Below are 71685 nucleotides of genomic sequence, written 5' to 3'. Positions count from 1 at the left end.
CAATCACACCATGCTCGAATGGGAACTTTATCCTCACGTGCAGGGTGGACGGCACAGCCCCCATTCCATGGATCCACGGTCTTCCTAATATCGCGGTATACGGGGAGAAGGAAGCCACCACTATGAAAGTCACCACTACCTCCTTTCCTTCCATATTTACAGGTAAAGATATCTGCCCCTCAGGGATCACAGTCTTGCCGTCAAAACCGACCAAAGGTGTGCCATATTCGGATAGGTCCGCACTGCTCAATCCAAGTCCTTGGTAAAGGTCTGGGTACATCACGTCCGCCCCGCTCCCCTGATCTATCATCACTCTTTTTACCAGGAAACCGCCTATACGGGCACTGACCACCAGTGCGTCATCGTGCGGCTGGACCGTTCCCTCCAAATCGCTGTCATCGAAGGAGATCGGCTCTTTGGTGGGTTTCATCCTCTTCCCAGAAAACATCCCATCTCGGTCTTCTGCCGCTGCGGTTAGTGTCCATACCCCTTTCCCTCCTGCCGTGGAGCATTTCTTGGCAGGGGCGTGGATGACTTCAATTATCCCGAGGGGAGGCGGGAGTGAGTTGCCCCTATGTGGGGTGCCTTGGCCTGCCCCTCGGCCCCCCGCATCCGTCACAAACTCCTTTAGGTACCCGGCCCCGGCCAGCTGCCGAAGATGATCTTTCAATACTCGGCACTGCTCAGTGGTGTGTCCTTTATCCTTGTGGTAGGTGCAGTACAAGTTCTGGTTCCTTCTCGTCGGGTCGCCACCCATCCTGTTCGGCCACCTGAAGTAGGGTTGATGCTTGATCTTGTCTAGAATCTTATGCACCGGCTCTTTGAACGCCACATTTACTTCCCCTGCCAGCGCCTCTGATCCCTGCATCCTCATGTTCCCCCGTATCCTTGGGGGGAAACTGTTCTGTCGGGGCTGATTTATCATGGTGCTTTACCCTTGTTTTGCAGCCGGTCATCCTCTAGCCGTTTATACTCTTCTATGCGCCTCATTAGCTGCCTCATGTCCTCGGGAGGTTTCTTAGTCAGCGATTCCCTTAGGCCTGAATCCTCGGGCAACCCCATCCTAAAAGTGCTTGCAGCAATTCTTTCGTTCCCTCCTCTAATCTCGTTGTAAAGTTCCCAATACCGACTGGCATAGTTACGAAGGGTTTCTCCCACCCTCATCTTCATCGACAGTAGTGCATCCACCGGCTGTGGTACACGGCTACAAGTAACAAATCTGACTCCGAACTCCTGTATTAATTCGGCGAAGCCGCGGATGGAGCCCTTCTTCAGACCGTTGAACCACCTGAGCGCGGTAGGGCCCAGGCTTGAGGGGAACACCTTGCACATCAGCGCATCATTCTGGGTATGTAATGACATCATTTGGATATAGTGGCTGACATGTTCAACCGGGTCGGTCTTTCCGTCATAAGAGTTGAACGGGGGGCGTGTGAATCGGTCTGGCATTGGGGCGTGCTCGATGTCTGCTGAGAACGGCGACCGAGCAGCCTGGCGCAACGCACGGCTCATTGTGTCCATGGCCGCGTTGTGGTTCCGCTTTTCTTCCGGGGAATCCGAACCCCGATCCGGATATTCTCGTGATCGTGAACGCTCTCGATGCTGGCCCCTGCGTAGGCGAGACTCTCGCGAAGCCGAGCGCTCTCGTTGACGGCGGTAACCAGATTGTTCGGATCCTGCTCCTTGTCGCTGCTCCCCGGCCCCCGGTCTCCTTGCTCGGTTGTCCTGATTCATTCTCTGGCGCCTGTCTTCTGCCTCCAACTCTAAATCTCTCACCATCCTTCGCAAACGCTCAAGCTCCTCATCTCTTTCATCAAACCGCGTTCGTCCTGATGCACCGGATTTCGCCCTTTGCGTTTGGTACGAGCCCTCTTCAAATCTGGAGTTTTCTTCTGCTCTCTCCTGACGCCTGTCTTCGTGGCGTTTCTGCCTTTGTTCTCGCCAAGACGACCCCCGAGAGGATCCGACCGAGCCGCTTCCGGCATCGCTCCCCGAACGGTTTCCGGACATCTTTCTCGTGTGCGAGCCTCAGCTGAACCACAGCAGTGTAGGAGATCCCCACAGACGGCGCCAATTGTGCGGGGCGCAAATGAGGCCAATGGGCTCAACCCCACTTGGGCTCACAACTTATTTGTTTGTTGGGCTGGATTTCCTACTATGGGCAGTTCTATAACCAAGGGCTCAATGAGATCACTTTTCTCCTTCTCGGCAATACAATCTTTCCTCAAACTCCTCTCGGATTATCTGTTTTGCTTCTCTATTACCCCTGTTCTCTTTTCCCCCCTTTTTCTGTCCAACCCTCTTTCTTTATCCTCCCTCCTTATTTATAGTGCTCAGCTCAGGCGTAGGTTATCAATGCTCTCATGTTTGTGCAACAGAGGGTCCAGTAGGATTTTCTCTAAGTGGGAAGTCAGGTATGGGTGGCTTTGGGACTTGGTTCCCACCTTCGTCGGCAGCTCGGCAGAGTTAGTGCGCGCTTAGTGCTACGGAAGGTCCAATTAGGGGGACGGTAGGTGGGTGTCTGGGCCTGGGTGGCTTTGGGACTTAGTGCCCACTTCAGGTTAGAGCTAGGTGGTGGCGCTTGAAGGGCCTTCTTTGAGCCGAACACAATTGATGCGCCGTTTAATGACACCTCCGGACATGCTCGGTGAAAAATGGGCCGATCATGACTCAGTAGTGAAGCCCGGCACCCCCGAGCTGTGATAGCAAGGGTTGGGCCTTGGGGCGAATGAGGATTGGGCCCAATGATGGTGCGTTTTGGGGCAGAGACTTGGGACTGAGTTGGCCCAACAGTTCGGGCGCCGCACAACTACTATTGGCAGCAATAAAGGCTGTAGAAATAGGTGTTGCTGGGATTGTTGTCTCAAATCATGGAGCTCGCCAGCTTGATTATACTCCAACCACTATTACCGTTCCGGAAGAGGTAAAGCTTTATCTCTACTGCTTAGTATAAGACTGTTTTACTCATTAAGCGCGTATGTGCAAACACAGATACTAGGTTTTACCTGTAGATACATTGCATCTCTGTGCCCATTTTATTGTATAGAAGTTAAAAGTATTAGGGGTTAGGGAAACTTTGTAGGTGGTAATGCGGTAGCTAGGCATCCATAACATAACAATCTGTAGGAATTTTTATCATTTTAATACAGGAAATGTACGTGCTCATTCATTCCTGCTGAGGAATTTTCTGTTTGGACTTGAGTGGACTAGTATGCTCTTTAGCATGCTAAGGACAACAGCAATTGTGAATACTTAGGTACCTTGTGGTTGCCGGTGGTTCATGCTATTGGAGGGAAAGTTCCTGTGTTCCTTGATGGAGGAGTGCGGCAAGGAACAAATGTCTTCAAGGCAATAGCCCTTGGTGCACAAGCCGTCCTTGTAAGCTCTCCACGCCAAACTAACTTATGAATCTTCTCTTACACTATTTATTCACACGAAATGTCAGTCATGTAGTTGCTATTTAAAGTGAACAAGTAGTAATTTTTAGTTATGCACTTGTGTAATTGCTGTTATGTGAGTTTCAAATGTCAATAGATGTCAGTGAAACCAACTGATGCCATGCAACTCTATCATACTCGGCTGCTGGATTGCCTTTTTTTTGTTCAACTTCTTGTTTGATTTGAGTGGCACCTCAACTAATTTCGGTCTAACTTGCATGTGAAAATAAAAAACTTTTAAGTTGCTCAAGATAAATTCCTAGATCAATGAAACATTTTGAGAGTAGTGGATATAGTTGTGGGAGTGACATGCCTAGGCAGTTTTAAGCCTCAACACTCACACTTGCTATCAACACTCAATTTTTTCTTCTATATATCTCAAAGTGGATGCTGATATATAAGAACCTCTGAGAATTTTATAATTCATAGTCATAGCTTTCTAAACCCTATTGTAATCTATATATATTATTGCAGATTGGAAGGCCTACTTTCTATGGGTTGGCAGCAAAGGGGGAATATGGAGTGAGAAAAGTCATCCAAATGATGAAGGATGAGCTTGAGCTCACCATGGCACTATCTGGCTGTCCTAGTGTGGAAGATATTACTAGAAGTCATGTGAGGACACAGCACGAAAAATTCCATTCAATGCTCTAATAAAATATTGAAGCATTAAGAGAATGTCCTAAAGAAAAATGATTCAGATCATCAACCAACTATGAATAGGTGTGGAATATGTTGAGATTTCTTCATTGATCAAGTTGGCATGTAGATAGTGAAATGGTATCATGAATACCATCTTCTGCCATATCTATTTCTGTTTTATAAATAAGTGTGGTTGTTATACATGTGGAACCTTTTGGTCCATGTTAGAGATAAAGGTTCAGAGCACAACCCCATTGTATTATCCTACTCTTAATTGTGAGTTTAAGGATCGTTGTTTTCTATTTTCCTATTGATAGATTTTTGTAAATTTTTATAGAATAAAAAAAAATGCAACCTCCAGCTCATACCTGGAGAAATTATTCCATAAGCCTGGGCATAAGGGTATGCGTCTCGAAGTTATTGATTGAAAAATACATTTTAAAATGATGGGGAGGGGGGACTTTATTTTTTCCCCTTAAATTCTTGTAAGTGGTAATGGCTAATCATGGTGGATTGGTAGTGTAGTGGTGTGAGAATTTGACAGTGTCAATGCTGAATTCACTTTCGGCATAGAGCTTTAATTTTAAGGATGTTTGAGAAGGAGCAAGTTTGGAAGAGGTGGAAGTAGCTTTTCATGTACATATTATTGTACATTTTAAAATCCACTAATCATATGTGAATTTGTAAAACTTATATAATAAAATTTATAGTATCTTTTTTACATTTTTTAACTTAAAATGGCCTACATGACCTAAACTAACCGTACAAAGCCACCATGCAACTATTAGTAAGGCGATAAACAAGTCGAACTTTCCCAAGTATTAAATGTTCAAGCTTGGCTCAACAACAAATAAAAACAATCAAGCTTGGCTTGAGCTTGAACCAAGCCTACAAACAGTGTTTGAGCTTGAGCTCAACTTGGCTTGGCTTAATTCATTAGTCAAACCGAGCTCGAGCTCAATATCAAGCTTAAACTCAATATCAAGCTCTTGAGATTGAGATCCAATACAAGTACATTATCAAGCTCATACTAAGTATATTGTGAAGCCTATTTGGTTTAGATGAGTAATCCCAACACTCAATTAATTTAAGGCTTAGTATAATATGGATCAATTGTTCAAGCCCATGTCGAACTTATTACAAAGCACATAAACCAACCAAAGCTTGATTTGTTTTTTTATCGAGCCCTATCATTCACGAGCCTATTCATAAACAATATAGTTTGCTTGGGCTCTGCTTATTTATTAAACAAACCAAAAAATTAAGTCTCAAATTTCGTTTGTTTATAAACAAACAAACATGAACGAGTTTTTTATCAAGTCAAGCTCGAAATGTTTATGAATGGCTTAGTTCATTTATAGTATTGTGTGGTTTGAAATTTGTCATCAGTGTTTTGTTAGGGTTCAGACATGTCGTTACATGCAGAATAAAAGGTTCGAGCCTATCCATTTTCTTTTGGGATTGCTGGGCTTTGGGGCTGTTTCATTGAAGGCCCAAGGGTGGATGAATTTGATGCGTTTAGGAAGCCCATAGAAATGGGAGGCCACAATGTAACCCTTGTTGTAGTACTAGAGACATTTTTGTTGTAGTTTAAATAGCTTGGGTTGAATCTATAGGCCCCCGTTCAATAGATTCAATAGCTTGTGCAAAAAAATATATATATTTTTAGCCAAAAAACCTATTTATTTTCTATTTTGAATTGACCAATTTTCAAAACATTAACATCTAATTATTTATTGTAAATTCCATTTCATTAAAATATCAAATTTTCATGCTTTTTTTTAAAAAAAAAAAAATTCTATCTCTTCATACACTACAACTATCACTCACTCTCTTTATTTATTCTTGAGAAATGAAAAAAAAAAAAAAAAAAAAAAAAAAAAAAAAAAAAAAAAAAAAAAAAAAAAAAAAAAAAAAAAAAAATTTACACTAAAATTAAAAAATATATATACCAAAAATTGAAGGAAAGTATATAGAGAGAGAGAGAGAGAGAGAGAGAGAGAGAGAGAGAGAGAGAGAGGCTTTTGTGTGTGGAAAAATAGAAATTATGCATGGAATAAGAGGGAGAATGACAATTTTATAGCATGAGGATAAGAATAAGAAAAATAAAAAATAAAGGAAGATAAAAAGATAGAATAATATTAATATTGAGAGTAGTGGGGATATGAAAAGTTGAAATGGAACGAGAAAGGTTGAAGAAAGTTAAGGTAGAGAGTAGTGGGGATATGAAAAGTTAAAATGGAATTGAAAATTTAATAATAAATAAGAATAATTAAAAATAAGATAATTTAAATATGATATTTTGATTGTAATATAATAGATTTTTTAATTCACTTTAAATGTTAAAAAAATTGTATAAAAAAATTGGAAAAAATTGATAATAACATGGTTGCTGACGTGGCTCAATGGGAGCGTAGCAACATTAAATGCTACACTTCAGCTTTTAGTAATATATAGATAATATTGTAAACTTGTTTTCTTAGATAGTGGATTATTAGCAACTCTCTCTCATGGATGTAGGCAAACTATTGTACCACATAAATTCTCTAAGTTGATCTCTCACTTCTCTTTTCTTTTATCTTTACATTAAAAAGTTATTTCACAACAAGGAATACGACCCAACAGATGAAAGAAAATTGATTAATAAGATAAAACCTTAACGGTGTTCAGTTCTATTATGTCAAACTTTGCCTTTTTTGGATAGGTTTTTTTTTTTTTTTTTTTTTTAAAGAAGATTCCGGATAGTTCTTTGTATGTATTGGATTGCAATTTGCAAATAGGAATAGTTGTAGTGGTAAGACAAGGAATCCTAAGAATACTAGCAAACAGGATTGAGTATAATAAGTAAAAGTTGTGTTTATTATACAATCATATTACATACACGCTTGAAATGCACTTGTACCGTCACTTGAAGTCACGATTTCCAACATGAAATGGGTTATTCACTAGTATACAATAATACAAGAAGTTCATTTATTCATTATCCACTGTTTTTTAATAGATGCTGTACCAAGTTTGTGTAAAAGAGAGGATGAGAAGGATGGCAGCGACCGCAGTTGAAAGAATAGCCCAAGGAGTGTTAAAATAATTGCGCACAAGCACAGCACGCCATCTAGGCCACCTGCGCTTGCAATAATTATTCAAATCCTGACGAACCTTCTGGTAATAGATTTCCTTGAGAAAAGCATTGTAGTAAAGCTTGTTGAAGAATGGAACAGCATCCTCTGGATTCAACCAGTTATCGATGATCTTATTCTCACAGAGTATGTCCACATCCTTGGCAGTGTTGATGAGGTTGTCTATGAGCACAGCATAGGAAGTGAACCTTGGTTCACAATTTGGGAAGCATTGTTCAAAGCAGATGAGATTTCGAAAGAAGGTTTCTGTTATCTCATGAATATACAAACCAGGGATTTCCAGGACTCCATTATTAAACTTCATGTCTAAGATGCTTTTGGACTCACGCCTCTTAATTTTGACTCCAGCCTCTACAAGGCTCGTCGCAGAGGGCATGAGGAGAGTCCAATCTAAGTGGCCTCTTTCCTCTTCAGTTGGTGAAACCAACCATTTTCGAAACACATCAAGGATATGCTTGATGTCTTGGATAGGAGGGTAACCAGAACGCGGCTTTGAAACGTAAAAGTTACCAAAAAAATCTTGGGCAAGTTCAATTAGGGGCATCTTGTGTCTGGGATCCAGGGTGAAGTTGAACAAACGCTCCAAAACCATCCATGGTACTTGGTTTTCTAGCAATATCAAGTCATGAAATAGAAATTGACGCATATATGACATGGTGAAAATCGGGTCATCCTCTTCTCTAAGCTCTGTATAAAAATCCTTACGGAACAGTTCAACAATGAAGCAACCATCAATTACCAAAATTTTAACAAATTCATCCGGGGTGTAATCAACTGGTTTACCATAATACTCACGGGCTTCTCTCCACATCCTTGACCGAATTGGTTAAATTTCTCAACATTTCTTCTGGAAAGGCGATCGAGAAATAAGGCTTTGCAAATACTTGGTTTTAATTTTTTCCGTTTCTCTGAACTCTGCACCCATGGTGGAAAGGCCCAATAGAAAACACATCTGGGACATAAGCCTTTTCATTAAGCCTGAGGAGTATGGTTGGGGTTTTGAAGATGCAACACTTACGTGACATGAATAGATCTTGGGACTTCCTAGCTTTTATCAAAGATTCCAAACCTTCGATATAAATTGCTGCAGTCTTCACAGCCATATTTCGATTCTGTTTTCTGTTCCTTTTTTGCCTCCTTAAACTGCTTCTTCAGGAATGATCCAAAAAAGGGGAAGCTAAAAACAACACAGCAGAGTGTAATTTTAGGCCCAATTCCTTTCAAGTAGAAGTTGACAGATAAAAGAATGAAACTGTTTGAGAATTATTAGGTGCTCCCAAGCACAATAACATGATTCTTCCTTTTCTCACCTAGATGGTGGATCTCATCACAATTTTGATTAATAGATCTTGTTTTATGTGAGGCAAGGGCAGCACTACATACTCTTTAGGTGGGATTCATTTGAACCCCCTTACTTGAAAAAAAATTATATATATATAAATTTTTTTTTACTAGTTTGTTTATTTATTTTGAACCCCCTTACTTGAAAAAAAATTATATATATATATAAATTTTTTTTTACTAGTTTGTTTATTTATTTATATATATAATATTTTTTACTAGTTTATTTAAAATACTTTTTTAAGAATAATGAAAATAAATAATGACAATTATATAAAATTAAAAATGTTATACAAACTTAACAAAATAAAATGGTCAGACTTGCTCACATTAACAATAGATCAAGACAACTGATAATGAATTATCATTTAACTATTTCAAAATAAAAAAAACTTGTAAAAAAATTGTAAAACTTAATGTATTTGCATTTGTTCTTATTTTTTTTGTCGATAACTCGATATTTTCAAGTTCTCTTTTTATTAAATTTGAGTTTCTTAATAACCCCCTAAAAAAATAAATTGCTGGAGCTGCCATTGATGTGAGAGGACTGAGGAAGGAATACTCGATATATTCAAATTCTCTTTGTATTCACTCTAGTTAAGGTACTAAGGTACACTCATTGTTCTCTTTGTGAATCCAGTTATGGGTCCTTTATTTCTCAGCTTAATTCTAACCACTTTACTTAGAATCTGTTTGGAATTTGTTTATTTTGTTGAAACTGAAAACTTTTTGTTGGAAATATTGTAGATAGAGGTAAAAGTTAACTGAAATAGTACAGTGAGATCCATAAATAGTACCAAAAAGTGCAGTGAGACTCATAAATAGTAACAAAATTTACTAAATAGTAAAATAAGTTTACAAAAATTAAGCTATTCAAACGCAACCTTAGCTTCATTTTACTTTTAAATTTGAAATTTGTGGGTTATACCTGGTTCTCCAATTCAATTATGTATCTCAGCCAGCTTAAGCTTTTGGGCTTATATATTGCTACCAAACTTTGAACTTTAGTGTCGCCAAGTCTGTGAGGGTGTTTTAGCATTTATTGTATTTGCAACTCCAAAGGAGAGAGGAAATTTTGTATAAAAGAAACAAAGAAAGACTGCCAAATAAGACTCAATAGTTAGATTGTACTAAATTTTTTGTCACGAGGCTTGTTTGGTACAAGTAAAACACAATATGAACTTTACTTCCACATTGGACATCAGGGGACAAGTGCATAGCATCTACTAATAAAAAGAAGTTAATAGACTCAAAATAGTAATGTATTTTTCTAATTAGCTAAAATTGATGGTGCAATTGCACAATTTGTAAGTTCAAATTTGATATAAGTTATTTTCATTTCTTAAATTTTTATATAGTAAAAGTAGACGTGGCAAAACAGGCGGGTCGGGTTGAGTTCGAGTCGGGCCAATTGGGTCGCAGGTCGAGTCAGGTCGCAGGACTAGTCGAGTTAACCCGTATTTTTCAAATAAGTTTTTTTTTTTTTTTTTGGAAATAGATGCAATTTGTCAATTTTTTCTCAGTTCCTAAACTGTGATTAGATTCTCACTAGTGATACTGTTACCACTTACCAATTACCACTAAACACTTGATACCCAAATTTGGTGTAACTCTTGTTCCAGCTTTCTAGAAGCTAATCTTGGTATAATCTTCGATCTGTTTAAAGTAGGAAGATAAAATGAAGGTGGCAAATAAAAAATGACAAACTATAATAGAGTATATAACATATTAAGTGAAAAAGAATAAGTAAATATTTTATAAGAATTATACCTCAATCTCAATCTACTCAATGTTGGTAGACGTGGCAAAACGAACAAGTCAGGTTGGGTTCGGGTCGGGTCAAACGGGTCCGGATCAAAAAAATTCTGACCCGTGTTGCCATGTCTAAGTAAAAGTAATAACAATTATTTATGGACAACAATACGATAACAATCTCATAGAAAGTTTAAATAAATATTTTGTATAATTCTGTTGTACCTTATAAAAATACATAATTGGGATAACTATGATCAAATGAAATATATGGTTCTTTAAAAATAAATCCAAAAGGCAAAGACCAAAAACTACAAGAATAATAAATTATCCTTGTTCATGTCTTTCGATATGTAAACATTTTTTTTTGTGTGTGTGTAATACAACACCTTAAGAACAATGTTTGTTTAATAAATCAATGTTCATATCATTTCCTTCAAGATCATGGAGTTAATTTAAATGATTCCTTATATATTTTTTAGCAAAAAATTAAAAGCGCACATAAGCGTGCTTTACTTTCCACTTTCGCTTGCATCAAAGTTTTGATGATTAGCTAATTATTTTAACAAAGTGGGAGGAGTTGATCTTTCTTCCAAAATTGATGATTTAGTAATGCCTTAACACTTTGCGGTGGAAATTGTTAGATAATTTTGAATAATACACGATTATGTGTCAGAGCATTGTGTGAGATTTGCAGAAATGTTTTCTGGAAAATAATTGACAGATTGTGAATTCTTATATTCTAGCATGTAGCATAATCATGACATGTTCATTTTACCGATCAATATATGATTGATCTGTGTGATTTGCCTTCATTTATATATATATATATATATATGATGTTGCTTCTGGTAGTGATGAGATGAGTTTTCCAACTTATACCTTTTAAGACAAAGAGGATCTAGTGTGGTATTGTGATGCCCCAATTTGATTGATTGTGTGTGTTGTGTGGCTGTGTGATGAGTCCTACACCGGGTATTTAATGGGTAGATATGGGATTTATTAACAATTACAAGGAACTTTAATTGTGACTCGTCATTTTGAGGTATAGCGTAAATATGACTAGCATTTTTCCTTGAGTCGTTACATATGATATCAGAACCGACTTGGTAACTCCATGTTACAAATATATTTTTTTGTTGATCAAAGCTTGCTAAAGCTAAAGCATCACAATTGGCAGTGTGTGCAAAATTCTTTACATTAAATGTTCCTTTGTTTTTGAAGTCTTAGATTGAATCTTGAGATTAGTTGAACCCCACTAATTGGAATAGATTACGTTTATTTAATTTGCAATTTACATTTCATATTACCAATTTCACCATCATACTGCTCTCTTTTTGTCTAGCTTCTATGATGATTATTACTTTTTTGTTCGTTCATAGATTAAAGAAATGGAGAAGATAATTAAGGAAATAGGGGAACAATCACTTGGTCAGGTGTTTTTCCAAGATATTGCACCCAGTTTTAGGTGATGAACTTCCATTTCCCTCATTTCTTAACTATAGCGTACTTCAATGAAACCGTTTCTTCTTAAAGTGATAAGCACATAATGTGCTTCATTATAAGAGGGTTTAACTAATCCTCATGTCATATCTAGTTCTTGGCTTGCCTTATCATTGCAGTCACTTAGCTAGGTGTGCGTTTGGCTCCAAATTAAAAAGCCAGTTTATTTTATTATTCAGCTTATTTTTGCTACTATTCATGGGCCCTACTACACTTTTTGGTACTATTTATGAGTCACATTGTACTATTTCAACTAATTTTAACATTTATCTACAGTACTTTCAGCAAAAAGTTTTCAGTTTTAGCAAAATAATCGGATCCCAAACAAACCCCTAGTTCTGCTGGAAAATCTGCCATAACATGAAAGCAAGTTTTTCATTCAAACACTACGATTTTCTTTGTATTTGAAACTTTTGTAACTCTATCTTGTTCTCATTGTGTTATAGGTGCAAAGTTGATTCCAAAATAGACAAGAACAGTTGGAAGATAAAGTCATTCCCTCATCTGGTGCCCTGAAATTATTTGATGATCTTTCAGATGCACCTATTTCAAGCAAAGCCCCTCAAAGTTCTTTAAATCCGAAGTCTTTTATATGATTTCAGCATGGGTGCAAACTGCTGACAAGATAGTCATGATTAATATTCTGTGCAATACTTGTTCCATGGGTTTTAAATTCGCTGCTTCAAATTGTGATTGCATACAGATAAATTATTTATAAAAATATATATATATATATATATAATTGTTTAATTTCTCACAAATTTATATATGGGTTTTAAATTCGCTGCTTCAAATTGTGATTGCATACAGATAAATTATTTATAAAAATATATATATATATATATATAATTGTTTAATTTCTCACAAATTTATATTTTGGTTTGTTTACTGCAATATCAACAAAAAATATCTCTCCCTTTTCAGTAAAAATTAATACTTTGTCGTCAAAATACATTGTTGGTCCAAGATCCCTAAATTTTTGCTCATGAGGGATCTTAGTCCCTAAATTTTAAAGTGATCAATTTAGATCCCTAACAAACTTTAAGTGTTTGCTTTAGTCTATAAGGAGTGATGATGTGTCAATTTTTAGTTTGGCCATATCATCTATGGGACTAAATGATCATTTAAAACTTTAGGGACTAAATTGGTCATGAGCTAAACTTTAGGGACTAGCAGTATTATTAAGCCATTATTTATGTTGACATATCACCAAATTCATTACTAAGAGAAGAGGAAAAGAAAATCACAATACAAAATATTTCAACCTAGAGAATCTCCTAATGTGGATTCATTTGCTTAAAGCTCTTCAAAATCCTTGATAGTATGATGGCCCAGGCTTGGCATATAAAGGTTGGTCTGGGTAGGGTTCAGTTTTTCAAAATAGTGCTCATTCCTTAATCAATAGATTGTGAATTAAGAAATTTGTGCTTATGCATGGTTGCACACAATTACTTGTTGCTTCAACAACCTAAAGTGGGTACCTTATCAGCATGTTGGCCTCAACGGAAGAGCTATTGCTCGGCTTATGAAAAGGTGCTCAGAAGTTTACTGTTGGCTCTGTTCTAAGATTTTGCTTTTTTTTTTTTTTTAGTTAAATTAGCTTACTTGTGTACAGTTTTTTGAAGTCTTAACCTTTTTTTAGGCATAAGGGTATTTCTACCCACTTTCAACAAATCAGCAAATTAGTAAATGAGCCAAATTAGCGGTGTTCAGTTCTATTATGTCAAACTTTACCTTTTTTCTGGATAGCATTTAGCATGAATTGGATTGCAATTGATAAAGAGGAAAAGTAAAATTGATAAGAGTTAAATAGCAAACAGGAATAGGCAAAATAAATAAAATATCCCACGAATATACGCTACCATACAATAATACAGGAAAGTTCACTTTTCCATACTCTTATTTCTCAAAGACGGCGTACCAAGTTTGTACGGAGGTGAGGATAAGTAGGATGACAGCTGCCGCTGTTGACAGAATAGCCCATGGAGTGTTGAAATAATTGCGCACAAGCACAGTACGCCAACTAGGCCACCTGCGATTGCAATATTCATTCACTTTCTTGCAAAGGCTCTGGTAATACATTTTCTTGACACTAGTATTGTAGTACAGCTTGTTGAAGAACGGGATCGCATCTTCTGGATTCAACCAATTCTTAATGATCTTATTCTCGCTGAGTATGTCCACGTCCTTGGCAGTGTTAATGAGGTTGTCTAGGAGCATAGCATAGGAAGTGAACCTAGCTTCACAATTTGGATAGCATTGTTCAAAGCTGATGATATTCCGAAATAAGGTTTCTGTTGTCTCATCAATTTTTAATGGAGGGATTTCCAGGACACCATTATCATATTTTAAGTCCAAGATGTCTGCGGACTCGCCCCTTTTGATTTTCACTCCAGCCTCTACGAGGCTTGTAGCAGAAGGCAGGAGAGTCCAATCTGGACCTATTAAATGGCCCTCTTCCCCTGCAATTGATGAAACCAACAATTTTCTACCCACGTCAACGATATGCTTAATGTCTTGGATAGGAGGGTGACCTGAAGGCGGTTTTATAAGGAAACTGGCAATAAATGATTTGACCATTTCAATTAGGGGCTTGTTGACATTGTTGGGTGTAGGATCCAGCGTCTTGTTGAACAAAAGCTCCAGTACCACCCAAGGTACTTGGTTTTCTAGCAATATCAAGTCATGGCATATAAACTGAGGCATACAAGCCATGGAGAAAATCGGGTCATTCTCCTCTCTAAGCTCCACATAAGCCATCTTGCGTAATAGTTCAATAATGAAGCAGCCATCAATCACCAAAATTTTTACAAATTCATCTGGGCTGTAAACAATTGGCCCAGCATAACACTCACGGGCCTTTCTCTCCACATTCTTGACTGAATTGATTAATTCCCTCAATATTGTTTCCGGATAGGGTGATCGAGAAATAAGACCATGCAAATACTCACTTTTAATTTTTTCCGTGTCTTCGAACTCTGGACGGCCATGGTGGAAAGGCCCAATAGAAAATGCACCAGGCACATAAGCCTTTTGATTAAGATCTCGGAGTATGGTTGGGGTTTTGAAGATGCAACAATTAGGTGACATGAATCGATCTTGGGACATCCAATCTTCTATGGAATGTGCCAAACCTTCTATATCAATTGCAGCACTATCTGCTTCGTTCTCAGCCATATCTTAGGTTCTGCTTCCTTTCCTATTTTTGCCTCCTTAAATTGCTTCTTCTGGAATGACTCAAAAAAAAAAAAAAAAAAAAAAAAAGATGGTAAAAACTGTAATTTTAGGCCCCATTCTTTTCAAATGGAATAGAAAACAAAACTTCAATGATAAGAGTATTAAGCTATTAGGTACCCCATCATGATAAATGATACTCTCCCTTCTTACATGGTAGATCCCAATATCCCATCATTAATTTAATCAATGGATCAATTATTACGTGATAAAGAGGAAGTGCTAGTCCCCTTATCTGTTTATTTTGGGGAGCGAAGTGTTAATGCGTCTTACAAACAATGAAGTGCACAATGGTAACTTAAAAGGAGTGAGAATCTCAAGAACAGCTCCGCCCATCTCCAAATTGTGCTATGCTGATGATGTTTTATTGCTCTGCAATACAAAGCTAGATGAAATATCCACTCTCAAGAGGTGCTTAGAAAAATATTGTTGCTGGTCAGGCCGAGAAATTAGTTTAGATAAATCAGGGGTTTTTCCTTCAAAGGGGGCGTCTCCACAATTTCTTAATCAAGTCAGATGCCGTTGGGGGCTTAAAAAGCTATCCCAAAATACCAAATACCTTGGAGTGCCACTATCTCTAACTAACAACAGAACCAAGGACCTCATCCCAATCAAAGAGAGGCTTGATGGCAAACTCTCAGGCTGGAAAAGTAAGAACTTATCGTGGGCTGGCAGAGCTACTCTCATCAAAGCATTAGTGCAGGCAGTTCCGTGCTACACTATGTCCACTCTTCAATTTCCCAAGAGCTTATACGAGAAAATGGATGTAGCGGTCAGGCGCTTTTGGTGGAGGCCCAAAGCTGATGGGGTCATTACCTATCTCCAATGGCTTGGTCCTCGGTTTGTTGGCCTCAAAAGGAAGGTGGACTTGGTTTTAGGACCTTCTGGGACTTCAACCAAGCCCTCTGATCCAAATTGGCTTGGTGGGTGTTAACCAACAAAGATTGTCATTGTGTCAATCTCCTTCGAGCTAAATATAAGGTAAGAGATAATTGGCTTAGTCATAGCACTCCTAGTAACCCCTCTCCAAGTATGGAAAAGTTTGGAAGGTACAAAACATCTCATATCAAAAGGAGCATGCCTATTACTGGGAAGAGGAAATACCATTAAGATTTGGGAGGATTCTTGGGTACCAGACCATCCATCTTTCATTCCAAAGCCTAAGGAAGGGGTGAATTCAGATGGAGCTATCATTGTGGCCCAATTGCTTCAGAGCAATGGGCTCAACTGGGTCAAGCATAAGCTAGATGCAATATTTGATGAGTCAACAACTAAAGCAATTCAAATAATTGCTTAGTCCCCTCTGCCAGAAGGTGTTAGAGATATATTAGACATAATAGCTCAATGTAATAGGCCCAAGTTCAGTCCTACTTGTACTAATAGTCTAAAGTTTAGTAGTTTATATATACTCATGTTAGGGTTCATTGTAACACAGGTTATTATATTACACTCTTATACAATAAAGATGTAACTCTTAAAGATTCCTCCGTGGATGTAGGCCGACAAGGTTGAAACACGTAGCCCTCGTGTTCTCGATATTCCTATTCTATGTTTTTCCTTCCGCATCCACTCTAGCATATGCAACATGGTATAACACATCGAGTTGCTAATAACATATTTAACATGGTATCAAAGCCAAACTTCGTTCTTGGCATCAAACAAACATCTATAGCACGCAAAGAAGATCTCACATGCCATCCACGCACCGAAGAACTACATCAGCTTAATATGACATCATCAATGATACCATTTGATGACGTCAGCAAAAAGCCACATCAGCCCTAGACACGTCATCAGCCACATCAGACCCAAAAAAAGGGAAACAAAAAACAACACAGCAGTGTGGTTTTAGGCCCAATTCCTTTCAAGTAGAAGTTGACAGATAAAAGTATGAAACTATTTGAGAATTATTAGATACTCCCAAGCACAATAACATGATTCTTTTTCTTCTCACATAAATGGTGGATCTCATCACAATTTTGATTAATAGATCTTGTTTTATGTAAGACAAGTGCGACACTACATACTCTTTAGGTGGGGTCCATTTGAACCCCCTTACTTGAAAAAAAAAATATATTACTAGTTTATTTATTTGTATATAAAATATTTTTTTACTAGTTTATTTAAAATATTTTTATAAAAACAATGAAAATAGATAATGACAATTATATAAAATTAAAAATGTTATACAAACTTAACAAAATAAAATTGTCAGACTTACTCACATTAACAATAGATCATGACAACTGATAATAAACTATCATTTAACTATTTCAAAATATAAAAACTTGTAGAAAAAATTGTAAAACTTCATATATTTGCATTTGTTCTTCTTCTTCTTTTTGTCGATAACTCGATATATTCAAATTCTCTTTTTATTAAATTTGAGTTTCTTAATAACCCCCTAAAAAAATTGCTGGAGCTACCATTGATGTGAGAGGACTAAGGAGAGGATACTAATACTAAAATAAGGGATAATAGCAGTTAACCCACCTATGGTTTGGCCGGTTTTAACTAAGCCTACCCATGGTTTAAAAAGTGTCACTTAACTCACCTGAGGTATCCTCCGTTAGACATCCGTAACCCACCTTACCATTTTCTATTAGAAAAACAGAGGTAAAAATGTATTTTCAATAATATTTTATGTCTCTCTTCTCCATCTACTCTTTTGAATCCAGAGCCCAAAAAAAAAAAAAAAAAACCATTTATACTAAAAATCTCAAGATCAAAATTTCGCAAATTCATCCATTAATATGAAGAATCCCCTAGCACAAGTTAGTTTTGACTTTTTGTGCTTCTAGGTTTCCATTTTTGAATTCAAATGTATGAAAAAAGGGCAAAGATAAAGAAACTTCTACAGATGATGATGTTGAAACTATGAAAATCTTTTGCAAATGTATGAACAAAAGGCAGCAAACAAATGTTTTGGGTGGGTATTGGGTAGTCACGGCAACTGTGTGGGTTTGTGTGTCCTCAGTTGTGATTGTTTAGGGAGAAAAAGAAAAAAAATTAGGAATAAAATACACCAAAGAGATGTTTTGAAGCTTTCAATCTATCAAAACATAACCTGAAACTAAAGCAACCCCACCTCAAATTTTTTATGTATTGTTTGTCTACCAAGAGACTTTCTTAATACCAGCAAGAGCTCCTTTGCAAAGCACTATGACCCACAAACCCAATCTCCACCACTAACCCCAATCCACACCACCAGCCAAGCACTACAACCCATAAACCCAAATAAAAAACCACATCTCATCAAATACACCCCAAAAATCCAAATCCAAATACAAAGAAACAACCACCCTTTCCAAAAACTAGCTATCAAAGAACCCAAGAGTTCCAATTCATCACCGTGAACAAATTGAGACAAAATAAAAGAACACACAGCCACAGAACCGCTTGGAGAATGACGGCAATGAATAGGGACCTAGCAAACTTGAACTCAGTCAGGCAATCGAAATAAAAAGAGAAAGGGATAATGGGTTTGGGGATTTTAGGGATTCTGAGGTAGAGAGAGAGGGAGAGAGCTCATTCTTCTTTTTGGGGGTTTTATTAGGGTTCTAATTTCGGCTTAAATAGTAAGGGGGATTTTCTAACAAAAATGGCAGAGGTGGGTAACGGGTGTCCAACAGAGGGCACCTCTTACCCACCTCAGGTGGGTTAAGTGATAAGTTTTAAACCAAATGTGGGCTTTGTTAAAATAGGCCAAACCACAAGTGGGTTAAATGCAAGTTCCCCACAAAATAATTACTCAAAATTGTTTAACAAAAAAGAGAGGTGTGTAACACTGACACATAGAATGTTTTTTTGAACTCTTGGATCCAGCGGCATAGGGGCTAGGGCCTGTGTTTGCCCTTAATATGAATGACAAAAATTACATTCTGGTTATTAACTCCCTTAATTTTAAAGGTGAAAATTGCTTTGAAATTTTGAAAAAATAATGGCAATAGTACGTATAATTTTCAAAATTCAAAAGCAAGGCAAAATTGGTTAGCATTAAATTATATACCAGATAAGAGTGCAACTATTGCAGGCTTCACCACTCTTTATGCTGCCTTTATTGTCCTACAAACAAGAGAAGTTGATGTAGACCCATCATGAAAACTGAATTCAAATAATGAGAAGGTATTTCAGATAAGTTCTACATAATTAGAGCCCATACTTTGGTCAACCAAAAATGGTGGAAACAGAATAGAAAAAGAAAATAAGAGGGTAACTCTTACTGTGCAAGGCGATTCTTTCTTGAGCAATTTCTTTAGAGAAGTTCACTTGACTTACCCGTGGCAGATGCCAGTGTTTATAGGGCAAAAAGCACCAAAAATAAAAAGGTTAATTCCTACGATACTTTATTCCTTGATTCGTAGATTTAAATTACACTAAAAAAAAAAAAAAAAGATTCATTAGAAGTGCGTTTTCAACTAGAAATGGTAATGCTAGAATAATAACTCTCCAACTTAAATTATAAGGATCAGTTCAGATTAAACAGTATAATTCTTGAGCAATTTCTTTAGAGAAGTTCACTCGACTTACCCGTGGCAAATGCCAGTGTTTATGTAGTGCAAAAAGCACCAAAAATAAAAAGGTTATTCCTACCATACTTTATTCCTTGATTCGTAGATTTAAATTACACTTAAAAAAAAGAAGATTCATTAGAAGTGCGTTTTCAACTAGAAATGGTAATGCTAGAATAATAACTATCCAACTTAGGGTGAGTTTGGTTCAGCTTTTTGTAAAAGTGTATAATGAAAAAGTGGAGTTTTTAAAAAGTGCATAATGAAAAAGTGCATTTTCAAAAAGCTGAGTGTTTGGTAAAAGCTGTTAAAAAGTGCTTTTTGAAAAAGCTGAGTGTTTGGCTAGCACTTATAAAAGTGGCAGTTTAAGGGATAAATTACCAAAAAGGACAATGTATATATAAGAGAGTTTATTTCTTTTTTTTTTTATGTGAGTTTATTTCATACTTAAATCAACTATTTCATACTTAAATCAACTACTTCATATACTTAAATCAATTTTTCTCCTTCTAAAAAAATTAATTTTTTCTCATCAATATTAACTAATAATAACCTACCACTTAAGATTTATTGTGAAAATATTGTAAAATTATTGTGATAATTGATACTGATTTTAATTTTAATGTACTATTAAAATTATTTTTTTCTCTTTCTAAAAAAATTATTTTTTTCTCACCAATATTAGCTAATAATAACCTACCATTTAAGATTTATTGTAAAAATATTGTGATAAAAATTAATACAGATTTTAATTTTAACGTACTATTAAAATTATTTTTTTCTCTTTCTAAAAAAATTATTTTTTTCTCACTAATATTAGCTAATAATAACCTACCTTTTAAAATTTATTGTGAAAATATTATACAAATATTGTGATAACATTTCCTCTTTCTTTAGAACGTTGTTCCACCGCTGAGCTCTTTTTTTTTTTTTTTTTTTTGACAATTCGAAAGCCGCTCTTTCACTTCCTCCAGAGAAGATGATGATGATGATGATGATGATGATGATGATGAAGATGAAGATGATTGAAACATTGGGTTTGTATTTTTATTTGATTTTGATTTTGGGTTTGGGTTATGGGTTTTTAATTAATGGTTTAATTTTGAGTTGATTTTCTGTGGATTTTGGGTTTGATTTTGAGTTGGGTTTGAAATGGGTTTTGTTGATTTTGTTGATTGTGGTGGTAGACCGGGTTCACGGATGACTTACCATGGAGAGGCAGAGAAGAGATGAGTGTGAGAGTGAGAGAGCTCAGTGCTTGACGGCAGAGCAGAGAAGAGAAGAGAGAAATAAAAGGGAAAGCGTGAGAACTGAGGTATACATCTGCAAGGGTAATTTGGTAAACAGCAAGAGCTATGGGATAAAAATGCGCATTTTCTTTTGTTTATGGACCTCTGCTGCTGCATATTTGTTGCGCGTTCTCGGACCATTTTTTGCCTTGGCCCAAAACGCAACTTTTTGAAAAAAGTTGCGTTTTGGGCTGAGCCAAATGCAAATAACTTCTCAACATTTTGCAAATGCGCATATTTGGTAAAAGTGGGCTCAAAACGCCCAACCAAACGGGCACTTAAAGTATAAAAGCACTCACAGCAGTGGTGCTATATAGGTATAATAGTATTTTTTTAGCTCTCAATCACAAAAAACCATCATGCAGCTCACAGATAAAAAAAAAAAAAAAAAAAATTATTACACTTCTCTCTCTTCTCTCATTAAATAAACATTTCCTATTCTCTCTCTCTCCGGCTTCTCATTCTTTCTTCTTTCTTCCTCAATTTTTTTTTCTCTCTAGCTCGCCGTCCAGCTCCCTCATCTCCCTCATCCCTCAACATGCCGGCCAACTCCCTCATTGCCGATCTGTTCTGCCGACCCAGCTCGCCGACCCACCTCAAGCCCCATCGCCCAATCCGTGCCTCTCTCTCTCTCTCTCTCTCTCTCAACGTCTCCGACCCAAGCCTCCGCCGGCCTCAATGTCACCGACCCAAGTCGACCCAAGCCCCAAGCCGCCGATCCACACCTCCAACCCATGCCTCCGCCCAATCCTCCATCCCAACGCTTACCCAATGCCAATCAAACCCATCCGCCTCAACCGCAAGCCACCGCTGCCCTCTCTATTCTCTTTGCTATGATTGAGTTTTTATTTTTTATTTTTGTTAATGTATTTTCATATGGGTTTGGTGGTTGTGGTGGTGGTAGTTGATTTTGGCTATGGTAGTGGTGGTGGATGATTTTGGCTTTGGCAGTGGGTTTAGTGTATTTTGGCTCTGGTAGTGGCTTGTTCCTTGGTTTTGTTTTTGTTTTTTTTTTTTTTTCTATGTTGTATTGTGGTTGCCAAAGTAGAGTGATGGTTGTGGCCGGTGGTGGTGGTGGTGGTTGTTGTAGGTGTGGTTGTGGTTGTGGCTATGGCTGATGGTAGAGGTGGTTATAGTTAGTACTGTAGATGTTTTTGTGAGTAGTGGGATATATTATTTTATTGTAGGAGATATATTATTTTATTGTGATGTTTATATTATTTTATTGTGTTGAAAACTAAAATAGATCCGCTGCTACAGCATGTGTGTACGTAAAATAGATAAAATGACTTTTTGTATAGCTAAATAGCTAAAATTTTAGATTTACTGCTATGAATGCTCTAAGGATTAGTTCATATTAAACATTATAATTCTTTCGATGTGTTGCAACACTCAATAATTTTTATTTTTTTTTTGGAAACAACAGTCAATAACTTGAGAAAGATATTTTGAAAGATTTATTTATTGGGAAATTAAGGGATTACATTATCTCCTCAAGGCTCAAACCTTCAGTTTTTTCTTATTATAATATATATGGGGAAAAAAAAATTTGAGTTTGTGATTTTGGATGTCAAGGACATTCAATTAAGGCCAAACTTTGGCTACAAACTTGGTTATAAAAAATGGCTATAACTTCCACTAAAAAAATTAACATGAGTATATATTTTGAAATTTTAATGGTTGGATTTCAAGCTCTTTATGTTTTTAACACACATGTCAAATTTTGTGCTAATCGGATGTTATTTACTATTCGATCGATAATTTTTATTTTTTATACATAATTTTAGATTATAAAAACTTAAAATTTAAATATTTTATTGATGAAATAACTATTGATCATTAATCTATTGGAATTTTGCAAGCATGAAGAATATAAGAAGAAAATATAATCTAATAATGAATTTATCAAAACTCACATTTAACGAAAAAGATATTGATTGGAGTTATAACTATTGGCTACAAACTAAGTTTGTAACTAAATTTTGTTATTTAATTAATATGAAATGTGACATAGATTTGAAGTATAAATCCTACTATGAGATTATAAGTATCAATTGATTCTATACTATTACCACAATATTAAGTGTAACTTGGACATGACTTATATTGGGGAAAAAAGGTAAATTACAACTTACCCACCTATGATTTAACTAAAATTTAAGTTACTTACCTGTGGTTTGAAATTTGAAACTTTACTCACCTAAGGTAAACTTTTGTTAAAAAAAAAGGGGCTAAATATGTAATTTTGCTTCACTTTTATATCTCTCCCCTCCAAAAACACAAAAAACATAAAAATACAATATCAAATAAGATCAGAAAGAATCCAGCGAAACATTTGCATCATGGGTTTTCAAATCACAAGTAAGCAACTTAAATTTCAATTAAACCACAAGTGGATAAGTTATAATTTGCCCAAAAAAAAAAGACATTCTATAATTCTCTTTACACAAACACTCTTAAGTATGATTTTAGTTTTTAAAAATCTCTATCTAGTATTCCATTTTATATCTAAAGAACCATTTTGATAGATTTGCTTTAACTTAACGCAAAGAAAATAAAAAATTCTTAGTATCCATACCATGGACCAAAGTTGTGCAAAGTGAAAATGCTTCTAAGTAAGCTTGCCCGCTTATTAAATGATGCCTCAGTGCTGGTGCCAGTTTTCATGTTTAAAAATTCATCAAAAAAGTTTTCATGTTTAAAAGGAGTTTTGGAGGTTGCTATTGAATTCAATTATGACAGATCAAAATTTATTGAGATAGAATTAAGTTATACTTATATCAAATGAAACTCTTTACAAATATATCATTCAAAAAAAAATTTTATTAGATTAATATTTTAAAAATCTCATCATTAAAAGGGTAATTCTACAGCACCCCCTCAAAAAAAAAGGAGATACAGTACTCACTAGTAGGTAACCTGCTATATCAGGTTACTTTTTTCTCATATTTGATGGTTCCATCTTCACATTATGCAGTTCCAACATCACATGTAACAGTTCTTTTCTTACATTTGGTAGTTCCTTTACTTTTTTCTCACATTTGACGGTTTCATCCTCACATTGTGCAATTTTAACATCACATGTGACAGTTCTTTTGTCACATTTGGTAGTTCCCTTTTTTTTTTTTTTTCTCACATTTGATGATTCCATCTTCATATTGTGCAGTTCTAACATCACATGTGACAATTCTTTTGTCGCTTTTAGTGGTTCTTACTTTTTTTTTCACATTTGACGGTTCCATCTTCACATTGTGTAATTTCAACATTACATGTGATAGTTCTTTTCTCACATTTGGTGCTTCCCTTACTTTTTTTTCTCATATTTGATGGTTTCATCCTTACATTGTGTAGTGACAAAAGAACTGTTCCAACATCACATGTGACAGTTCTTTTGTCACATTCGGTGGTTTCCTTATTTTTTTGCTCATATTTGACGGTTTCATCGTCGCATTATGCAGTTCCAACATAACATATGACAATTCTTTTGTCACATTTAGTGGTTCTCTTACTTTTTTTCTCACATTTGACGATTCCATCTTCACATTGTGCAATTCCAACATCACATGTGATAGTTCTTTTCTCACATTTGACAGTTTCATCTTCACATTATGCAGTTCTAATATCACATGTGACAGTTCTTTTCTCACATTTAGTAGTTCCCTTACTTTTTTTTTTCCTCACATTTGATAGTTCCATTATCACCTTGTGCAATTCCAACATCACATTTGACATTTCTTTTGTCACATTCAGTGGTTCGCCTTTTTTTTTTTTCTTATATTCGACGGTTCCATTATCATATTCGACGCTTCCATTATCGTTAAAACCTAAAAAATGATCATAAAACCTAAAAAAATGACTAAAATACTCTCTAAAACCAAATCCTAATTGAAATACCCTTAGATACTAAAAAAATTACCTAAATGACAATGAAACCTAAAAAATGACTAGAATGACCTTGTAACTTAAAAAGTGATAGTAATGTCCTTAGAACCTAAAAAACAACCGTAATGCATATTAAACCTAAAAAATGACCGAAATACTCATAAAACCTTAAAAATAATTGAAATGACCCTGAAACCTTAAAAATTTTCAAAATACCCTTGAAACATATAAAATGATCAAAATACCTTATAAAACTTGAAAATTACCAAAATACCCCCCGAAACTCTCAACAATTACCAGAATACCCTTAGAACCTAAAAAATGATCATAATGCTCTTGAAACCTAGAATGATTCTTTTTATTGATCTTGTAATATTACCTAAGCTTTTGAAGTTTCAAAATTTTATAGATTATTATTTTATATTTTATAAATTTAATTTAAATTATATATTATATTTAAATATTTCATTAAATCTTGGCATATCATATATTTTTTAAATGGTAAAATATATAGTTTCATTTATAATACAATCTTAATAAACATGTATTGATAATTGGCATAACTATCAAAATTCCTATTTTGAAAATTAAATAAATCTGAAAAAAAAATTACTATATTAATTTTTTTTCATACATTATAAGTGTCACTTACTAGTAGTTTTATAATGACCAATGGCTTGTTGTGTGATTTTTTTTTTTCCAAATTCATGGCTATTGTTGAAACTAAGTCATCTAATTTATGGCTTTGCTCTCTTTTAGTTGCTTCAGTCTCTATCGCCTCCTTTATATATATATATATATATATATGAGCATAAGCTCTTATTGGAATGGATACTAGGAAATAGAGAAACATCGATTGTAATGATTTAGATGGTAGGTTCAGTTTTCCTCCATCCAAAGATACAACGTTTATTTTTTTGGATCAATCCAAGAAGCAACTTAAGGCCCCAAAATTTTAGATAAGGCTTTAGCGTTGTTGTCCTTAATCGTAGGCTAGACAAGTTGGCATCATACCTACGATTCATTATTTTAGTGTGAATACATGATAATAGAGTTACATGCATCACGTACCCCACAAGAAATCACTAAGTTTAGGGAAGATTGAAAATGTTGGGAAAATAAAAAAGGTAGAAAGATTTTAATCTTTCAAAATTCAGCTTCCATTGATGTAAATTATGTACATACAAGTTACAGTGTCTTTGACAAAACCTTAAACATAATCTCTTTCTCCCTCTCTCACCCTCCAATGAGCTTTTGCTCACTGGATTGACATCATTAAAATACAAAAATTAGTAAAATTAACAAAATCAAACAAAGCCAATCTCTTAGCTATTTGTATTGAAAAATTTCCCATCCATCCGTATCTAAACAATTTTAACAAAAGCAACTCTAGCAGCAGTGGCAGCTTTATTTGTAGCCATCTCTGTAGTTTTTCTCGCAGCTTGCAATTTTATCACATTAAGAAGTGTGACAGTGTGATTAGAACAACACTTGATAATAAGGAACATGAAAATAATGAATCAATGGGATATTAATGTCAATAAATACCTAAACTGCTCAAAGGACCATATCAGTTAGTTAGTGGGGTAAAACATGCTTAAGGGTGCCAGCATCTTATTAATTGCATCGTTTTTCTACATTTCGCAATGTATACATGCCATATTCCTGCTTAAAATTTTCATGTCATGGCCCTTCAGAACAGTGACCAATAGCAAAGTGATGGATGCCAAATACATGGATATCATTGTCATAATCATTACATCTGATAATGAGTTATAGGCACCCAAACAAATGGTGAATGGAAGACCAATTTAACAGGATAGACATATATGTCTATGTCTGAAATGGATACCAAAATAACGCAAAGTATTATGTAATGGGTACATAGTCAAGGTGACATCATAGAAAATTACTAAAACTGTATGGTCAATATAATGTGCATGGACATTAACCACGTTAAATGGCCTTTAACATGGATCTGCAGCTAGTGTTTTGGAAATATGTTATGCTATGATATTTGAACCAAGACTCACTAATTTTCTAATTTTCTAAGGTATGCATGATGAAAGAATTGAATCAGCCAAACAAAAAAATTAAACTTTGAGAAACTTGAGTGGATTGATTAAAATGAAAGTCCTACCTTTAAGAACTGATGAAGCACCAGCAAAAAGTTGGTAAAAGACATGGTATGACCTCTCGCCATTGACCAGTTGCATTACCCTTGATTGCTTAAAGGAGACTGATAAGTTCATAAGTGAAAAATGAATATATAAAAGTTCCAGGCACTTAGATGGGGCAACTTGTTTCCTTTTCTTTCAGAACTGTTCATAATTATTATCGGTAAATTAAGCCTGAGGTTATAACAGAAATTAAGTCAATAAACTTGATTGGTATGAATCACAAAAATAGCATAACATGACAACAATTATTCAATATCAAACATGCGTAAGGTTTGGATTTTAGTACCACATATCTTCCCCAGTGAAGTAAAATGAATACCAATCAACTTCCTCTGCACAAATCAAAATATAATCAACATATTTAAACAATTAAACCAAATTGCATACCTCTTCTCCAATCTAAATTGTGAAAATTGACGGTAGTCATTAATTATCATTGCAAAACTTTAACAATCATCTCCCAACAAAAATTTTCTACTATAAACCGTGAAAAACCTAGGAGAACCTTCCACAATGAAGAAAAGAAAGAACTCACAATCAGCTAGAGTTGTCTTTCCTTGAGGTTTTTGCATTCCCAAATGCTTCCGGTATATAATTTGTCCAAAGGATTTCAGACTCTATCCCATAATTGCCACCACCAAGAGCAATCAAGTATTGCATTTCTATTTTAGCTGTCTCAGTTTTTCCAACTCCACTTTCGCCACTGTAAGAAATCAGAAAGAATAAGAGAGAGAGCCCTCACTAATGGAAATGTTAATCAAATAAAAAAATTAAAAATAGCAAATCTAACTCTTAGTTCAGTTATCAGAGAGAATCAAGCAAATGAAAGGAAATGTTAATCAAAGAAGCAACTTTCAATAATTTTCCTTTTCACATTCCCAAGAACCAAACATATTAAAAGAACACTATGAACAAACATAAATAGAAAAATGTGATTTTGCTCTTTACCATTGGTTGGGTCAGTGAGCCCAACACAAAATGTGGTAGTGAAATCAACACCAACCCAATACTAACCACCACACATAAACCCCTGTTCATGCAACCCATTGCCTCAGCATAACCCACTTCAAAATTCCCAGCTTTCTTTTTTAGCAGAGCAGAGTTTTGTCTTGCTCAAAGATGATTCCAGTCTATTTGAACACATAGCACTTAACACATAATTGCGTATGCTCCCTAAGAGCCTAATATTAGAATAATTATCTTTTTGTTTTCTTCATTATTTCATCAACCAAAACCTTCATTTAATTAAAAAATATAAAGAATATTCAAATTAAAAGCTAACTCAATTCAATACCCTCAAAAACCCTAATACCCAACTCAAAATCATTTTTTTTCCAGCATTTTTTTCATCAATCAAACACACCATTTAACAGCAGCAATGATGACACTTCAAGTTAAAATCTCAATACCCATAATTTCCAATACCTCAAAAACATGAGAACCTAACACCCAAATAAAAGTCTTTTTTGAGCTACTTCATTTCAGACCAGTTAGGATAGTTTCAAAATAAACCCACCAAAACAAAGAAATTAAACGGTAAGATATTTAACAACATTTTTAGTCAAGTACAGTTAGAATAGATTAACCCACCAAAGCAATTGAATGGCATCGGTATGACTATTTTTTTTTTTTCCAAAAGACCTCAGTCCAGTCCACTCAGAATTATTTCATGTTGAATCATATAACAAGTTCCACTCTGTACCTAACACCCATATGAGAGAGCAATGATATGATATGCAACCAATACCCATATGAGAGATCAATGACATGCAGCCATATGAGAGAGTAGTGATATGCAGCCAACACTGATCATTTGGAAATTAGAGTTTTACCTTCATTGATTGACAGAATGCTGAAAGAAGTTCATTGAGAAAATGCGAGAGAATATCTACTTCTTGGTTCGCCCCCAAAATTGAGAGAAGATTTGCTTCTTTGTTTTAGGATTATTTTTGGCTTTTATACGATAGCTTGCTCTACCGGCAATACGTTTTTCACTTAACATAAATCCACGGTCAGGATTAAATCCATGAAAATGGACGGCCAAGACTTGCGGGGGTACCATACTCACTAAAAAAATTGTGGGTACCAAAAACAAGCCTCATTAAAATACACATTTTAATTATTTATTGTGCATGCAAGATTCCATGTTAATTAAATGAAATTCTACTATTCAATCAATAAACTCATGTTTAATGAATAACTCTAAAATACACAAAATTTTTAAATTTAATCATTTAATTAACAATATAGCTATTTATTTCAAATTAGCTTGAAATTTTGAAAGCATAGAGGTTAGAGGATATAAAGAGAAAACGTAATACAATAGTGAATTTGTCAAAATACAATCCAATAAAAAAAATTGTTGAATAGTGTAACTGTGGGACCAGAAAATCGGGTAGCCTTGGCCCACTCTAAGCCAGGCCCAAATGGCCCACGCCGAGGATGCATGATGGGTCCGAGAATGACCCTGTCCTCGGGAGTCCGAGACCTCGGAAGAACACTAGGACCACCCTACCAAAAGAACTCTTGGAATATCCGAGGAGGAGAGGACCCGTGCCACGCGTTGGCAACAGAAGTACGAAGAAGGAGCAAGCTCTGGGCGAACTGTCACCTCGGCATTGAATACGCTCACCTAACCCTTCTGGCCGCATTAGTGGGGATGTAACCCTTTTGATAGAGCAACATCGATCAGGGTGAACCACTGGAGCATGGATATGGCCTCTGATGGGACAGACGGTCAGGAAGGAGACAATAGATGATCAACAGGAGGAAGGAGAGAGGGATATATAAGAGAGGTGAGCAAAGTGTAAAAGGGGGGAAAAAAAGTGAAAGGGGAAGAAAAAACCTCCTCGGCCACGGGCCGAGGAGCATCCCCCAGTTGTAAACTGTTCTTAGTATTTTTCAATAAAAGGAAAGTAGTTCATGCTTCATGCACGCCGGCGAGCGCCTAAACCTTCGATCCACTTTCTACAAATTCATTGTTCTGGGTTCGTTGGGCCTTTAACCCATATCCTTTGGGCTTGGGCAACAAAAACAGACCCTACAGTAACAATATAGACAAGATATTTGGTAACTATTTTCAAGAGATGTTTATTAAGTGACACGGTATTAGTGTTATTGAATTCCCCTTTTTTTTTTTTTGTGGTAAACTAAAATTTAAACCCTTTAAAATAGGAATACAAAGCCTATAGTTAAAAAGGTTCTAAATTAAATTCCATATTTGAAGACTATTATAAATTAAATTTTATAGTTTCAAGCCGAGACCTTTGGACTTTTTGAGGGTTTGATTAGGGAGGTTTAAATTGGAAGGATTTTAAAAATTCAAAATTAATTTTGAAACAAACAAAACTATAGGGTCTAATTTTAAAATCACTCTAAAGTATACAATTTAAAATGTAATTTGTCCTTTTTTTAATCAAATAAATTAATTAATACAAACTTAGTAACAGAGGTGTGTTTTTTTTTTTAGAAGAAAATAGAAGCGAACTTATTATTAAGTTAAACTAGCTATGTCAGCCTGAAGTACAGAAAAAAGCTGTGGTGGAACATCCTCCATCCACGCTAAAAAGTTTGAGACATTAACAACATATTAAGCCAGACCATGAGCAATTTTGTTACCTTCTCTCCTAGCATGAGAGTAACATAACTGAGGTGTTAATAACTTAGTGAAGGTAGTTTCGGTTTGTCTATGAGATATATTTAGAGGTCTTAATAATAAATGTTTTTCTTATCATGTGGTTACCACGATATATATTAGGTCAATCAGAATTATTTCTATCGATTTTCAAAAACTCTCACCAAACATTAATTCTAGTAAAATCACTATCAACCACTACCATAAATCTTAATGAAAAACCATCCCACTCCAAACCCCTCACTATCCTACTTTAAAAACATCTAAACATAGTTCTTTGCACCATCCCCTCCCCTTCCCTCTACTCCCTTCTTCTCCCACTCCATTCAAACAATTTGTTAATTATTAAAAACAAAATTCACATGGGAAAATACCAAAAGATTTATAGTTCAATCAACATTTTTTTTTTTTTTTGGTAATAAAGACGTTTAAATTCAAATATTTTTACCCCAAAATACTATTAAATTATAAAAGAATTGAACTAGTGCGAATCACAAAATATATACTAAACTTTGAGCCTAAAGCATCTAAAGGCCCAATGGGCTAGTTCTTAAAAACTTATTAAGCAATCAAATTTAAAAGCCCAATAGTACTAAAAGATATTGCACAAACGACATATTTGGATTTTCACTCATCGTAAACCACAATGTAAACAATTTAGGACTTCCCGCAGCCCAGGCCCACCCACCACGTTTCTCTCACCAAACTCTCTCACAAAGTACGACAGTGGTATAAACGTAGTTTCGCGGCAACACAAATGGCAATTTCCAAATCCCCCATTTCTCCGCACACACGCTCTCTCTAAAACCTCACATTCATTTCCAAGGCAGCCCCTCTTTCATCAGACTCTGCTTTATTTTCTTCTCTCTCTTTTTAAAAAAAAAAAACTAAAACCCTTCACTTTCCACGCCGCAGCCATGTCCGTACTCAGCCAGCTGCGCTCCCTCGCGCCGCGGCGCATCGGGCTCCTCTCGACCCGAGCCTACGGATCGGCGGCTCAGCTCCAGTACGACTACAGCGAAGAGGAGGACTCCGAGGACGAGGGAGCGCCACGTCAACTTGGGATGGCTGAGTCCGAAGGGTGGGGGTGGGTCCCCCAGAGAGGGGTGCAGTGGGTCCTCATGGGAGACCGTGGAATCAAGCGACACGTGTACGGAGAGAAGCTCTCGAAGCTTCTCGAAGTTCCTCACATTTACATGGGCACCTTGGTGCGCCAAGAGCTCCACCCTCGCTCTTCTCTCTACAAACAGGTCAGCTCAGGTTTTTCCTATTTTTTTGGAAATGGGTGTTTAAGGTTGTGTTTGGATGGGAGCTGAATAATGTGTTTTTTTTTTTTTTATTTACTATAAAAAGTGGGGTTTGGCTTTTCTTTTTGTTTTTTTGGGAAATTTAATGTTGTTTTAAGTTTAATTTGAGGTTACCGTTGGTGATGGTTACTTTATAAAACATTGTTTTTCTTTGCCAAGTCGAATGGGATTTAAGTTTAACCAGTTTTTTTGAGGTGAGAATTTAATTCTTGTTCCGATTAGTGATGAAAATACATGAAAGATTCAAACTTCAAAACGTGTGCTTGAGCCTTTGTTTGAATTTGAGTTTTGAGTTTATGTGATTCATGTAAGTTTTGGGTGCGTCAAGATGAGAAATTTAGTGTGATTGAAATGGATTGGGCATGACATGGTAATAATTTTGTTCTCTGTATTTTTGCAATTTCAGATTGCAAATGCAGTGAATGAAGGGAAGCTTGTTCCGGAGGAGATAATTTTTGCCCTGTTGTCGAAAAGGCTCGAAGAAGGTTACTGCAGAGGCGAAACGGGGTTCATTTTGGATGGGATTCCTCGAACAAGGATGCAAGCTGTAAGTTTAGTTTACATTGATTCGGGTTGCTTGTGAACTGTTTGCATTCTGGTTATTACACTTTTTACTCTCAAATGATTGATTTCTTACGTGTTTTTTTGAATGCTGCAATTATTTTCTTTTTCAGGAGATTCTTGACCAAATTGCTGATATTGATTTAGTGGTGAATTTCAAATGCACAGAAGACAGCTTGTTGAAAAAAAATCTACGAGCTGGAAACTTTTCTCATCATCGTGATCATCTAAGCATGAGCAATTATCCTGGGTGTAATCTAAATCTGCAGTCACAGGACAAACAACTAGATTCCTCTTCTGCTGATTCAGGAGCTACCTGGAAGGAAAAGTTCCATCTATATTCAGAGGAGGTATCACCTTTTTTTTTTTTTTTTTTTTTTTTTCCTTTTGAGGGGGTTTTTGGGGGNTTCCTTTTGAGGGGGTTTTTGGGGGGGGGGGGGGATCATAATTTTTGCCATTAAGGTATATAGTCAACCCCAAAAAAATTTGGGACTGGTTATTGTATATACCAATATGGTATAGTTTGATGATTTTTACTTGATTCTGTTTATAATTCTCCATCTCATGCCTAGAAAGAAAGTGAAAGATGGTCACGGTCACTGATTGGATAATTATTTTGTGTACCATTCAGAGCAAGCCATTGGAAGATTACTATAGGAAGCAGAAGAAGCTTCTTGATTTTCATGTGGCAGCTGCACCTGGAGAAACCTGGCAAGGGCTGTTGGCTGCATTACAGCTCCAGCATATCAATGCTGTTAGTTCTTCACCAAAGTTGACCGCTTGATTTGTTTTCATCAGGTCTTTGGCTGCCCTCCTATCCATTTCGTTATATTAGTATATATGAATGTGAGAGAACCACAGAGAGTATTGAAGCACTTTCGGATGCAAATATTCCGATTCAGTTTTGAATTTTTGACGTTCTGAGTCTTGTTTACCTACCTTGTGTTCATGCAATGTTTGTAAGTGTGATGTAGTTCCGGTGAGAGATGAAAAGCAGAGAAGAATATTGGCATGTATGACCGTTATTTTATACTTACTAGAAATATTTTTTTTCGTTATCTGCTTTGTTAAACTTTGCTTATTGTTATCTTAAATTCTGACTGTAATATATCATTCTTTCTTTTTAATCCATGGTATTAGTTTAATTACGTGGTTTTTCCTTGTCTTCCCTGTCTTTACATCTGAACTGATGATAAATATCTTGCAGTTTGTTGGCATAAAGATAGAGAATGCTTACAATTTACAAAGGCTAAAAATGTCTTAGTGCATCAGTGTCTAATCCAAAATTCTTAACGGCTATGTATTGTACACTACGACAATTTATATGCGAAATTGGCCTTCTCAGCTGACTTAAAATTAGTAAGATACTTAAAAGGTTTAGTAAAAATAGAAACAAAAAATGAAGGGAGAATCAGACTTAATAGTCGAGATATTAAAGAGCACCGATTTCAATATCTAATTCATAAAGATGAAGAGATTGAAGAGGATGTGAATCATAAAATAAGAGCAAGGAAAATGAAATAGAAAAGCACATTATGAGTATTGTGCGATCTCTTAAGTTAAAGGAATTTATACCTCTTAAGTTAAGGGAAAAATTCGTAAGACTGTTATACGACCATCTATGTTTTATGGTATTGAATGTGGACTCTTAAAAAGTAACATATTCTTAAATTGAATATACTAAAATGAGAATGTTTGGATGGATAAGTAAATATCCATAAAAAGATATAATTCAAGGTGGAGAAATTTATATATATATATATATATATATTTTTTTTTTTTCAACCTACTGTAAAACGAATACTTAAAACACTCGCCTGGTGCGCCGGCCAGCACCCTAATCCTTCCCACAGACGGCGCCAATTATAGGGACTCAGTTTGGATTGACCCTGAGTATGAATGAGTTTTCAGCCCAACAAGCCCAAACAATAAATTTATAGAGAGTGGGTTAAAGGTTTAGGCGCTGGCCGTCGTTCATCAAGCATCAACTCTCATTTATAAAAAGATACTTAGAGTTTCTTTACAACTGGGAGGATGGCCGAGGAGGCCTTTTGCTTCTCTTTTTCCCCCCTCCCTTTTTTTACTTTACTTGATTTCCTTATGTAGTCTTCATCTTCCTATCTCCTTATTCCATCTGTTGATCATTCATTTGCCTCTCTTCTGGCCGTCCGTCCCATCAGAGGCCTTATTAGTACTCGAGTAGTTCACTCTGATCAACATTGCCCTGCTAAGGGGTTATATCCCTATTAATGTGGCCAGGGGGGTTAGGTGAATGCATTAAATGCGAGGGTGACAGCTTACTTTGGGCCTGGTCTTTCCCGAAAATCACCCTTGTCAGGGCGAGGATGAGGAGGTTCTCGGCGTGGATTAGGAAAAGGGGCTTTCCCAAATTTAGCCTTGAATAGTCAGTGTTCCTCGGCATGGGCCTTGAGCCTGCTACCCGATGGGCCGAGGCTATCAGGCCCATGGGCCCCACATAGGTAATTTTATACAATTAACATACACAATTTTCAAATAATTTAGAAATTTGTGTATTATACGTATACAATTTTTGAAGAATTTTTTAAAGAAGGTACACAGTTCTGCATATTCAACTAAACATCTTTCAAACAATTTTAAAGAATGTATCTAATTTTGTATATTTAACTTACACAAAATTTCAAAGAATGTATTAAATTTTGTACATTTAACATACACATTTTCAAAAAATGTTCACAAAAATGTATGAAATTATGTATATTCAACGTGCTCGATTTTTCAAAAAATATAACAAATTCTCTTAGGTTGTTGCCGGATCAAACTGCAGCCCCGGTGCATGGTCATTCCCACTAGCTGGTGAAACTATGCTCTAAGCATTTATGATTTCTAGATACCATTTTAGAAAACTCACTTGTATTCAATTCTATTCATACAAAATGATAAAGTTCATTGATAATATCTTTCTTTATAGTCGATGTCTAACAATTAATTTAGAACTCGTGTGACAAGTCCTTATTAACTTTTTTTTTTTTTTTCAAATGATTGTTACTTCAATTATTTGTTGCCTATAAGAAGTATTGCTTGATTTTTCAACTTATTTTCTTGTTTTCCAAGAATTTTTCCATAACTTTTGGTGGAAAGCATGTGATATAATCTTTAATTATTAATTATAATGTATTAATCAATTGGCTTTCCTGACGAGTATAACGAGTTCTTGTACGCACGGACGATCCCATCGATACTGAGGAATACAAGTTCTGGCTAGGGGAGTCAATAATATGCTTTACTGACGAGTATATCCAGGCCATTCAATGCAGGCAATCAAACCCAAAACGGTTACAGGGACAACTGTACAAACCGTTGAAGGTCAGTGAAGGCATATTAAAAGGCCCCAGACGTTACCAGAAGGAGCATTAAGACCTCCATAACTACCCCAACGGTTAGAGGCCATGGGAGCCTATATAAGTCTCCCTCATTGCCAAGAACCAGGTATTGAGACACAAAAAACTACTTAGAGATCTCTTGAATTCTTTCTGATTACATTGCCTATTTCTTAGAGAACTTCTTATACTGACTTTGGCATCAGAGGCTTTGTGGCAGGCACCACACCGGTGACCACCTCCGAGAATCCGATCACACGGGCTAAGGATTTCTTCCATCTGATCAACTTGACTGACGAACTTACTCGACTGACGAACTTACGCTTCATCAATTTAACTGACAAGTATAACGAGTTCATGTACGCACGGACGATCCCATCGATACTGACGAATACAAGTTCTGGCTAGGGGAGTCAATAATATGCTTTACTGACGAGGATATCCAGGCCATTCAATGCAGGCAATCAAACCCAAAATGGTTACAGGGACAACTGTACAAACCGTTGAAGGTCAGTAAAGGCACATCTTTGAAGACCTTGAGATCATCCGCCGTCACCACCTCGTGGGCCCTGTCTACTGCCAATCTCTCGTCATCCCATATTGTTGACGAGCGTGAATTAGCTTTCTCCTTTCCTGAGGTTCGCTGCTACTTCGAAGCAGGAGTAAGGATCTCCTCGATTGACGTAGCCGGAGAAGCCGTCCTCGTCTGCTCAGTGACGGAGACTATGGGATTGATGGAAACGTTTGGACTGACAGTAGGAGCTATTCCCTTGACACGCACCGCCTTTTTCCCGATGTTAGACGGTGGCTCGTCCTTCTTATCCCTCATCTTTGCGTACATATCCTTCTTAAACTTGGTCGTCATTTCTGCAAGAAGGAAACAGTTAGGGAAAGGTCCACATGGGCATAAGTAAAACCAAGCTTGACGAGGTTAGCACTTACTTTTCTTGCCTTCAATATCGATAGAACGTAGAACGTAAGGAGATGGATCCGGCCCAAGGTGGTAAAAAGCCAAAGTGCGCGGGTCTACCAGGTCGTCCCAACTCTCAATCGTCTGGGCGTATCCAATGGCGGTCTCAACGCGCTCTTTATGCCTGCTTTTGAGCTTGGGCCATCTCTTAACTACACACAACAAGGGGCGTAAGGGTCAGCAACATAGATTAACAGAGAACTCAAAACCAAGAACGACGAATAGAGATACTGACGCACCTAAAGCCGGGGTCCCCCACCAACGATGCAACCTTGGTATATCACCCCAATCCGCGCTGGATTGAGTCTCAAAATCATCCCCCGACACAAAGAAAAACCTAGATTTCCAATACCTGAAGGACGAAGGTAAACCCCTAACAATCCTAGTATCCCTCGTCCAGGGAACTAACTCATAATAACCATAATCTTTGGACTCCTTCAAGCGATATAGATAAGTGAGTTCACTTATCCTGATCATATCTCCATTGGCGGCCAACCATATTTCCATACAGTTGATCACTATTCTCCACAAATTGGGCATGAGCTGCCCAGGAGCAATGCCAAAATGATGCAAAAGTTCCATCAGGAACGGATGAACGGGGAATCTAAGCCCACAAATAAAGGCCGACTCGTAAAAACACACTTCACCCGGAAAAAAGTGGCTGGCCCTATCCTCGTCACTAGGTAGACGAACGCGTACCCTCTCTGGAAATTGAAACCTGTCCTTGAACCTACCTAAATTATCCGCGTCCAAACCACACACCTCCCCGAGGGCGTGAAAAGCCCTAACCCCTCGAGGGGAAGAAGCGACTGAACCCCCCTCCACTGGATCACCGTTTGACGATAATCTAGTCTCAAGGTCGCTAGACCTAACCTCAGACATGGTTTCTCTCTCTCTCACTAAACCCTCGAACCAATCAACCGACTGACAAAGCAAAGGCAATAACTCGCCCAACGCAACGCCCAGACAGTTACCCTCAAAAACGAAATTTTCTAAATGTGGGAAATTTCCCAAAGACCCCCCTAATCGCGCAAATAGGAAGGAAATTGAGGGGCAGTCTATCCTAACTTCGGAACTACGGACCATGAAAACACAAAAACACAGAAAAGCAACACTTGCTAAAAACACAGAAGAAACCAAGCATACAGAAAAAAAGAAAAAGAAAGGAGTAAATCAGAAACCACACATAGCAGCAAAACAGAAAAAAAAGAAGGCAAAACTCAAAAGGAAAGAGAAAACGTACCTCAAGGAAGCCGTTGGAAAAGGGAGCACCACCACTTGCTGGTTCGCAGAAAGGTCGCAGAAAGAGATCACCGGAGAAAATGATCAAAGCAAATGATTGAGGGATTTTTGGAAAATGTGAATAATGAGAGGTTTTAAACTAAGGCTTTGGGAAACCGAAAAAACCAGCGGGAAGCCCAAGAGTCCCACCAAATCAGAGCATTAACTCCACCCACCAGCACGTGCCACGTGTGCCACGATTTGCGAAACGCCGCCGCATTACATTTAATGCGTATCGAAATCCCAAACAACATTCGTGAGCTGTAAAAAAAACTCTTCACATTCTATAACCGTCATTCAAATGACGATCACAGAATCGGGGGGCAACTGACGAGTATAACGAGTTCGTGTACGCACGGACGATCCTATCGATACTGACGAATACAAGTTCTGGCTAGGGCAGTCAATAATATGTTTTACTGACGAAGATATCCAGGCCATTCAATGCAGGCAATCAAACCCAAAACGGTTACAGGGACAACTGTATAAACCGTTGAAAGTCAATGAAGGCACATTAAAAGGCCCCAGACGTTACCAGAAGGAGCATTAAGACCTCCATAACTACCCCAACGGTTAGAGGCCATGGGAGCCTATATAAGTCTCCCTCATTGCCAAGAACCAGGTACTGAGACACAAAAAACTACTTAGAGATCTCTTGAATTCTTTCTGATTACATTGCCTATTTCTTAGAGAACTTCTTATACTGACTTTGGTATCGGAGGCTTTGTGACAGGCACCACACCGGTGACCACCTCCGAGAATCCGATCACACGGGCTGAGGATTTCTTCCATCTGATCAACTTGACTGACGAACTTACTCAACTAACGAACTTACGCTTCATCATTTCCTACCCTTGAAATCTTCAATAACAGGTTACAATAAACTGGTAAGAGTATTGCAAACGTATATATTCATTTTATAAACTGATAAGGACCATGCAATGTAATTAATCTATGGTAGGATTAGTTATTTTAGGTAAACACACTAGGGATCAAGGTCACGCCGAGGGGTGTAGGAATTTAACAATCTAATTGTAATAGAATCTGATATTTTTGCCAAAGTAGTTGCAGTAGCGACAATCTTGGTTTGTAAATGAAATCAGCCTTTTCTTTGAAGTTTGAACAAACCCTTTTTAAGTAATGATTTTGCAATGGTCATTATCAGAAAATAGACAGCCTTTATCATTATAATAAATTCTTTATTTAAAAAAAAAAAAAAAAAAATCGCATCAAAGTATCGAATGCGGCATGCTCACTCTGTTTATTAAAATTATCAGAAAATAGACAGCCTTTATCATTATAATAAATTCTTTATTTAAAAAAAAAAAAAAAAAAATCGCATCAAAGTATCGAATGCGGCATGCTCACTCTGTTTATTAAAAAAAAATATTACTCAGTATAATAGTCTCACATGCTAAGACGATCAATCAAATAATAACCAAACAAATGGTCATATACAAAATAATAATATATGTATACTTACAATATGAAATTAAATGTATGTCATCTATTGCCAATAAATATTTAAAGACAGTTGATGATGCTAAAATCGTCAGTCAGAATGATCATCCAAAGAGAATCATCCAAGACTGCCAGAGATCCTGAAAGAATGAGCGAAAGTTGAAAGGTGTATGGGTCACCGATGCGGTGTTTGCCACAAAACATCCAATGATAAAGTTAGATAACAGAGATAGAGAAAGGAAAGCTTGGTAGCAAGATGTGAGAGAATATTCTATATAGAATCTGTACCTTCTTAGGTCCTGGGGCGTTGGTATATATACACCTACTTCTCCTTCCTAGGAGTTGGTGGTATTTTAATGTGGTATCTGTAACGCCTCTGTGAGGTGTTAATGATAGGATTTTTATCTTTCCAACGGGAAGGAGATTTATTAATGTTACATTTCTCCATTGATTGTTGGTGGACCGCCTTTGCTTCATCTGACGAACATTCTATTGGACAGGGATTGAGGTTACCTTCGTCCACTACCTCTTCTTTTAGACAAGGATACTGCCGGGTCTATCAACAGTCATTGAGTCTAGGAAAAAAAAAAAGATGGTAGTTGAGGTTGCAAAGTCGCCATTTATTCAGGCACCCTAAAGGTTGTGTATTTGGTTGGGATGAAAAGTGGGGAGAAAATGATAGGAATAACTGTTTGGTTGATGAGGGAAATTGGGAGTCAATTTCTCTTTCTTTTTTTTCTTTTTTTCAAAACCTTTGCCAATAATCAATGGTGGCTCTAGGAATTTTTTGAAGGATGGGTATTAAGAAACTTAAATTATAAAAATCTAATAAAAAGAGAACTTCATATATTGACCCAAAAAAAAACACAAATACATAAAATCTTACAATTTCCTTATATGAATTTTCTTATTTTGAAATCATTGCATGATAATTTCATTATCAATACTGCAAATAACATCTCTTTCAAAATTTTAGTTAACTAAAATTTTCCTTGTGCTTTTTCCTTTTTGTTTATAAAGTTCTAATATTTTGTTAAGGGAACTAAAGTTTAAGGACAAAGTTTAGCTACATACTTTAGTTGTAACCTAAGGCTACAACTCTCACTAAACAAATTAACATGGTTACATACTTTGAAAATCTATCTATTAAATTGCACGTTCTTTATGTTTTTAAAACACATGTCAAATTTCATTTCAAACAGATATTATTTATTATTCAATCCATAAACTTATTTTTTATATATAATTTTAGATTACAAAAACTCAAAATTTAAATATTTGATTGATGACATAACTATTGATCTTTGATCTTCTTGAAATTTTGCAAGTACAGAGGATATAAAAAAAAAAATGCAATCCAATAATTAATTTGTCAAAATTCACATTCAATAATAAAATATTGAGTGGAGTTATAACCTTAGTTTACAAAACTACAATCAAGTTTAATTATGTTGAACTTAAAAAAAATTTAGGATGGTCACAAATTTAAAAAATAAAAATAAAAAATCATACATTTTTTTAAATTTTATATCTAATTTTTTTTTTTTTCCAAGTGTGGAGCCGCCCCTGCCACTAACCAAATTGGTCTGATGCACCTCCCTAGGTATTTAGTATTAGTACCTAGGGGCTGAGGAGGAGGGGAGGGGTTCTTGTAGTAGCTAAGAAGATTTCTAACCATTTCTGATTTCACAGAGGGGGAAAATAATAGAAGAAGAAGAAGAAGAAGGAAAAGCTTTTTATTTTCTTATTAAAAAAATAAAAAATAAAAAAATAAAGGTTTGTCCGATGTAACAAATTAAATATTGACTTCTAAATTTCTCATTCTAAACCATTGACTTATTAGTCATGAGTCTTGACAATCTAATCCCCCATCATCTACAGAAAACCATTAATTGAACAATCCATCTGGCAAGGGAAAAATTTTCACTAGCGCCTATTACATGTTGTGGACAGTGATTTTTCTTTACATTAGAGAGTGGAACAGTAGAGAGAGGAGATGGTATGGAAGAGAGAATAGCAGAGTTGGCAAAACAGTGTTGCTTGGGTGTAATGGGTGCCTAAGAAAAATTTCCCTCCATCATAATATGGGTAATTCTTTTAGTGGTTTTTAATAGAAATGGACGGATGGGGCTTATGAATTTGGGGATTTTAAAATGAAAAAACTAAAAAGTAAGGGTTTGAAGGGACTAGGGTTTTTTTTTTTTTTTTTTTTTTTTTAAATTAGCTTTTCCCTTTATTAAAGATATATAGGATGTGGACTAGGGTTTTTTTTTTTTTTTTTTTTTTTTTAAATTAGCTTTTCCCTTTATTAAAGATATATAGGATGCTGTTAGAAAACTACAAATTTTACTACATAAAGCTTACAAACTAGTATCTCCAATCATAAAAAAGTAATCCAAACATTCATTTATCATCATGTTATTATCCACCCATTGTATTTATTAGTCATTACCATAACAATTTGTAAATATTTTGGAAACCTTACCAAAGACTCTAGGCGTATTTGAACTAATAAATGTGATATTTTTCTTATATATAATCATTTTTTAATAATTTAAAGTTAAAACAACTGAGGGGTACTCGAAAGCATTCTCCTCATAAGTGAGACACTGTAATTTCGCTGAGCTACCAATCTCTTAACATAACTATATTTTATTTTATTTTGTAATAATTATTTATAATAAACCCAAAAACTCTGGTGAATATGAAGTATTTGAGGTTTTGGGTTTTAGCTGGCAATAATGTGCATTGTATAGAAGCCACTTGATGCAAGGCCAATAATCTTGCGTTACCAAAATGACTTCTCCATCAAAACAAAATGTAAATTCAGCAATGGTTCCCATCGGGGAAATTAGTCAAATTACTTCTTCCATTAGAGTAGAATAAGGGAAATCTTCTTCAATCCTTCTCTATAAGTTGGTCTTGTAGACAATGGCATCAATTGAGTCCTACTCAAATATGGACTGGTTTTGAGTCTTCTTTTTACTTCTTCATAACTCCAATACTGGAACAATTCTGTCACTCCTCGTAGTTAACAAGGCCAAGTTGGGGATCCTTTTTACTTTTAAAAGTGAAGCCCTTCTACAAAAGCCATTTTCATAGTATAAGAAAGAAATCAGCAACACAGTGATGTATCTAAATCCCAAAGCCAATCTCTCATGAGATTTCATCACTGACATCAATGGCCAGTGGAACCAATATTTTATGAAATTCTCTCTCACCCCAATTTATTGGTATATGCTACTGCAATTGCCCCCCACCCTTATTTTTTTTTACAGACATTGACACCTAAGACGGTGAAACCAAAACCGGAGTACAAACATACAACTCCAAAGAGATCAATTCTACATATATACCTGTAATACATATATTGAGTTAATCGCTATTCATCCATACGTCACGAAGGAGTTCATATCTCACAGTTTGATGGCCCTTTTCCTTTGATATCCAGCTGGGTTTTGATAGAACTTGTGAAGAACGGGAACCATCAATGAACATGGAAGCAAAGGGTGAATTCAATTCATCAAGCTCATCATCACTGGTGTTTGATTTCCTAAGCACCGAGGAGCCACTTCTTCTCAGGTGTGGTTGGCTTCCAACCTCTCCAATAATCTTTGCAACAGAAGCTGCCAAAGGTGGTGAATAGACTATAGGAGCTGCAATGCATGGGAAATTCATCAGCAACTTCTCCCCTTCCTCCAGATGATCCTATATAATACAAAAGAAGAGCAAGAACACAGGAAAATCAGGTTAATCCTTATGCAATAGAAATGCAAGAATACAGAATAACACTTATAACACCATGGTAGAGAATTTTGGTCCGGAGTCTGCCAAACCTCCTAATTCCCAAGTTAAACTAGTAAGAATGCATTAAAAATTATCATTATCATGCACAGATGGAGCTATTCTTCTGAAGTACTTCTGGATGGATAGCTGAATGGACGGGGGCAGGGGGGAACAGATTCAATTGACTGACCTCAGAGTCCAGCACATCATGCACAGCATCTGGAATTGGGTCTGGGCAAAACTCATCTGGAACAAAATTGTCAAGAACTCTCTTGATCAATGGCGCACCAAATGTAGGGCACACCTTCAAAAGTGGAAATAAAGCACCATAAATAACAGCTACAAATATTAACCATCCAGACCAGAGACTAGAAAGTGTGGTTTAAGTTCCAGCATTATACCTCTTTCCTGATGGATTCATTCAAAAGCATGTCCTTTGGAAGCATCATGAGATCGCTCAATGCATTAAGGATATGGAAAGGCTTGAAGTATGTATCTTCTTTTTCATCATTGTCATCATGGTTATTTACATCTTCAAGTGAGTCATCATCGTCCAAACCAAATAAGTCACTCAGATATCTAGACCAATTTCCAATCTGTTATGCACAGAACACAAACGTTGAAAACAGTAAATTAGGGTGTCCAATTTATATTTGCTCAAAACGTTGCATTAGAAACTCCCCAATCCAATGAGCTTTAGGGTACATTCTAAGGAATTAAGCACTATTGAGGAATGTCACAGGTCAATTATAAAATTGGAATCCAAATTTGATGGATCTCAAACTGCAAACATCTGATTTGGTATGATCTGATCAATATTTAAAAGTATGCAATGCATGGGTAAATGCAGTTTCTATAAGGCCCTTTGTTCCCCCAAAATGTTGGCATTCAAGGGCAGCCAGATGTAGCACATTTACAGGATATATTTATTAACATATTAGGGCAAACTTAAAAGAGAAGAAGCATGAAGGAGTGATTCTACAATTCCAGGAAACAGTACTCAGTTGACACACTTAATTGAGAGGATCGAGAATATCTACAATTATGAGTAATGATCTGCTTTTAGTTAGCCTCAGAAAGTACAATTTGCATGGTTTACCGCATTTTTCAGTTGTGCACCAGCCCCAAAGCTTGATTTCCCAGCTGGAATAGGAAGAACCTTCAAATCACTGATGGGGTCAGATACAGGATCTGTTGGGATCTCATCTGCAGATTCACGAAGAATAGCATTGAGCATAGCCACATCTAATCTTGCCACGCATTGCTCCATTATCTACACCCACAAAAAGTTGCATTTTAATGTCAGATTTTTAAAGAGAAAAATGGGGAGAGGGGAGGGGGTTGATAAATTTTCATTTTAGAAGAAACATAATGAGAAATTAGTAGGGATAGATCCATGTATTAAAAATTAATTTTGAATTTTCAAATTTACTAAAAGATGTTAATTTTTTGACCAACCTTTGCCATTAATGTACAGCAATATACCAAAATGTGCTCTAAAGAGAGAGGAATGCATCTAAAAGTAGTACATACATTGTACTTTCACAACTTAGCATAGAAGAGATTTAAAAATTGATGTTGTTTACATGTATTAGGAAACTATACACGGATATTTTACGATCTGATCAACTTTCTTAATTTACAATATCGTCAAGACAAATTTAAAACGGAGCAGATGATAGTTACCATTGCTACTTTGGTGGTCACTTTTTGTTCACTAATTTTTCATAATTCATTTGGCGCATTGGGATTAATAGCATCAACATATATTGAAAATAAATCACATTTTAAGGAATAATACTTGGACTAAAGTTGACATGCGAGAAAACATGTTGTCTGGTTGTGCCTAAAGCATCATTTAATTAAAATATGTGTTACTTATTAAGGATCACAAAAATATTAAAGTTGACCAAAAAATGTGATGAATGAAATCTCGATCTTAAAGCTTTTGTTAGTCTATTATGATCAGGTCAATTTGATACCATATAGGAGTAACTTTTATGCTAAACAAATTAGTGGATCTGAATGTTTGCCCTGATATTTTCCTTTAAAAAAAAAAGTCTATTGTAAATATTTACCAATCTAGACATCAGAGGCAAGCAGCCACACTCATGCGCTCCAGCTCGGACAGGACAAAGTCTTTCACAGGCATCCCCGAATGCCTGCTTCCAAAGGTCTAACGAAATGTCCCCTTGCTCTTGATCACCTGACCTAGATAACTTTCCAAAGTTTTTACTTGAGCTGGAACCCATACCTTTATGAATTGCTGTTGCAGCAGCAGACTGCATATGTGGAGTCAGAGTCTGGAAATAAAACAGTAAACTAAATCAGATGAGATACAGAGGAAAGTTGATGCCTTATTAAAAACATAGTGTTTGCTATCATACAGTTATAGGAGAATTTAAAAATTGAATATAAAAGGGAGAAAAGGATTTGAGAAGTTACCTGCCACCAGATAGACTCAATGATTCGGGAGAAGATCCAACCCTCTATTTTTTCTAGTGCAGATGTAAATGTATGTGGGTCCTCCCATTTGCCAAAACTCCCATACAGAGTTTTTCCATTTTCTTCTCTGCCAGGAGAAGATGCTTTCCATTTTAGCGTGGATGGTACCTTGTTATTTCCCTTTAGCCCACCATTCCTTTCAATATAAGCTCCAGCAGAGAGTGGTAGCTTTAGGTCCCCAGTGGCTTGGCTTATAATTGTTCTCAACACAACAGAATTGGACAACCAAAATGTCAACCTGTAGTCAAAAAATAGGAAAAACAAATGAGTTTTTATGAAAACCATATAATACTTAAACTCATAATAGATAGAATAGAAGGCTTGAATACACTGTTGGTCCCTAAAGTTTAGCCCATGAGTAATTTTAGTCCCTAAAGTTTAAGTGATCACTTTTAGTCCCTTAGATGACGCGGTCAAACAAAAAACTAATACAACATCACTCCATAGGAACTAAAAGCGATCACTTTAAGTTTGTTAGCAACTAAAATCGATCACTTTAAGTATTTTAGGAACTAAAAACAATCACTTTAAGTTTGTTAGGGAATCTATACTTTAGGGACTAAAATCACTCATGAGCTAAAGTTTAGGGACCAATAGTATATTTTTGCCAAAAATAAAACTTATGCAGAAGATGATGCACAAGTTGAGTCTCTCAAGAAAATATCATATTCTTCTGATATGTCATCTTTTGGTTATTGGCATATTTTTATTGTGTCTATGTAGAATGATTTAAAACAGCTTCAATTTTATGTCTCTGGGTAAGACCATAGATAGCAAGTTCACACCCCCAAGGAGTATGATATTTCAAGATACTGACAATGAGCAAGTCCTCTTCATAAGTAGGCGGTTCTAATATCCACAATCAACTAATCATTAAAGAAAACCAGAAAATAATGTGGTTTAGATATACCTCGGAACATCATTTCCACATGCTTTTGCTACCAAAACTAGTCCTGAAACAGAACTTCTGGCTGCAGATGCCCTCTTTGATAGAGAATTTTCCCTACTAGCATGAAGATACAGCCTTGAAAGGCGCCGAGCTGGAGTGTGGACCTTACTCATGGAACTTCCATGCTCAGCAACTACTGAATAAAGAGCAGCCTCAATAGAAGCCACTTCCCTTAATTCTCCCTCAAGCTTCTTTATTCTGTGATCCAATTGCTGGATTTTGCTGTCTAAAAGAGCACTTCTGGTATCCTTTGGATAAACTTTAGATTCTTTTTTATCATTGCTTCTGAGGTTTCGTGCAATGTGTAGTGCATCTCCAGGTACACTTACTTCCCTTACTTCAGTTTGCTGATTACTACTTACTGATCCATTGGTCCTCGCTATTTCCGTTGTTGACCTAACAGACTTGACATTCTTTAATCTGTCACTTTTAAGGATGTTGCTCTGCATTCCAAGATTTCCCCTGCTTAAAGAAAATGTATCGCCTTCTAAAGAGACTTGCACTCTGGTAGCATATTCGATATGTAATGGTTTATCTTCTGTAGAATGCCTCTTCTCATCCAAATTGTTTATTCCATCTCCATTTTCATGTGGTTCCTTTTCATCCTCTGTAGCACTATTGTAGGTATCATTGCCAGTTTCAGCCTCCTCTTTGTGATCCCTGCCAATTTCCTGACCCTTCCCATCATTTTTCCCATTAACTTGAGAACCACCAAACCTAGTGGAATCTAGCTTCTCAACTACCCGGGAATTATTGACTGGAGATGATACCTTGATAGAAAAATTGTTAGATATAGATTCCTTGATGCTCTTTTGACCATTGCGTAAAACTGCACTCATGTTATTAGCAACCTTTTCATGAACTTCCTGAGTCAAATGCCCATGGTCATTGCTTCTAATGCTGGCATCAGAATCTTCCTCCATATTTTCGTACGCCAAAGATGAGGAGGAAGACTGAGCACCCTGAGAAGCAACATTTTGTTGTATTGGCATTGAACTAGAGTTAAGTGAGTTCAATATAGGAGCAGGACCATTTACTGGGCTTCCCAGATCAGAGGATAAGTCTATTGATGATGTGCAAGATGAACTCCTTTTTAGATTTTCATGTGATCCTACATGTGGCATCATATTTGATTTTTCAAGCTTCAGTTTTGAAGCCAGGGCATGTTCCTTGTTACCCCCTCCAGTGCTATGTGTCACCATCTCTGGTCCATTCTGTAATACAATTCCAATTATTATATGACAAATTACAGGAGCGTAAGCAATTTATAACAAAAAAGAGAATATAAATATATAGTACAAAACCCTTAACCAATAGCATGATGATTATTTTATAGGCACATGCATGTACTCATGTTAGGCCCACCAATAGAACCAGAGAAGCAAAGGCAAATTGAATTTAGACAATATGAAAATTTTTTGCTATAGCATTTTGTCTAAACTTTATGTCCATTATTCATCTAACAATTCATGCACAATTAATCAAACAATTTACAAATCAAATGCTCTCTCCCTCCCTCCTTCCCTTCCTCACATGTTTAAAGATCCTATTTAATATATATATATATATATGTATGTATGTATGTATGTATGTATGTGTGTGTGTATATGTATTTATGTATGTATGTATGTGTGTGTGTATATGTGTATATATTTATACATAATATCTGCATATAAGGCCAAAGATTATGAACCTCTTTTGTAATCACAATGTAGATACAGGCACATTTATTCATTCATATTAGAATCAAAATTGGCAAGTAGCAAGGAAAAGACTATGGAAGAAAAAAATAAACAAAGGGTACCTCTTCATTTTGAGGATATAAGCCCCCATTAGAGTCTAGAGCAGAAGAAACCGTCTGAGATGAGTGAGACGAAATATCATCATCAGTGAAAGATGCACTCTCAGCATACTCTTCATTCATCAAGCCAGAAACAGATTCACCACCATTATTATCCAGCGACATCCCACTCGATTGGTTGTCCCTCGACAAGGAACTAGTGCGTTTCTTATCAACAGGTTGAATTTTGATAAACAAAAGTGGTTGATCCGTGTTCCTATAGTTCCTCTTGCAGTTCATTTGAGCACTAACGGTTAAGGTCTCTTTCACAAGACCATACTCTGCCAAATCTATTATGGCAGTCGCCAACAACTGGCCCTTCACAGTCTTATCCCTCCTGGGCTCATACAAGTTAAACTCTAAGCAATTCTTCTGAAATGTATCACCATCCCCACCTTTGACCGACATGTCCCTAAACAAAGTCACGGGCAGCTTAAAAGACTCATTGAATTCAATCTTTCCCTCACCAACAACCGAACCAAGTGATGGTACAACAGGGTTGGTAGAACCAGAATTCCGATCACCATTTTCCCATTGAATCAGGACGGAACGGAGTGATTTAAGCGACTGTGATGGGGGCCAAGGCTTAATCTCCTGAACATGGATCATATAATTGATTTGAACTGAGGTGCCACCCCGGTTCTTTGCTCTCAAGCCTAGAACCATGTTTTCAGGAAAAAGTTGAATAATTCCTAGTTACAGTTCCCACTTATAGTCACAAGCACCAAATGTCCCACACTTCAACAACAACAAAAAAAACCAGAAGTTTGTTACACAGTAGAGAAAATTTCAATTACAAACAATGAATTATCACATAAAGAGTAAAAGATGAACTAAAGCAAGCTCTTTTCAAAGTTGTTCTTCCAATTGTTCAAGTACCAAAAAAAAATCATAAATAAGTGCTTTAAAATAAAATTATTAAAACAAACATTTAGAATAATCTCTTCTAAACTTCGAGAAAAAACAAAAATCAGCAAAAAAATGAGCTAAAAGATTAGAGATTGATAAGCACAAAGCTTAGTAATAACAGCAGCATTGGAATTTGAGCAACATGGAAATGTAGCAGTAAATAGTAATAATCAGGTGCTGAGTAATTTTCACAAATTGCTTTACAAGCATCAGATCCAGATTAATATAAACAAAATTTAACAAAAAATAATTATACCTTGACCATAAAATAGCTCAGACTAAGCAGACTAACTACAATGCAAGCATAAAAAAAATAAATTTTAAAAAAATTAAAAAATGTAGATGAAATAAAAAGACAATTTAGGAAAGTTACCAGTGAAGTTAGTAGCTAAAGATTCGGAGCAATGTCAGAGACAGCGATAACGGTACGTTTGGAATCCGATGGTTTACCATTTTTGAAAGAGAGAGAGATATTTAACTGTGAGAGAGAGAGAGAGAGAGAGAGAGAGAGAGTGAAGAGGCTCAAGAGCTGTGAGTGAATGGTACCGACTACCCAGAATGTGTCTGATTAAAAAACAAAAAAAAACATAATTATTATTTTTTTCAAAAAAGTGGAACTGAACAAAAGAGAATTTCAATGAATTAATTATTTTTTAAGGGAAAGAAAAAATCAAAAGACAAGTTCTAGTACGACGTAAAATGTCATATTAATGGAGTAATTATTTTGTTACTTTTATGTTAATTTTTTTTTCTATTACTCATGATTTGTTGCATGTACAGGTAGGAAGCACAAACACACATACGTGTATAGATATGAATAGGAGTAAGCCGTAACGATATAAACAATTTTTAAAAAATTATAACATAAAATAACTGTTATAATATTGATATAATAGGAATATGACATTGATACGACATCTTAAATAAAATGTTAGATAGTTATAGCACAAGTTTTAACATTTTATGTGGCTTTAAAATTCTTATTTATTTAAAAAATTAAATTTTAATTAGTTTAATTGGTAAAATTTATACTCTTTAAAAAAAAAAAAAAGTTGAGAGTTGAAATCCGTCACACTAAATTTTTTTTTTTTTTTAAATATTCAGACAATAGGGAAACGGCGTCGTGTTTATTGGATTTTATTAATTTAAAGTTTGGTTGATGTCGTTACTTTTTCTTTTTCTTTTTTTTTTATGAACACTTATGACGTTGGCTGAGATAGGGACGCCTTGGCGGAAACGAGTTTTCATTGAATTTAATAGGTTTTGAGAATAATAACGTTAAAAATATGCTTAACAGTTAAACACAGCTATTCATGAAATGAAAGAGAGGACATTTCACACGCGCGGGTTATAGAGTTTGATGAACAGTGTCCGAGAGAGGTGTCAGTTAGACTCGCGCCTTTGGCTTTTGCCCAAGGAACATTTTGGAAAGTAGTAGTTTGCCGATTTACTCAGATATCGAATCAACAACTGAGTTGGTGCACTACCAAACTTTGAAGTGACTCTTCCAACACACATTTTGGACACAAGCAAAAGAAAGTGTAGAAATGTATAGTTGATTTTCATTCCAAACTTTGAAGTGACTCTTCCAACACACATTTTGGACACAAGCAAAAGAAAGTGTAGAAATGTATAGTTGATTTTCATTTCTTTCGTTCTTTTTTGGGATTTGGACAAGTAATTAAGCAGAATACAATTAGGTAGAAAATGAAGGGTTACTAGAAGAATGTCCTTTCTTAAATCTTAATTGTGAAAACCTTTTTTCCCAATAACATGCAGAATATATCACATTCAAATCAACTACTGCATTATTTTGATGAATTTTTTTTTCCTTTTTTTTGTAAAATAGATTGCGAGTTGAATTTTTCTATTTAAACGAATTGATAACAATCATAAAAAAATTTATTAAAAATTATAAAAGCTTAACCTAATCCATAATTTTTTTTTTATATAATTTGAAATTTGAGTTTAAATCCTGAATTGTTTTTTATGGAAACACTAAAAATACCAATTGAACGACAAAGCGCTCTCAACAAAAACTTAAATATTTGTATTTATCACAAAGTCACACATATTATTTTTGAATAAAACATATGAAAGCTTACCTAACCAATAAACGAAACTTAATTATTCAAAAAAAAAAATTAGAGTCACACTTTTTTTAATGTACATTAATTTAATAAGATTTCTCAATTCTTACCCATGCATGTAATGTAAATGCATACGAGTTACTAGTTTCTTTCATTCTTTCTAAATCATTTAGGGTATGTTTGGTACGATATAATAGCTACTGTAATGGAATAATTATTCATGTGTAATAGCAATTTGATCATTTAGTTGCATCTTTATTACATTGATTAGTTATTACAAAGGAATAACTATTCTTTAAATTGAAGAATAACTAATCCTCTTTAAAGTAGATGAAATAGTTATTCCTTAATGCATATAATATAATAAGTCTTAAAATTAATATATATATATATATACACAAAAATATAAATTTTCCTTATACATCATTTTTTACAAGCTTTCCATATTTAATTCATATAATATAATAAGTCTTAAAATTAATATATATATATATATACACAAAAATATAAATTTTCCTTATACATCATTTTTTACAAGCTTTCCATATTTAATAATCAAACTTATAGATAGTAATAGTTATTCCATTATAATATTTTTCTATTCCTAATAATAAAGATTACTATTCCTAATTTATTATTAATTTAGTGTACCAAACATGTCGCTGATTATGCTAGTTGAAGTGTATGGGTTTATCTTAGGTATCATAACTAGATATGGCAAAACGGGTCAGAATTTTTTGACCTGACCTGATTGACCCGCAAATTGATTGACCCGTTAAAAAATGATCCGTTTTGACCCGCGACCTGATTGACCCGACCCGACCCGACCTGCTCGTTTTGCCATGTCTACCAACATTGAGTAGATTGAGATTGAAGTGTAATTCTTATAAAATATTTACTTATTCTTCTTTACTTAATATGTTATGTACTCCATTATAGTTTGTCATTATTTACTTGCCAACTTCATTTTCTTTTCTTACTTTAAACAGATCGAAAATTATACCAAGATTAGCTTCTAGAAAGCTAGAACAAGAATTGCACCAAATTTGGGGTATCAAGTTTTTAGTGGTAATTGGTAAGTGGTAACAGTATAATCAGTAAAAATCTAATCACAGTTAAGGAACTCATAAACAATTGACAAATTGCATCTATTTCCCAAAAAAAAAAACTTGTATAAAAAATACGGGTCAAGTTGACCCACGACCCAATTGACCTGACCCGCCCATTATTCATAACCATCCTACACTTAAAAAAACTTTTAAAACTAACGAGGAAGGCTTAAAGCATGAACTATTGACAACCTTTCTTATAAGAGCTTACTTTTTCTATTTTATATATTCACTCTTCAAGACACTCCACATTATATTATTTATTTTATACTACATTTAATTAAAATATCAAATTCTCTTAGTTTTTAATTGTTTCTCTTTTTTTTTAGCAAAAAAAAAAAAAAACCATTATCCACTCACTTTCTTCATTCTCAAAATACATTAAAAAATAAAAATAAATAAATTCAAAAAAAAAAATTTCATGTAAATTTATATAGATGTAAATGGATTTAACACGAACATAGACTAATGCGAGAGGTTTTAGAGGATTTTCTTTTAGAAGTGATGGTGGAGATTCTTTATTGGGCAAAATGTGAATTTTTTTCTATTTGTCAAAAAGGGATGTGATTGCCGTAAAGGAGCTCCTACTAACAATAGTGTAATCGCTCAAACTCTCATGAATGACTGTTGCCCTTTGAGGGCGCGTGGGGATTAAACTGAAGGGGTTATTGCGCGTCGCTTTCATGCTTGGTTGGCACTCACCGACATAATGCCCGGGGATGGTATAACCGACACGCCATTCCAAGCAAGAATTATGGTTGCTTTTTCTTCTCTTTTGGGCCTTTCCCGATTCTTAATCCACAATTTCCTTCCCATTCAATCTAAGGACTATAAACTGGGCTGAGCTAGCCCATGACTCACCCGTGTAAACGTAGTAGGAGTAAGACTTAAATATAATATTTAAGTATTTTTTAAGTTTTATTTTTAAAATTTTGTTATGTAAATTTTTCCTCATAGGATAGAAATGTATTTTTTAGTTAAATAGCTACATAGTTAAATCTTAAGAGAGAAACTTAAAGAACAGCACATAAGATACTATACTTAAATTTTGTCCTATTATAAGACTCCGGTGTGAAAGACTTTGATACTTATATTCATTTTATTATAAATGATTTACAAATTAACCTGACAATGTAATTAGTGTCAAATCAATAACATAATAGATAAATTTTTATAATTATCATTTTTATTGTGAATTAAAAGTTAACATATCAATTTGTGAGACTTATATAATATCAATATGCTTGTTAAGTGTTAGTGCGGAGACGAAACATGAATGAGAAAGAGGATGACCAGTTTGTTGTTGTATACAGAGAAAAAAGATAAGCTAGATTTAATCATGCCATTTTCTAGAAATTAATGACTTGTGTAATTCATTTTTAATTTAATTTTTTTACTTTTAATTCAATAAAGGCTATTCGAAATTTTGTGATCAAAGTCTTGGTATTGAATGTTTTATGATCATTACTCAATAGGCATCCTCAGCCAATATTACCTAGTATATGCATGAATGATAGCCTTTGTTGATTTAACATAAATTAATTTTCAAGCAATGCAAGAGTTAACTGAACTAGGGCACATCAAATCAACAATTTTCACCTATTCGTCATCAGGGGCTTTGTGCTTAATTATGAAACTTACCTGATGCATCAAATACGAGCTTAAATTTTACGCATATAATGTAACTTACAAGAGGAGGGGGCAGGTTGAAATGTCCACTTCTGGATGATCAATGCTGGCCCTTCATTTTCTACATAATTCTATATTTATTGGAGATAAATGATATACTTGGAGCAATTTTGGGTAAATTTTACAAAATGTTTTATCCCATATTGTTAATTGATCATTTATGAGAAGAACAAGATTCGAATTCTTTTTTCCATTGTTGTAACTATTAACTGTCATTATAGTAAAAAGCCTTATAACTCAACTAATACTTTCTCGTGTTTTTAAGAGATATGTTTTAGGTTTCAAATACAGTCATCTCTAGTTATTGAATTTAAAATATATATATATATATATATTGAAAGCAAAAAATATAGAAATTACTTGTGTAATATCATGATGATTGGTTTTACTGGTAAGATTGGACAGCCCTCCTTCCCTTGTTTTCAAATATTTAACTTGCAACGTGTTCAACCACATCTAATCTCTCTTTTAAGTTTTAATATTCTTTACTTTGAGTTAAAGCATAGTAACAAACAACCATGTAACCCAGTTTAGCACTTTGATTTTCCTTCCAAAAACTTCATAATTGGGTTAATCCGATTACCAGGAGTAGATAGAAAAGAAGATTTTGATCAGTCACCCAATAACTGTCACAGGATACAATTACAATCTACAAATGCGGCTAATCAATTTCCTTCTAAAGTGGTTGTTTTACTTTACCCACAAATCCCAATCAATTATCAGTGTTCCTCCCAATGAAGGACCGACATTCCACATATACTATCTCAAAACAAACCATTAAAGCAATTTGCTCTTTATTAAATAAATATTCTTGTTGTCGTTTGAGGTGGGTTGAATTAATAGGAGCCAATCCCATAAAATAATAATAATAATAATAGGAGCCAAGCTTTTGTGTTTGTGTGTGGACCGACTTTTGTGATTAGCTTCAGATTGAAAGCTGTCTTGTCTGGTGGGGCAATTCGTGACCATCTCCAAAAACATTAAGCACAGTGCGCCCTTTATATTATATATATATATATATATATACACATTTTTTTTTAAATTAAAACGATAGTATATATATATATATATGTATGTATGTAGTGTGGGTTCCAGTTAATTTTATTAGTAAAGTGTTTTAATAAAAAAAAATAGTAAATTCTATGATAGTTATATAAGAGATTTGGGGTTCAATCTCCATTTACATTAAAAATTAATTAATATCTTAATATGATAATAAAGAATTATCATCAAAAATAAATATTAATAAGTTGAAACTCTCTAAAAAAGAATTATATATACTTTAGCTTAACGCGCCACAGATAGATAACGCCAGCAGCAGCCAAAAAGAATTTAAAGCCGTGAGAGAAAAGATTTTTGCCGGAGTAACCCAAAAAACTGTACGTTTCTTTATTACTCTCTTGTGTGTTTTTTTCCCAAAAAAAAAAAAAAAAAAAAAACCTCCTTTTTATTCTTTGGTCGTTGCTGCATAAAAGACACAATTTAATGTAAAAAATGAATATAATTAGTGAACTTTAACTATTTAATAAATAAATGTTTAAATTTTTCATAGTTTGTAACACAAAAATTTGTAATATCTTTAAGATTATTCTACTATTTTGGTTTTTTTTTTTTCTAAGATTTTGTTAACGAATACTTTAAGGCAATAGGTAAGATGCATTTAATGCTTTGTTCTATAATGTTTTTATACATTTTTTAAAAAAATAAAGTCAAATTGTACATATATATAGTATATATATATATATATATCCAAAAAAAAGGCATACAATCACGATGAATTTGTGCTTGTAAACCAATGAATCATTAATATGTGTATTTTATTTTTTGAAAAATGTGCATTACAACTCATAATTGAAAATTTATTAGTCTTTAACTTGATATGATATTAAAGTTTTTGATTTATTTTATTTTTTCTAATATTACTATAATCTAAAATTACAAAATATATCACATCATATTAATTTCATTACATTCCTAAACAATGTAATGTTGTATTCTTGTATTGAGATTATATTAATGTAAAATTATAATAATATAATATTACGGTGTAATGTAACAACACGGCAAACTAAATGCCCCTTAAACTGGTGAATGTATCTTATGCGTTAGGCATATGAGACATATCTCTCACTGATAAGTAGATCCTACATTTTAATTAGAGATGGCAATTTAGATCCGACCTGAGGATACCCGGCCTAGCCCGATAAAGAATAGGGTCGGGTATGGGTTTTTAAAAAAAACTCGAAATGGGTCCAAGTCGGGTTCGGGTTTAAAAAAAAAAAAAAAAAAAAAAAGAGACCCGGCCCGAAACCCAACCCGGATATGACCCAGCTAACATGAAATAAAATAAAATCCTCCTTATATATATATATATATATATATATATAGGGTTGGGTTCAAGTTACATCTTGTGTAATTTTAAGCAATGTTACACCACTCAATAACTTGTTATTGAATTAATATTTTGAAAATCCAACCGTTGAATTACATTTTCTATATGTTATTAACATGCATGAAAATTTTCATATCAATTGGATGTTATTTACCATTTGATCTATAAACTCATCTTTAATGCATTATTTTAAACTACAAAAATTTGAATTTTAACAATTGATTGATGACATGACTATTAATCTTTGATCACCTTGAAATTTTGCAAGTATGAAGAATATCCGAAGATAATGTAATCTAACAGTAGATTTGTCAATATTCACATCCAATTAAAAAATATTGAATAATGTAACATTACTTAGAGTTACACCAGGTGTAATTTGAGCCAAACCCATATATATATATATATATATATGTAGTTGTAAACCCTAAGTCACTAACCCAGTACCCATTCGCCTCTCCCTAACCCTTAATCCTTCTGTCACTCACACAACCACGCACTCAGCCATGCACAAGAGCACGCAACCACGCACAAGAGCACGTAGCCACGCCTTGGCCTCACTCTGAGTCACTTCTCGGCCTCTCTCTGAGCCACGCCTTGGCCTCACTTTGACTGTCATTCACACTCAATCTCACAGCTCACACAGCCACTCACTCACTCTCAAGCACTTTCTCCTTGAATTGGTTTTGGGTCGTGATCTACTGGTTACCTAAGCACTCTTCCCTCTATCTCTAGATCTAAAACCCAAGGCCAAAGACCTCAAGCTCTCTCTCTCTGTTCTCCAACTCAGGGCCAAGACTCTCTTCTCTCTCCATTTCTATATTTATCTTCTTCTTTATATTTATTTTTTGTTTGATCTGAAATCTCCTCCGTTGGTTTGGTTATTTTTAGGTTTGAGGATTGAAAAATGGGATTTTATTTATTTATTTATTTAGGTGTGGCTGTGGAGATTTGAAAAGAAGGGATTTTTGGGATTGGTTGTTTGGCCGTGGGTTTGATGTTGAGTTTGGGGCTTGTTTCAAAAAAGCTTCCTTTTTGGTTGGGCTTAATGGGGCCCATGGGGGCGGGTTTGGGCCCCGAGAAAAAAAATCCATTTAGTAAACAGCCCGTGGGTCGGGTCCGGGTATGCAAAAACCCGACCCGTTACCATTCCTAATTTTAATGAAAAAGATGTCTCAAACACTCGACCTATATGAAAATTTCTCCATAGCCTGAGGTCTTTCCAAGAGTAATCCTAAATTGATTCCACCGAAATAAATAAAAGAATAATCCTGAAGGGAAGACAGCACGTGCCTGGATTACAGTTAGCTTAATTACTAAAATTTTAATCATCAAATAAGAATTTTAGAAGTAAAGACATATATTTTCATTTAATTAAATCCTTTTAAGTTTCAAGTTTTGATTCAATTAAAGCCATCGTGTTATACTTCATTAAATGTTACGGTCAAGTGTCCCAATTTTGATTTTGGTCTTGGGTTTCAAATTTTTTGAATTAAAAAAGGTTCAGTTAATTATCAAAAAATAGTTTTCATTAAAAAAAAAAACCGCACGCGCACACACACAGAAGAGAAGCATCGAAGTTTTGGAATCAAGAGAGAAGCGAATCATACAAGCTGCAAGCAGTCGAAGTTTTAATCTTTTCGGCGATAATGGCTCAGCGATTCTCCGGTGGTAGGGTCCGCATCGCTTCACATGGTGATGGTGGTGATGTTTGTAGACCCAGTGCACCGTTTCATAAGATGGGTTATTTAAAAAAAAAAATGGTATAAAGAACAATCACCCAACAAGACATGCATCAATGCGTTGCTTAACTCTCGGATGAGAATGTAAGGCAATTAACAAGAATTATCAAATGAAAAATATATATTACTAGCATATTAGTTTTATTTTGAGTATGAAATATATATTAGCATATACTAGAATAAGAACAAATTTGACAAATATATATATATATATATATAGGATTCAAGTTACACGTAGTGTAACTCTAGATTAGGTTAGCGTAAAATTTCTATCTTATATTAAAAATAAAAAATAAAAAATAAAACATGAATTTTTTTTTAATTTTTATTTATTTATTTTTATGGATCTTGTTAACGAGTTCCCTTGGGGCAATTGTTAATAAACTATATTAGGGGTCTGTTTGGATACCGCTTATTCCTGAAAATTGAAAACACTAAAGTAAAATAAATTAAATAATTTTAAATGTGTGAATAATGCCATGGGACTCATTTTGGACACAAACGCTAGACACGTTTGCTATCCAAACACACACTAGGTAAGTTTTAACACAACTTTAATGAGAAATTAAAAAACTATAAAAAAAAATTAATTGTTTATCACTTTCTCATAAAATTGTTTCTAAAAATTGTTCCTAAACCAATGTTTTCTTAACATTTCCTTTTTTTTTTTTTTTAATTTATAATGAAATAGGCCTTTTAATAAAGGGTAAATTTTTAAAAAAATTGGGGGCCTTGGGCCTAGGCCTAAATTGCCTAGGACTTGGGCCATCCCTGGTTGTGTACCCAATACAATTTAATTATACCTTTGCATAATTTGATAATTTAGTGTGTATTTGGCAAAAATTAAAAAAATCAGCTTATTTTACTATTCAACTTATTTTTGCTATTATTCATGAGTTCTACTGTACTTTTTGATACTATTCATAAATCTCACTTTACTATTTTAACTAACTTTTACATTTATCTATAATACTTTTAGCAAAAAGTTTTTAGTTTCAACGAAATAAACAGATTCCAAACAGACCTTAAGGTAATTGATTAAAATTAACTTGGGGTCAATCTTTCAACCCAACACCTATATAAACACAAAATAAAAACGAAGGTTTTAAAATAATCCAACCTCCTATGGGATAAAAAATAATAATAATAATAATTTCCAAAATAATTTTGGTTGTAGTCCGACTCCGACATCATTCAATCTTTTTTTTTTTTTGGGGGGTGGGGTGGTTGAGGTCGGAATATACCATTCAAAAAAGGCACTGTGCACAAAGGCCTACCACTATTATATGGACGAAATGGGTAACTACCCATAAAATGCTAACAATATAATTAGTTGTCAACATTTTCAAACTATTTTTTTTTTAGCACCTCGAGTCTCAGAAAGTCGAGTTATGCGCTCATACCTCGAGTTTTTGATGCTCGATTTTTATAGTTTGACCTGGCCTAGTTCCACGTAGCATCCCACGTGGAACTCGAGTTTTTGAGGCTCGAGGTCTAAGCATATACCCAGAAAGAAACCAGAAAAAAATTAGAGCATGAAGAAAAAAAAAAAATAGAGCATGAAGAAAAAAAAAAAAACCCCGAAGAAGAAGAAAGAAGCCGCAAGCCAGAAGAAAAAAAAAAATGGAAAACCCAGAAAGGCCGGCGCGACCGGGGCTGCAGTGCGGCCAGGGTCGGCGCGACCCAGGGCTCGCGCGGCCCGGGTCGCAGCGGTCGCGCGGCCTGCGCGACCCAGGGCTCGCGGGCCTGCGCGACCCAGGGCTCGCGCGGCCTGCACGACTCGGGCCGCGCGAGCCCTGGGTCGCGCACGACCCTGGCCGCGCTGCGGCGCTGGTTGCGCCGGCCTGGGGTTGCCGGCCTTCTCTTTTTTTTTTTTTTTTTTTTTTTTTTTTTTTTTTTTTTTTTTTTTTTTTTTCTGATGAGCACATATATGGTATTCCAGCATCTTTTTCTAGATTCTTTCTCTCTCTCTGTGATCTGATTTTTTTTTTTGGGTATTTTGGTTTGTCTCTCTGTGATCTGATTTTTCTTTTTTTTGGGTATTTTGGTTGGTTGATGAGAGACTTAGATACTTGAAATATTTTCAAATTTTTTTATTTGAAAATCGAGTTTCTGAGACTCGAGGTCCACGTAGACGCCACGTAGACGCCACGTAGACGCCACATAGACCTCGAGTCTCAGAAACTCGAGTTCCAAACTCGACTTTCTAAGACTCAAGGTGCTACTAATCAATATTGTTTCTGAATCGGGCTAACTAACTAAATAGTTATAGAAAAAAAATAGTTACCTATTTCCTCCCTATTATATTTCTTAAACAGAAAATGTAACTAAACAACTTTTATTCTACCAAAATTCAGCAGTATAAAAGGAAAAGCAAACAAAAATGAAAATTTACAACTTTTTACATTTCACATTGCTATGAGGGAGGGCAGCCCAAATGCAGGCATACCTTGTGTGGCTACAAATTTCAGGAGGCTTCTTTAGAATGAATCTCAGGTGTTGCGCTATCCATAAACTTACAACCATGTTGTAGAATCTGATCTCTGATCAGAATCAGCAGTGGCTTGGATTTGAGCTGCATATTGTAAGTTCCAAAGGACATCTTCAAAAGAGGGACGAGATAACAATTCAGGAGCTATGCATTTGTTTGTGATGGATACCACTATTGATAATGACTCTTGCGAGCAAGTGGTCAACACTATTGGATCCACAATTCGTCTTCGACCATCTTGACTGCCAAAGGATGCCTGTGGTTCATGACTCCAGGTCTTAGAAACATACCATCTCAAACAAAATCAATAAAGAAGGTATCTAAAAAAAAATTGAGGATATTCGGAATATTAGGCAATTCATTTTGATCTTTTTACATTTTAAAAACATGACCAGTTTCAATCCTCATGTTTTCCAGATCAAAATTTACAGCAGTTCAACTAAGCTTTGTTAATAAAGAATTTGAGATCTCATTTCATTATCAACGAAGACAAAATTGATATTGAGATCAATATATATAACCTAAATATAAATTTATATGGAAAAATAAAGTACACACCTAGAAAATTATAGATTTTATGTTTATTTATTTTTCAGACTGAAACAAATGTATAAATCAAAAGATTTGGAAATTTTATATAATTGTTTCAAAATTATCATTCATCTGAATTTGTGGAAGTCACCTCCACAAAAGCTTTGGCATACCATTTCATTTAGGAGAAATGCTTCTCCTTTTCCAGTCACTATAGGCCCAACGAGTGATTCGAGCAATATGAATCCAAAGTTGTAAACATCATCCTCTGTGTTTGTTCGATGGCTGCAAAAAAGGAAGTAATAGAGTCAGCTATTTCTAAATAACTATTAAAGTGCATTAAAGAGGATATTAGTGGGCACTAGGTAGCTGCAGTAACAGTATGACAGTGGTGGTCAATGCATAAGTGAAGCAATAATTGTAGCAATAGTGGCAGCTTTGACAATAGTAGAGGTGAGAAGACCAAATAACAGCAAGGGGGATGATGAGGAAACCAATGGTACAGAAGAAAAGGTGTTTCTGATAGTGGCATGCACTGTAAATGGCACCAATGATAGTGATGTTGCATGTGGCAGAGTAATACCAGTACGAAGTTAGTGCTGAGATCAAGATGGAAGTACTGCCGTATATACCAAGAATTGGATACTCAACCTCAGTGTCATTTAAGCAGTGAAAGGGGGCTCACCAATAATGATTCATTCTCTTTTTGGATCCAAAATAATACATATATAATGCATATCCCAAGATGTCATCTTCATGCTTTTTAATTGAAGAAAATGTTCATCAGAAATGCACCATCAGTTATAATGCAATTACAATTTTTTAAATCCAACATAACAATATTTAAGATGCGAATCCAGTAAATAAAATCAAGCATCAAATTGAAAGGTATTCTATTTTAATAAATCAGGCAATTGGTTGTATCATACCATGATTTTGGGCCTTCTCCCTTCTCCTACAGAACAAACAGAATGTGTTAGAAAAGACTGCTTGGTGAACCAAGATAACATTGCACGCTCAACCTGAAAAAGCCAGGCATTATACCTCAAACTTTTCGATTTCCTCTGTGATGATTGACATCCCATAGTCACTTAGCTTTGCAATCCGATGCTCATCAAGCAATATGTTGTTTGTTTTTAGTCGGTTATTCAAGCAACCAGGAATTACACCAGTATGTAGAAAATGCACAGCCTTGGCAACTCCAATTAAAATTGCCAGTCTATCTGACCATTTAAAAACCTTTTCTGGACAACTTTCTGCAAATTATATATGTAGCTAGATTACATGTTGACAGCCTCCAATACGTAAAGCTATGATACGTAAAATAAATAGAAAAGCACCAACCCCCCCACCCCGGTGCAGACAAGGAGGGGCCCATCTTAATTCAAGAAAAAGAGTATGGTATACACACTAAACCATCAAAGACAGATGCGCAGGTGCACACATATTTTCATCTATGAAGCTAGATTAAAGTTTACTGTGGTGCTATACTAACCTGACAGATGAGTGCGATAATTCCCATTAGGTACATATTCATATACAAGAAAAACTTTGCTGCTACTGGAATCATCTTGTCCACTACCATCAATTCCATGACCCAAGAAGCCTACCAAATGTGGATGGTGAAGCTTTGAAAGCAGATCAAGCCGAGCTTTAAGGTTTGGAATCGAACATTTCTTCACCAAAGATAGAGAGCGTATGGCTACGTAGGTCCCATTCTCCAATCGACCTTTATAAATCTAAAAATTTATAAATAAATAAAACAGAAGTTAAAAGAGCTAGCTGGCAATGGACATATATAATGTGCTCCACCAATTGAATGCCACATAAACAGTTTCAAGATTTTTTTTTTTTTTTTTTTTTTTGAGAAACACAATTTCAAGATTTTGATAATAATAGTAATAATAATAATAATAATAATAATCAAAATACTAGGTAGAAGTTAGAATAGCTTAGGTGCATTGACAAATTTCTAGCTCCCCCTCATCTTACAAATAAAATTCCTACTTTGTATAATATGCCCCTAAAAAATATGTATGTGATGCTCAAAATTAGTAGGTTGATCCAAATGAATCCCCCTTTTTTGAAGAATCCGTGAATCATCTATATTTTTGTTGCTATTCGACTTTTGACAGATACCTTCCCCATAGAGCCTTCACCAAGAAACCTTGACGAATCAAAGTTGTTTGTGGCTTCCTTCAACTCCTCAAAAGAAAACAATCGAGAGACGGGCGCGCCTTGTGTCCCCAGCTTTGCTGCNGAGATAACAATTCAGGAGCTATGCATTTGTTTGTGATGGATACCACTATTGATAATGACTCTTGCGAGCAAGTGGTCAACACTATTGGATCCACAATTCGTCTTCGACCATCTTGACTGCCAAAGGATGCCTGTGGTTCATGACTCCAGGTCTTAGAAACATACCATCTCAAACAAAATCAATAAAGAAGGTATCTAAAAAAAAATTGAGGATATTCGGAATATTAGGCAATTCATTTTGATCTTTTTACATTTTAAAAACATGACCAGTTTCAATCCTCATGTTTTCCAGATCAAAATTTACAGCAGTTCAACTAAGCTTTGTTAATAAAGAATTTGAGATCTCATTTCATTATCAACGAAGACAAAATTGATATTGAGATCAATATATATAACCTAAATATAAATTTATATGGAAAAATAAAGTACACACCTAGAAAATTATAGATTTTATGTTTATTTATTTTTCAGACTGAAACAAATGTATAAATCAAAAGATTTGGAAATTTTATATAATTGTTTCAAAATTATCATTCATCTGAATTTGTGGAAGTCACCTCCACAAAAGCTTTGGCATACCATTTCATTTAGGAGAAATGCTTCTCCTTTTCCAGTCACTATAGGCCCAACGAGTGATTCGAGCAATATGAATCCAAAGTTGTAAACATCATCCTCTGTGTTTGTTCGATGGCTGCAAAAAAGGAAGTAATAGAGTCAGCTATTTCTAAATAACTATTAAAGTGCATTAAAGAGGATATTAGTGGGCACTAGGTAGCTGCAGTAACAGTATGACAGTGGTGGTCAATGCATAAGTGAAGCAATAATTGTAGCAATAGTGGCAGCTTTGACAATAGTAGAGGTGAGAAGACCAAATAACAGCAAGGGGGATGATGAGGAAACCAATGGTACAGAAGAAAAGGTGTTTCTGATAGTGGCATGCACTGTAAATGGCACCAATGATAGTGATGTTGCATGTGGCAGAGTAATACCAGTACGAAGTTAGTGCTGAGATCAAGATGGAAGTACTGCCGTATATACCAAGAATTGGATACTCAACCTCAGTGTCATTTAAGCAGTGAAAGGGGGCTCACCAATAATGATTCATTCTCTTTTTGGATCCAAAATAATACATATATAATGCATATCCCAAGATGTCATCTTCATGCTTTTTAATTGAAGAAAATGTTCATCAGAAATGCACCATCAGTTATAATGCAATTACAATTTTTTAAATCCAACATAACAATATTTAAGATGCGAATCCAGTAAATAAAATCAAGCATCAAATTGAAAGGTATTCTATTTTAATAAATCAGGCAATTGGTTGTATCATACCATGATTTTGGGCCTTCTCCCTTCTCCTACAGAACAAACAGAATGTGTTAGAAAAGACTGCTTGGTGAACCAAGATAACATTGCACGCTCAACCTGAAAAAGCCAGGCATTATACCTCAAACTTTTCGATTTCCTCTGTGATGATTGACATCCCATAGTCACTTAGCTTTGCAATCCGATGCTCATCAAGCAATATGTTGTTTGTTTTTAGTCGGTTATTCAAGCAACCAGGAATTACACCAGTATGTAGAAAATGCACAGCCTTGGCAACTCCAATTAAAATTGCCAGTCTATCTGACCATTTAAAAACCTTTTCTGGACAACTTTCTGCAAATTATATATGTAGCTAGATTACATGTTGACAGCCTCCAATACGTAAAGCTATGATACGTAAAATAAATAGAAAAGCACCAACCCCCCCACCCCGGTGCAGACAAGGAGGGGCCCATCTTAATTCAAGAAAAAGAGTATGGTATACACACTAAACCATCAAAGACAGATGCGCAGGTGCACACATATTTTCATCTATGAAGCTAGATTAAAGTTTACTGTGGTGCTATACTAACCTGACAGATGAGTGCGATAATTCCCATTAGGTACATATTCATATACAAGAAAAACTTTGCTGCTACTGGAATCATCTTGTCCACTACCATCAATTCCATGACCCAAGAAGCCTACCAAATGTGGATGGTGAAGCTTTGAAAGCAGATCAAGCCGAGCTTTAAGGTTTGGAATCGAACATTTCTTCACCAAAGATAGAGAGCGTATGGCTACGTAGGTCCCATTCTCCAATCGACCTTTATAAATCTAAAAATTTATAAATAAATAAAACAGAAGTTAAAAGAGCTAGCTGGCAATGGACATATATAATGTGCTCCACCAATTGAATGCCACATAAACAGTTTCAAGATTTTTTTTTTTTTTTTTTTTTTTGAGAAACACAATTTCAAGATTTTGATAATAATAGTAATAATAATAATAATAATAATAATCAAAATACTAGGTAGAAGTTAGAATAGCTTAGGTGCATTGACAAATTTCTAGCTCCCCCTCATCTTACAAATAAAATTCCTACTTTGTATAATATGCCCCTAAAAAATATGTATGTGATGCTCAAAATTAGTAGGTTGATCCAAATGAATCCCCCTTTTTTGAAGAATCCGTGAATCATCTATATTTTTGTTGCTATTCGACTTTTGACAGATACCTTCCCCATAGAGCCTTCACCAAGAAACCTTGACGAATCAAAGTTGTTTGTGGCTTCCTTCAACTCCTCAAAAGAAAACAATCGAGAGACGGGCGCGCCTTGTGTCCCCAGCTTTGCTGCTTGAGAAATGAACCCTAAAAAAAATAGAGGCAAGGTTATCACTTTAGGCTCTCGTATGCACCACAGACTATGGTTTACACAATTATGATTTAGTCTCTATTCATATATTCTGAACTACAAAATTGACAGAGTGAGTTGGACAAGCATGTCTTGGATTTTGAACAAATGATAAGAAAATAAACTGATCAATGTGGAACTTACTGGCATTTGCAAGGAGCTCAGAGGAAATCCCAGTTGGTGTAATAGCTTGCACGTTCTTTGACAATACATGCTGCTCCTCTGTCCTTGAATGGCATCTTTTACACAAGAGTAGAACTCCCAACCCCAAAAGCACCATAACAAGAACAGCTCCACTAATGACAGCAACTTCTACTGCTATATCTCTTCCTCTGGCTTGTTTACTGCTTATAAGACAATGCGATCCTTCATGCTGATCTTGGGAATCACGGGACAAACAATTTCCACCAATTTTAACATATCTCTTATCTGAAGTACTGTTCAAGCAAGAAGGAAGTTGGCCTGTCAACTTGTTACTAGATAAATCAACATACCCAAGTTTGTCACCACAACTTAACTCATCTGGAAGTGACCCGCTGAGCATATTAGACCCTAAATTCAAATAACTGATGTTTGGTAAAGAGAACAAGGCAGAGGGAGGAGTTCCACTCAGATGGTTGAAAGATAGATCAAGGTGTTGAAGTTTATGCAACTCACCAAATTGCTCAGAAATCTCTCCTGAGAGCGAGTTATTGCTCAGTAGCACTGTAACCAACTCTTTGGGCATGACCGGTAGTTCAGAATCCAAATGATTTTCTATTATATCCAATAAATGTAGATTGGTTAAAGTACTCAAATCAGGTAATTTGCCAGAAAGCTCATTGTGGGACAGGACAAGATCAGTGAGTGTCTTGATTTTGCTTATAGAAAAAGGAATCTGACCCTTGAATCCATTTCTCTTCAAACTCAAAATGGTGAGGTTTGAAAATGAGTCCAACCAATCGGGGACAGTGTCATTGAAATGATTGGAATCCAGTGTCAAAGTATGAAGCTTAACTAGTCTAGATATCTTAGGTGGAATTGAACCATACATAAAATTTGAGCTCAAATCCAAAAGTTCAAGCGAATATAGCCTATGAATCTTATCAGGAAGTGGTCCCCAAATCCCCAAAGACACTAACCTAAGAACTTTTAAACTGGTTAACCTCGTCAATGTAGTAACAAAGGAATCAATAGAGAAACTTTCAGATAGTGTCATATTGGGAATTGCAAATCCATGGAACTCACTGACCTTGACAAGCTTATCTCCCATAATTTTGAGCTCAGTGATAGAACTGTCCTGGCATGTGATACTCACATGTGCTGATTTAGTCAAGTTGCAGAGGTCTCCATAGTAATTTTCCCAAGTTTGCAATGAGGAAGGGTACTCCAGAAGCTTCCTTATCTGCAATAAAACTTGGGTCTGGGAGGGATGTAACTCATAAGAGCTTGGAATGAAGAAAACCCATAAAAGAACCACTAGAAGCAGCAAATTCAAATATCCCATTCCACAAGTTTTTGAAGCTGTAGACACTGAAATCAGAGTTTTTAAGGCAAACAGAATCAGACCCACCAAAGATTGTTAAGAAGAATCATGAAACAGAGAGCTCATTAGAGAATTCACCTGAAAAAGAACGTACTACTTTACAGTGACTTGGAAGGAAATTCAAGAAACTAGAACCCCAAATTTAGCCTCAGATGCTCTCCAACGACTCTTGGTTAACCAAATTCGAGAAAACCCATGAAGCAGAAGAGCTGAAATCCGAGACACTGACAGAAAAACAGAGAAAGAAAATATCTTCCTGAGGAAAAATCAGAAGGGCAAGTTTGCTTTCACGGAAAATAGTAATGCTCAAACTAGTTGGTCAAACACCCATGTAGCAGCAAAACAAGGAAGCATGGAGAACAAAGCAAAGTTCATGAAAGAATATCTCTTTTATGTAAGGCTGCGTTTGTTTTGGGTGAAAACCATTTCCGGAAATGGTTTTCGAATTTTCCTTGTGTTTGGTTGCGCTGGAAAATTGCATTTTCCGGAAATCATTTTCAGTTGACTCACGGTCAAGGCTGAAAATGATTTCCGGACTCATTTTCACTTCAAATGAGTTCCGGAAAATGGAGAGAAAGAGAGCGCGAAGACAGAGAGAAGAAAATGGAGAGAAAGAGAGAGCATGAAGACAGAGAGAGGGAAAGAGAGAAAGAGAGCACCGCCGTCGCCGAAGAACCGGGCCTCGCCGAAGAACCGCGCCTCGCACCGCGCCGCCTTCGCACCGCGCCTCGCCGAAGAACCGCTCCTCGCACCGCAAGAACCGCTCCTCGCACCGCGCGCCTCGCACCGCACCTCGCCGTGAACCCAGCGCTCGATCTCGATCTCGATCTCGATCTCGATCCCGATCTCGATCTCGATCTCGATCTCGATCCCCGAAGAACCCAGCGTGCGCCTCACCGTCGATCGTCGATCGTCGATCGTCGTCGCCGCGCCTCTTCCTCTTCCTCGATCTCTCAGCTCTTTTTTTTTTTTTTTTTTTTTTAAGTTTGATTGCTGTTGTTGTTTTTTTTTTTTTTTTAGAACCGATTATTGTTGTTGTTATTGTTGTTGTTGTTGTTGTTGCGTTTGCCGGAATTTGTTGTTGTTGTTATTGTGGCCGGAATTTTACTGCCGGAATTTGTTGTAGGAAAATAGCATTTTCCTAATTGAACCAAACACATAAAAATATTTTCCACCCCAATTTTCATAATACAACCAAACACTTAAAAATATTTTCCTTTTCTGGAAAATAGCATTTCCAGAAAATATGTATTTTCCGGAAAATATTTTACACGAAACAAACACAGCCTAAGTAATAAGTTCCAGATAGTTAACAGGAAAAAAACTTAAAAGAGAAACATTGGGAAGATTAATGCAATAAGAAAAGTCGTAGCAATAATGGGTTTTCTTGTTCACCAATGAATTGTTTGCAGCAATAAAAGAAAATTGAGGCTATAAATGGAGAGGTCGTTGGAGAAAAGCCGTACAAGACAGTGACAAGGCATTTATCATTAGTGCCTCTCGGAGGAGAGGTGTCTGCGTGTGTGAGTGACAATTAATGGGGTCGGTTTTTGCCTTGGAGATGACTATTTACTATTTAGAATTCAAGACTAAAGTGGAAGAGAGAGGAACGAATGATACGAGAATGAAAGGGAAGGCACTTTGTCTTTGTCTTTGTCTGCGTGTGTGTTTGAGTGTGAGTGGACTGTGTGTGTAACTAAAATCATGGCAATTTTTTTTTGTTCTTGTTTCTTTTTTGGCATTGTTTGTTTGTTTGTTTATCATTGACTTATTCTCGTGAATGACCCTAGGATTCTTCTCTATTTGCAGGGGTGCCATCACATGTTTTGACCTTTTCAGTTTTTTTTTTTTTTTCCTCTCCGTTAGATTATTTGATTAGTTTGATATGGCTAAAATGACCCTGCTTCTATCATCGTACCGTTAATACCATTTTCCATTTTTTTTTTTAATCTATCCATCAACCTTACTAATTACAGAATTCCTTGTTTGAATTTCATCATTTTACGAATTAAAATATTATTAAACAAATTTTTAAACTTTCTCAAATACCTCTATTTTTTAGTTAAATGATTTTAAATTTAAAAACACAAACAGTTTATAGAAGTAATTTACTATCTTTTAAAAAGTTTTTAAATTTTAGACTTTTCATTTTCTTTTCCGATCTCACTATATTTATCTCACTTTATATATTTTATAAGAGTATAAGACAAATGAGAGTTGGAAAAAAAAAACAAAAGCCAAAATAAAGAATTGGGACACAATCTCTATTTAAACATCATGGCACTAAACCCATGATAAAAAATAAAAAAAGATATAGAAAAACTTGACTTCATGACTCTCTAAAAGCTACTACGTTTTTATTTAACAGGTTTGGGGGTTTCAAAATTAGGTTCTTAAAAAATTAAAAATCTAGAGGTTTTGGAGAATAAAACTAGTTACAAAGCTTGAAATTATCAAATTATGTGTGGGCTCAAATTACTCTTATACGATAAGAAATTACCAATTGTTTCAAAAAAATTTAAGCAGTTGAAAAATGATAAATTTAGTCATTTAACCATTGTTTTAACAATAACGAAACATAACTTATTGTAAGCATATAGTATGTTTATGAATGTGATTGCAAGCTGCTAGATAAATGAAGAACGTCGATAAGCATGCAAAGATGTTTGATGTTTTTCAGAAGCAATAAAGACAAGCAGTAGCTTTCGCAATTAATGGAGCTTGAGTACAAAAATGTGGAAGTAGCATCATTTTAGTTTCAACGTTGTATTTTGCAAAACTTTAAAGAGAGAATGAGGAATATGTAATGGGTCCGGTTAAAGTATACATTAATAATTCATTTTAGAAAAATTCTTATAGAGAATTGAAAAAGCTGTCAAAACAATTAATATTTTTTCATTTTTTCATAAAAAATTTTCAAAAATAGTTTACTAATGTATGCCGTAGGGATGGCAATGGGACAGGGTGGGTCTGAAGGATGGGGTCTTCGCCCCCGCCCTGAAAGATTTTGTTTTACTCCATCCCCACCCCGCCCCACATGACGGGAAAAATTTTCTTGCCCCGTCCCTGGGCCCCGCGAAACCCTGCCCCACACCGTAAAACTCTACTATTTTTGTTAATTTGTCCTACAACTAATACAATTTTTTTAAAGAAACCTATTTCATTAATAAAAATATACTTGAAATTACAACTAAATTTATCCCATCAAATCAAATTAATTTTTAGAAATAATTGAATAATATATCAAAGTGTTTAACAAGACAATCATAAGAAATAAAAATAAAAATCTCATAGAATAACACATGACAAAATAATGGCAAAGAACTACATTGAGGAGAATAAAATAAGCTAATATTGATATGTTTGTTTAAATAGTAGGGTTTTAGGATATAAAAAAATTATAATTATAACCCTTAACAACGCGAGGCGGGGTGGGGCGGGGATGGGAAGGGGCGGGGTGAGATGGATCTAAAAAGTCTAAATCCATCCTCACCCTGCCCTGTGGTGCAGGGCTAAAATCTTACCTCATCCCCGCCCCACCACCTTTGTGGGGCAGGAAAAACCCAAGCGAGGCAAAGCGGGGAGGGGCGGGGAAAAATTGCCATCCCTCCATAAGGGCACATATTAGTAAAACTCATATTTAATTCGCTATTGTAGGCCGTTCG

General features: G+C 35.4%; 6 protein-coding genes, 1 long non-coding RNA gene and 1 pseudogene across 9 annotated transcripts in view; 2 read left to right on the top strand and 6 right to left on the bottom strand.

Annotated features, from left to right (window-relative positions):
• LOC112016586 (uncharacterized) overlaps positions 1-874 on the bottom strand; it is a 999-nt gene extending 125 nt beyond the window's left edge. The window contains exon 1 of the mRNA XM_024049138.1: positions 1-874. This exon is cut by the window's left edge and continues 125 nt beyond it. Coding sequence (XP_023904906.1) covers positions 1-874 — 874 coding nt within the window.
• Positions 875-2728: 1854 nt separating this feature from the next.
• On the top strand, positions 2729-4091 carry LOC112016587 (peroxisomal (S)-2-hydroxyacid oxidase GLO4-like). The gene is made up of 3 exons (XM_065772476.1): positions 2729-2923; positions 3223-3378; positions 3912-4091. Exons 1-3 carry the CDS (start codon positions 2729-2731, stop codon positions 4089-4091), a joined length of 531 nt encoding a protein of 176 aa, XP_065628548.1.
• Positions 4092-7073: 2982 nt separating this feature from the next.
• Positions 7074-8141, bottom strand: LOC111990350 (UPF0481 protein At3g47200-like; annotated as a pseudogene).
• A 5450-nt stretch (positions 8142-13591) lies between these two features.
• On the bottom strand, positions 13592-19308 carry LOC111990351 (UPF0481 protein At3g47200). The gene is made up of 3 exons (XM_024022131.2): positions 19270-19308; positions 19056-19111; positions 13592-15039 (listed from the first exon to the last, which is right to left on the bottom strand). The coding sequence occupies exon 3, from the start codon at positions 14987-14989 to the stop codon at positions 13712-13714; it is 1278 nt and encodes a 425-aa protein (XP_023877899.1). The 5' UTR covers positions 14990-15039; positions 19056-19111; positions 19270-19308; the 3' UTR covers positions 13592-13711.
• A 6556-nt stretch (positions 19309-25864) lies between these two features.
• Positions 25865-28833, bottom strand: LOC112029361 (uncharacterized). Of its 2 annotated transcripts, XR_010628640.1 has the most exons (4): positions 28741-28833; positions 27444-27611; positions 27195-27240; positions 25865-27079 (listed from the first exon to the last, which is right to left on the bottom strand). It is a non-coding gene; the product is annotated as an uncharacterized LOC112029361 (long non-coding RNA). The 2 variants fall into 2 exon arrangements; XR_002884731.2 differs by having other exon boundaries at positions 25865-27240.
• Positions 28834-31330: 2497 nt separating this feature from the next.
• Positions 31331-33537, top strand: LOC112029348 (probable adenylate kinase 7, mitochondrial). Its single transcript, XM_024062039.2, has 4 exons — positions 31331-31792; positions 32256-32396; positions 32524-32760; positions 33042-33537. The coding sequence occupies exons 1-4, from the start codon at positions 31460-31462 to the stop codon at positions 33192-33194; spliced, it is 864 nt and encodes a 287-aa protein (XP_023917807.1). The 5' UTR covers positions 31331-31459; the 3' UTR covers positions 33195-33537.
• An 8580-nt stretch (positions 33538-42117) lies between these two features.
• LOC112040269 (uncharacterized) lies at positions 42118-50032 on the bottom strand. Of its 2 annotated transcripts, XM_024073162.2 has the most exons (10): positions 49844-50032; positions 48526-49299; positions 46683-47935; positions 45713-46010; positions 45346-45570; positions 44367-44540; positions 43669-43863; positions 43458-43571; positions 42838-43189; positions 42118-42562 (listed from the first exon to the last, which is right to left on the bottom strand). In XM_024073162.2, the coding sequence occupies exons 2-9, from the start codon at positions 49225-49227 to the stop codon at positions 42857-42859; spliced, it is 3294 nt and encodes a 1097-aa protein (XP_023928930.1). In that variant the 5' UTR covers positions 49228-49299; positions 49844-50032; the 3' UTR covers positions 42118-42562; positions 42838-42856. The 2 variants fall into 2 exon arrangements, with proteins under 2 accessions (XP_023928930.1, XP_023928929.1); XM_024073161.2 differs by lacking the exon at positions 42118-42562 and having other exon boundaries at positions 42614-43189.
• Positions 50033-60814: 10782 nt separating this feature from the next.
• LOC112040271 (probable inactive leucine-rich repeat receptor-like protein kinase At3g03770) lies at positions 60815-68720 on the bottom strand. The gene is given in 14 exon segments (XM_065772447.1): positions 60815-61239; positions 61688-61799; positions 62444-62469; positions 62559-62770; positions 63010-63253; positions 63654-63771; positions 63774-63904; positions 64353-64464; positions 65109-65134; positions 65224-65435; positions 65675-65918; positions 66319-66452; positions 66640-68007; positions 68099-68720. Coding segments are annotated over 13 exon segments (3144 nt in total). The 5' UTR covers positions 67982-68007; positions 68099-68720; the 3' UTR covers positions 60815-61008.
• Between the last annotated feature and the right edge of the window lie 2965 nt (positions 68721-71685).

Source organism: Quercus suber, unplaced genomic scaffold, assembly GCF_002906115.3.
Source record: "Quercus suber isolate HL8 unplaced genomic scaffold, Cork oak 2.0 scaffold_59, whole genome shotgun sequence".
NCBI lineage: Eukaryota > Viridiplantae > Streptophyta > Magnoliopsida > Fagales > Fagaceae > Quercus > Quercus suber.
This window is presented reverse-complemented; position numbering and strand designations above follow the sequence as displayed.

Coding starts and splice junctions, on each gene's coding strand:
- LOC112016587 (XM_065772476.1), top strand. CDS start 2,729: ATGAGGATTGGGCCCAATGATGGTGCGTTTTGGGGCAGAGACTTGGGA. Junction 2,924..3,222: donor CTATTACCGTTCCGGAAGAG/GTAAAGCTTTAT, acceptor TATGCTCTTTAG/CATGCTAAGGACAACAGCAA. Junction 3,379..3,911: donor TTGGTGCACAAGCCGTCCTT/GTAAGCTCTCCA, acceptor ATATTATTGCAG/ATTGGAAGGCCTACTTTCTA.
- LOC111990351 (XM_024022131.2), bottom strand. CDS start 14,989: ATGGCTGAGAACGAAGCAGATAGTGCTGCAATTGATATAGAAGGTTTG.
- LOC112029348 (XM_024062039.2), top strand. CDS start 31,460: ATGTCCGTACTCAGCCAGCTGCGCTCCCTCGCGCCGCGGCGCATCGGG. Junction 32,397..32,523: donor CTCGAACAAGGATGCAAGCT/GTAAGTTTAGTT, acceptor TTTCTTTTTCAG/GAGATTCTTGACCAAATTGC. Junction 32,761..33,041: donor TCCATCTATATTCAGAGGAG/GTATCACCTTTT, acceptor TGTACCATTCAG/AGCAAGCCATTGGAAGATTA.
- LOC112040269 (XM_024073162.2), bottom strand. CDS start 49,227: ATGGTTCTAGGCTTGAGAGCAAAGAACCGGGGTGGCACCTCAGTTCAA. Junction 44,541..45,345: donor TGCCTCTGATGTCTAGATTG/GTAAATATTTAC, acceptor TTGTGGGTGTAG/ATAATGGAGCAATGCGTGGC. Junction 43,572..43,668: donor ATGAATCCATCAGGAAAGAG/GTATAATGCTGG, acceptor CCACTTTTGAAG/GTGTGCCCTACATTTGGTGC.